This window comes from Uloborus diversus, chromosome 1, assembly GCF_026930045.1.
Source record: "Uloborus diversus isolate 005 chromosome 1, Udiv.v.3.1, whole genome shotgun sequence".
Lineage (NCBI taxonomy): Eukaryota > Metazoa > Arthropoda > Arachnida > Araneae > Uloboridae > Uloborus > Uloborus diversus.
Window position 1 is genome coordinate 70,843,224 of NC_072731.1, and position 61,118 is coordinate 70,904,341.

At 32.2% G+C, this 61,118-nt stretch overlaps 1 protein-coding gene across 1 annotated transcript; it reads left to right on the forward strand.

The window, feature by feature from the left end:
- Positions 1-16,230: 16,230 nt before the first annotated feature.
- On the forward strand, positions 16,231-57,770 carry LOC129230364 (protein fuzzy homolog). Its single transcript, XM_054864765.1, has 10 exons — positions 16,231-16,465; positions 16,628-16,752; positions 21,089-21,242; positions 26,504-26,620; positions 38,540-38,737; positions 47,340-47,435; positions 49,954-50,057; positions 52,798-53,006; positions 56,893-57,046; positions 57,170-57,770. Exons 1-10 carry the CDS (start codon positions 16,388-16,390, stop codon positions 57,228-57,230), a joined length of 1,296 nt encoding a protein of 431 aa, XP_054720740.1. The 5' UTR covers positions 16,231-16,387; the 3' UTR covers positions 57,231-57,770.
- The last annotated feature ends 3,348 nt before the right edge of the window (positions 57,771-61,118 follow it).

Consider the following 61,118-nt stretch of genomic DNA (forward strand, 5'->3'; position numbering starts at 1 on the left):
ACAGAGGCAATTAAGATTGAAAAAATAATTAAATAGATCTGGGAATAGACTCTCAATTAGTTCACTTTTCGTCTCAACGGCAGTGTAGAAATTGTCTGGCTATTTGTTGTACTGTATATTTTGATACAGTTCAATTTCACTGTTTCCAATACCCAGCAATTGCTTAGAAAATACTTGTGCGATTAGATTATTTTGCTTTTATACTCGCATGTTCATGGCCAATCGCATTATCTCGACATTAAGCTATAAAAACGATTGTTTTAAACATGCGTTGATTTCATCGGAATAACTGGTAATGTCTGCCGGAAGTCCCCAGACATTATTCAGACAATTTCGCCTAAAAGTTTATCGTTGCCGTTCAAATCTTGCACAATCCTATGATGTGCTTCGAATGAATGCTTTTACTCATGAGCCATAGTTCACTTATCCCAAATTATAATTTTACTCTCTTGCAACACTACAGCCATTCCACGTTTTTTTTTTTTTTTTTTTTCTTTAATGTTACACATTGCGTTTTGTTTGTTATGAATATCTAATAGACAACGTTAAAGCTGAATGTGCTGTTCGTCTACCATCTAAAAAAAGTAGCAGCAATGCCTGACGATGCAATTGTCACTACAACTTTCTGTTGCGAACGTAATCTTTGCAAGAATTAATGATATTAAAAATCTCTTGGGGAACAAAATAAAGAAAATAATTGTTTTCCGCTTAAATTCATTAACCTTCCTGAAATTAACCTGGAATATTTTTGAAGAATTTAATAGTCTTCTTGGTTCTCCTCTGCAACTCTTGCAAAGCTTCGTGATCCAGATATCTTTTCGCACACATTGGGTGTTGAGTCAATCTGGACAAACTGTAATCGCCTCCGAAACCGATACACTTATTAAATGCGTTTAGCTAATCCTGATACTGGTGGAGAAAAATATTTTTCACAACGGTGTGAAATCTGCAATTTGTAGCAATTCAAGGAAACGTTTTAAAAAATATAGTTGATTTTCTCAGGAAGTGAATAATAACCTGTAATATCCCGAAACGTTATATGGAAATTCTAAGCAACATTTCTGAGTTTTTTTTATCATGGTGTTTTTAGTAATAAGTCATACGATGTTAGAGTTATAGCGATTAATTAACTTACACCGCCATCTATTAAGAATTTTTAGAACTAAACAATTAATTCACTCTATTATTGTATAATTAATATGAAATTTGCAATAAAAAATTATTAAGACTATTCTATCTTTTAAGTTGGACCAAATGACACATATATATGAAATTTGAGAAAAATTTGTTGAGTAGTTTCGGAGTTTACCGCGAACAAACATCGTGACACGAGATTTATATATATATATATATATATATATATATATATATATATATATATATATATATATATATATATATATTGTTATGGCGTTCCGGTGCAGCTTCAAACTTTCTTGAAATGACGACACAGTTCTTGAAAAAACACAGGAGATTTATTTACACTATGTACAGGAAAGATCGTAAACAACTGCTAAATTCACCCTAGCAATTAGGCAAATATCAATTAACACCGTATACTCAACGATGGCACACGTATTTACATCCAAATACGCGAAACAACACAGCGAAAGAGAAGGCTAATACACACAGAGTAAAATACATGCTCTCAGTCCAACGGATCAGTCGAGACTGACTTTTTATCATGCGGCTCGGCTATTTATAGACATCGAAAGAGAGCTACTCAGATATTCCAGAAAATCCTACACCGTTCTACAAATTTCTCATTTATTTACATTCATAAATTGTATCATTCAGAAATGAGGGAACCGTATACTTCAGTCGAATGTACGGGGGCTGTATATTCATTACAAGAAACTATTTACTGGTTACGTTGCTACAATAATTTTAGATGAAAGATAATTTAATAAACGTCAAATTTAGCTAGATTACGACAAACTAATCATAAAAAAGTTTACAATTTACAGAATTTATAACAATATATAAATATATACTCGAGTACCCGACAGACGTTGTTCTGTTCAAACTTTGTAAATTGAAAAGTTGAAACATTTCAATAAACTATCAAGTATTTGAACCGTTTTGTTGAAAAAAATAAGTAAATAGAAAATATTTTAAGCTGCTTGGTGTCAGAATGCGTATATTTATTACAACTTGATTTATCTAGTGCCCCACTGATCACTTGTTTTGTCAACTATTTTTTCTTGCGTACTTGAAAGATCTACATAGATTGTATGGTTTGTTCCTTCAAACATACTCAAATTATCCTTTGAGTAAATAATCCTCAGACATTAAGTATAAAAAACTAACAACCCATCTTGAAAAAACGGGAAATCCCACTGCAACGTCCCCCGTATGAAAAAAGAATAAATCAATCCAATGGATATCGTTTAAAAAAAATGATAAATGTAAAAACAATTCCCTGAATAAGTGAAAATCACCCCTCCCGCCTTAAGATGTAAAATAAACACGTTCTTCAACTAAAATGACTAAACATTCTTTAAAAACCATGCAATTAAAAATATTTCACCAAATGAGCAAAAAAATACAATAAATTACACTAAAAGTAGGGAACAAATAATCACGCAACTGTATTGTTATGGCCAATGTTGCCAAGCCACCACGTTTCTGTAATCCAGCCGATCAGTGAGCGAAGCCAACTCCGACCGATTAGCGGTCCCATCTTTAGAAAGAAAACTTCATATATAGCCTAATTTGCTCTTTCCACCAAAATTAAAGATCTTCCACTGCACTGATCTTTTGTGTACACAACTACCCTGTTGTAATTTATCTGGTCGAAAATAAAATTTCTATTCTATTCTATTCAAGAGTCACAACTGACTTCAACTGTATTTATGTCGAAGACTGCATACTAAGTGCCTTGCCTCCATTATTTTATATACCGATAGATGGCAGCACCATCACCGGATCGAACAGTTAATGAGAATTTAGAACTAGTCCAAGAGCTAATAGCTACCTGGTACTAGCACCCCCAGAGGTATCGTTTCACTTGGAGGACATTGAGACCACGAGCATATTTAACGTCGCCCAGTCCCCTTTAATGACGACGGTGGGTCTTCGACCAGCAAGGATCGAACCCGAGTCCCTCCGGCCCCGATTCCAATGCCTTACCGATCAGGCTACCACGGCCCAAATAAAATTTGCTTCGTCTTTAAATTCCATCATCATTTCCTTTAATAATGTACTGATTAGTTGGATTAGGCGTGTATTTTGTAGGCGTGTAGATGGGGTAAACACTCCAGAGGGAAAGGGGGAAGTTAGCAAAAAGGAGGTTGGCATTAGCTGTGTGTTAGATACTGGGAATATTCCAGAATTAAAGGAGGAAGTTAGTAAAAATGATGTGGGAATTAGCTGTGTGTTAGATAGTGGGAAAATTCCAGAGGTAAAGGGGAAAGTTATTGCTGAGGCGACTAACTGGGAAACAAAGGGTATAATTTTGGGAGATTCAATGGTGCGTGAGGTGGGAAACTCAATAGGCAGAGTTAGACGTAAGGTGGCTAGATGTTGTTTGCCAGGGGCTCGGGTGAGAGATGTAAATAGGGTTGCTGAAAAGAAGGGGGTATTTAATAAAGAGGATGTAGTTACTTTGTGGGTGGGAACTAACGATGAAGGCCATAGTAACAATGATGAGTTTACAAAGGAATGGGATTCCCTGTTGGACAAAGCAACCAACTGTTCGGCAAATGTCCAAGTGGTTGGTTTGCTTCCCAGGTATGGAGTGCATAGGAGTTGGTTAAACCAACGGGCTAGGTGTATGAACCTGGTACTCAAGGAAATTTGCGTTAAGCGTAGTATCAGGTTTATTGATGTGTGGAGTAGATGTAAACGAGATTGGATTGCTAGGGATGGCCTACATCTGAGCTCTACAGGGGTCAAAATGGTTAGTGGTTTGGTTTTAGAGGCTTCAGAATCAAAAAACTAAGTTGGAATGGGGGGGCATGGTTTAAGGAGCAGAATTCGAAAGGGTGCTAACTATCGGGATTTTAGTAGAAACGGAAATAGAGTGGCTAATAAGAGAAAAGATTTTAACACTTGGGATTCAAACAATCGTGCAGCATTAACTCTTTAAGACCGGGAAGGGGGGAATCTTTTACTACAGTTAGGTCCTGACTTTTTCGATCAAGCTATTTTGGAAATGGAATCGTCCACTCTGAGACCCCCTTCGGCAGCATCTCGTCAGTTCTTGTGTGCACTAATTACAGGAGGCGTGGTAAGCTGTCACCTTAATCGCTGTCGCGCTTCAGGCGTGCAGCCTTTTTCGCTATTTCCCTAGGCTAGTGTTTATCGCGTATGTTGGTTCAGCTGTCTGCGATCTATAGACACATGGGATGTTTTAAAATTAGGAATAAAACATCTGAATTGCAAAAAAAAAAAAAAAAAATTCAAAAATCAAAAGCAACTTCGGAATGAAGAATTTCAAAGGGAAAAAATAGAACAAGTCGCGTGAATGAAAAATAATGAATATAAAAGTTTCTTCATTTCCCCCTTCCTCCCAAAATGCGGGCATCTTCACAAGTTATTAGCTATCAATCCTTGCAGTTGTATTGCCATTGGGAATTGTACATTATGCAATAATTTAAATTTTCCAATTTCAATCAATTCCATTTGCACAAACTGATGAGAATAATTACTGAAAGAATGATTTTGAAAACTATTTTCAAACATTTGGAAGAAATTGCACCCCTATCTCTTTTCCATTTCTGAGTATACTACGGACAAGTAATAAAAGCTATCCCAGTCAGGAGAAAAAAAAAGGAAAGTTAAAAGAAAATAATAGAAAGATAATTTTTCAAGAGTAATAATGAAAAAAAAAAAAATCTTTTCCTCAAAAAACGGGGGTTAAGAGAATGCTTAGTGGGGAAGCCACGAAATCTTATTTATTTCCCCCCTTTTTTTCTTTTTTAAAATAAACCTAGTCTATGTAATTGGATTTTGACATTACTTATTAAATGACAGATAAAAATGGAGTTTGGAGTCAAAATTTGGGATGAATAGCCACCGTAGACTAACTCACCCAGAGACGGATTTAGTGGAGGGCAGGCGGGGCTACTGCCCCGGGGCCTCCACAATAAAATTTTTACAAAATATCCAACTTTCACGGGTCGAAAATATCGGATATGTACATATATATCAAAATATTCGGATATACAGTAGAAGACCATTATAACGCACACCTTGGGACCAGAGCTTTTGCGTTATACAGGTTTTTGCGTTATATAGGTCATTTCACAAATTTTGAAACTAAAGTTCAGAATATGTCTCTATATTAGCACTTCAGAATGAGTTTTATCTGCAATGAGTATTAAAGCACCAACATTACAATTAGTTATTCACAAATAAATATGTTTCACAATCAAACGAAAGTGCATTATCCTGCACTTCTGCTAGCTTCTTGGTTTGCATAACAGCTGCATTTGCAAGAGCCATCTGGTATTTTCTGTTTACTGTAAGGGGGGTACTAATTTCCATTTAAAAGCTTTGGATTAAGATGGAAAGATGAAAAACTGTTTCAAAATAACAATTTTTATGTTTGCATAACAAAACAGAGGTATTTTTTTAACTTCAAAACCTATTCTTTACTTCTGGAAAGTTGTACGGTTTATAGAGAATTGCGTTATATAGGTCGGCGTTATAATGGTCTTCTACTGTATATCAAAGTATCGGATATTTTCGAAAATATGATGATCTTTTCGAACCCTGATTAGGGGCCTCCACTCCTTCGTTTGTCCCGGGGCCTCCAATCTTCCAAATCCGGCCATGAACTCTTCCAATTATAATCTTCATTCCAATGAAATAACATAAGAAAAATTCAGTTTTTTTTTTGGAGTTTTTTGGTTTTATTCCCGCAAAATAAATTAATACGTAAAATCAATCCGAGTAGAAATAATTTTTCAGTCGATTGTTAATTTTTAACTCTGAAAAGTGAGAGGGCAAGGCCCCTTTACTTTTGAAAGTAAGGTAAAATTGCCCCCCGCCCCTCCAACCCACAAACACACAAGTTGCCATGGTTATCGTATATAACTAGCTAATCGAATATGATAAAGATGAGAGCATACAACTTTTTAACATAGAAATGCAAGATAGATAAATCTGTACTGAACGAAAGTTTTCTTGTTTTGATGCAACTCTGAAATCGCTTAATTATTATTGACAACTTTTTTATATTGTGGGAAGGAGGTGACATTTGTTTTCTCTTAAAAAATCAATTAATTCTAAATTAGTGCTAAAAGTGTAAATGCAACAGATGTAGAAGCACAGATTTAGATTTTCTTTATATTTATCAGTAAGTAAACTGCTGTATGACATGATTTTAAAAAAATATTCCCTAAAATTTATTCTGATGATGTTTTCCTGAATAATGCCATTTATACAGAAGTAAATATGTACTTTAATTTGTTTGAAGAATTTAACAATTAATTTAAATTTTCAAGGAAACAAAGTTGTGGAATGTGCTACTGAAAGCAAGAGATAATGTCTTTTTAAATTGATTAAATGAATTTAGGACAGAATTAAATCCGATTTTTTGGTGTTTGTTACACTACAATCGTTAAAGGAATATTACAATGTGACTTAGCACCATTAGAAATTTCTGTTTATCCCACTTCAGAGACAACTGTTTTTGAAGATTTAAGCAGATTGCCATTTTTTACCTTTTTTTTTTTTTTTTTGTAAATCATGGTTCTGAATTTACATGTTGACAAACTGACTGAATTTCCCAAATTAATGAATAACATGTTGTTCAGAAGAAAAATAGAAAGTGCTATTTTGTGATTAAATTTTTATAAGTGCAAATATATATTATATTGCTAGCAAGTATCACTTTACTCAAAATTTTGAACTCTAAAGGTAAAGTGGATAATACCGTAGTTTGTAAATTGTATAATATCGTAACAAAATTCTTTTCTTTTGACCATTAGAGAGAATTAGTATCTAAGGCATCTTCTTTAGTCTCCCGTGCGACCTGAATACTGGAGTTGGTTGACCCATGCATACATTTTTACATGTTATGTGTGTTTTAAGTCCTTATGGAATTATGACCTCCTATCTCACTTTTTGTGGGGCGCTACTGTTTGGGGAACAGTTGTGTGGTGGGGTGCAGTATATTTTCACGAGCAAGCTGGGCAGATTTGTTTTGTTTGGATGCCTTCCAAGCTCTGATTTGCTGAGTAATACTTTTAAGTTTCTAAAACTGGAAAGAAATAATTACATTTGGGTTGAAAATAAAAATAATGAAAATAGAAAAGGTTAATAGATGACGAAATATTGCAAGTAGTAATTGCACACCCGTGTTTTGAGGTTCCTTGTAAACCTGAAGCATGTATATGCAGTTATTTGCAAAGTTTGTGCTTTAATGTTGTACGAATTATCATAAAAATTATACAAAACATTAATTTATAAATCCTAGACTAAAATTTATTTTTAAAAAAGTGGTACAAAAAAGTGAGGATTAGAAGTGGAGGAAATTGAAACGAAATCGTACAACGCATTCATCTTTTCTCATTTTTTGAGGAAGCCAAGCGACATCAAGTCATTAGCAGCTCCCCATTCATGCAGTTGTCGCTATCATTTGCTAAATAGCTATCGGCTAGAAGAAAGGGTCTTCTTCGGGGAGGTCTCGCCCCCAGTAGGGTGTCTTCTTCTACCCACCACCCCTGAATTCGCAGAACTCGGCCGGGTACGGGCGGACTCGGATCTAAGTTACAAAGCCGTATACGGCCGGCCTCGGTCTTAAGGAGTTAAATAAAAGTAAGATGGGCTTACTTAAGGTTTTTTATACAAATGCTCGTAGTATTAGGAACAAGATGGAAGAATTGAAAAGCATAATTATAGACGAGAGGTTGGATATTATTGGAGTTACCGAGACATGGGCTACCGAAAGTGATGATGATTTATTATCTATTGCTGGGTATAATTTGTTTAGACAAGATAGAGTAGGTAAAAGAGGTGGTGGGGTTTTATTTTATGTCAGAGACACTTTAATTTGCAATGAATTGGTAATTAATGATAAACCCAATGAGATTGATATGATTTGGATGGAGTTGATTAGTAATAAGGGCAAAAAACTACGTTTGGGGAATATTTATAGGCCACCCAACTTAAGCCAGGGTCAAGACGAACAGATGTTTAGTATTATTAGTGACATTTCTAGCAAGGGGTCAGTCATCATAATGGGAGATTTTAATTTTCCAGGAATTGATTGGAATAATTTTTACCATAGTAATAGCAGAGATGAGGATTTTTTGAAAGTAATTGGTGACTGTTTCTTAGATCAAATTGTAACTCAGGGTACTCGACAGGACGCGATTTTAGATCTAGTTTTCTGCGACATGGAAGGCTCTGTTCAGGGGTTATGTGTAGGGGAACACATTGGAGATAGTGACCACAACAGTATTAGGTTTGGGATTAAATTTGATATGCACAAAGTAGAGAATTTTAGGTTTGTGCCCAATTTCAGAAATACTGACTTTGTGGCACTTCGGCAGAGTTTGAAAGCAGTTTTTTCTTCTGGATTGGACAATAGCGATGTGAATCTTCAGTGGGCAGAGTTTAAGGAAAATCTAGCGAATACGGTTAGGGATCATGTTCCTTTTAGGAGAAAGGGTGTCAACACTAAAATTTGGCCAATGTGGTTCTCCAGGGAAACTAAAGACGCTCTAAATTACAAGCAAGCTGCTTTTCATAGGTTTAGAGAAACAGGTCACAGTGCAGATAGGCTCCAATATTGTAAGGCAAGGCGTAAATTTAAGTATTCGGTACGGATTCAGAAAAGAGAGTTGGAGCAAAGACTGGCAGATAACATAAGCAGGAATCCCAAGAGGTTTTTTGCATACGCTAATTCGGGGAAAGTTCGAAATAGTCATATTGGGCCACTGGTTGATGAGCACGGAATTTTAATTCAGGACGATAGTGATATTGCTAATGTTCTTAATAACTTTTTTTCGAGTGTTTTTAACGATAACTGTATCTCAACAGTTGACACCAACAAGACACAAGCTATAGTACAGCTTGAGGACTTTGTATTTTCCAGGGATGACGTTTTACTTCATTTGAAAAAAATTAAAGAGACTAAGGCTCCGGGGCCAGATAATATTTATCCGAAAATTTTAGTTGAATGTGCAGAGGAATTAGCAGATGTAATCGCAAACATTTTCAATGCTTCTTATAATTCGGGGACAGTGCCAGAGGACTGGAAGCTGGCTAACATTACACCGCTCTTCAAGAAAGGGTCTAAAGGGAGACCTGTGAGTCTAACTTCGGTGGTTTGCAAAATTTTTGAAACATTGATGAAAATTAAGATAGTAAATTTTCTAGAGACTAATAATCTATTGACTAGTTTTCAGTACGGTTTTAGGAAAGGTAAATCTTGTGCAACTAATTTATTACATTTCTATGACAAAGTTACCATGGCTTTGGACAATAAGAAGCCTGTAGATGTTGTTTACATTGATTTTCAAAAAGCTTTTGATAAGGTACCGCATGTTGCTCTACTTAGCAAATTAGCTGATATAGGAATAGGAGGGAAAACTTTCATTTGGGTAAAAAATTGGCTGACCGGAAGGAAACAAAGAGTAGTTGTAAGGGGAAATTATTCTAATTGGAGTGAGGTCTTAAGCGGGGTTCCTCAAGGATCAGTGTTAGGGCCTGTTTTGTTCATTGTCTTTATGAACGATATTCACAAAAATATTTCTGGGAACATGAACTGTTTTGCTGATGATGTCAAAGTTATGGGGACTGTAGAAAATGAAGAACAAGCAAATCAGCTGCAAGAGGATCTAGATCATATTACGGAGTGGGCTGATAAATGGGGTATGGCTGTTAATGTTGGAAAATGTCATGTGCTACATTTAGGACATGGAAATAAGTGTACAAGTTATTATTTGCAAGGTTCAGTCATTAGTCAGGCAGACAAAGTTACTGATCTGGGGGTCCTAATAAGTCAGGATTTAAAGTTTAGCCAACAGTGCAGCATTGCTAGCAACAAAGCCAATAAGATGCTTGGGTTTATCAATAGATCTATTTCAAATAAATCTAAAGAAGTTCTTCTGCCCTTATATAGAAGTTTGGTAAGACCCCATTTGGAGTATGCTGTTCAGTTTTGGTCTCCTTATCTTAAGAAAGACATTAATGTATTGGAAAGGGTTCAAAAGCGGGCTACAAGGCTAATAAGTGGACTTTCCCACTTAGATTATGATTCCAGGCTTAGAAGGCTAAAAATGTACAGTCTTGAGCAAAGAAGAGACCGAGGGGACATGATTCAGCTGTTTAAATTTATTAAAACGAAAGATGTTACGGGGCTAAAGTTTAGCAGTGAAAACAGGACAAGGGGTCATTGTTTTAAGCTATTTAAATCTCAGGCTAACATGGATATTAGGAAAAATTATTATTTTAGCAGGGTAGTGGAACCTTCCCACTCAGCATAATGTCGTCGCTCAGGTGTCACTGGAACGTCATCTGCTGACGATAGAGGCGTCCTGGCAACGTGACTCCCCGGCGTCCTAAGTCTGCCCCCATGTCCGGGTTCAATAACGGTCTGCAGACGTCCCCAGAAGGGCACCGTCTGCCGTCCGGGAGACGAACTGCGACTATTAAGGGACGACGCAGAGACATCTCAGGATCGCCTTAGGGCGGACTAACCCACATTAAAGCGACGGTCTCACGGCGCCCTAGGGTCGTCCACAGACACACCCTTCGGCGTCGGGTGACCGTTTATAGTGCTTTATATTGTGTAGAGTGAGCTTTATTTGACTATTTTATTTTTTATTTCAACTTATTTTTTTAAAATTCAGTTTACTTCATTTTGTAGCTCATTTAGTTACGAAAATTTTTATTGCAATTATTTTTTTCTCTTAAAAATTCATCAAGCTTGCAGCCCCAATGTTATTTCACAAAATGAAGAAAACTAATTTTAAAAAATATAAATTAAATTATAAAATAAAAAAGTCAATTAAAGCAATTTTAGTTCAGTATATTTATCATAACTATAAAATACATATATTGAACGCCTTTCAGTTTTTTTTTTCAGATCAATTTTACTCTCAGATAATTAAAAAAGTTGTCATTCATTGTTTTGGTGCATTGTATTCTATTGATTTTTTCCAAGCTCTTTGGAGAATGGGAGTCCAACAATCTTTTCCTAAAGCAGCTTTTGGCATATTGCATTCCTCGATTGAAAATTTTTATTATCATTTTATGTACCTTCTTACTTGTCTATTTATGTTTATGACTTTCCATTTTTTAAAAAAAATTATTAATATAAGAATTTATTATTATAGCTATTATAAGAATTGAAAATGCAAAATTTTAGTTCGCTGTGATAAAACTTGTAGCCCTTTTGTTAAACATATAATTGGAGATTTTCAAGTTTTAAGCAACAGTTTTGAATTTTCTTATAGCAAGTGGCTTGAAAAAATCCTCTTAGTAATGCAATTTAAAACTACTTGAACTAGCTGTTAATAAAATATCTTGCCTACAATGGAGCAGCCATCGCACTGCTTATACATTTTCACATGTATTTTATTTATTCCTTTTAACAACTGTCCAAAACATGAATATACATAGTACAACTTATAATCCAGTACATAATATTAAGATTGCAGGCAAATTTTGTTTCCAATTGAAAAACAATTCAAAATTCTTATTCGCGATATAAAAAGTTGTCTAAATGAACATGTACATTTAAACAAGTTATTCTCAATTTATTCCCTGCATGTAAGCAATCAATATTAAACTAAAATACAGTTCCTCCAAGTTGATAAAACTAGTACACAATTGGTTCTTATCAATACACAATGAAATTCTAACTGAAAATAATTAAATACATTAAGCCAGGACTTAGTTTTGCAAAAGAAAAAAAGAAGTATAAGAAGCACAACATTCTTATATAATTTATCTGAATTTCATTTAATGGATTCCATGAAGTTTGATACAAAGAGCAGTACTAAAATAATACAATGAAACACCTTTATTGACAAACTTTAAACAATAGATTTCATTAATTATTGGCTGTTTCCCTTATCAGCTAGTCTGCTGAATGCTTCAGCCAGGATTTCATTTTGCCTTGGTCATCTGATACCTTCATGTTTTTTCCAATACCATCTGAAAAAGAATTAATGAAGAGAAAAAATAAGAATATTTTCAAAAACTACAAAAAAGGACAGCACAATATTAATGGGTTGGGGGGGGGGAGGAAGGGAAAGAAAAACATTACTTGCTCAATACAGGAAAAAGTCATGTGATTTTATAAGCTATTGTACTAAGAAAATTCTTATTCCTGGCTTGCCAAAATATTGTCCTATTCCTTTAGTCCCCACTGTAAAATGAGTAATCAAAAGACTCATCCCCCTTCTCACAGGGGTGGATCCAGAAATTGTTGTAAAGGGAGTCATGTTTCAATAGCGAACGTCGTACCACCTACGTAAAAAAGTATCAGTTAAGTCCATCCCCCAAGGATGATGGCGCACCCCCTCACATGCTACAAGGCACCCCCCCCCCTTCCCTAACCCAATGAGATCAAAATCCTTTCAATTATGCCCTACCAACCCCCTATTTTTTTCCAATGTCGCATCCTGCACCATAGATCATATTTTTTCAAATTTTCATCATAAAAGTCATATTTCTTTTGGCAGATAGGCTGGTCACGCTACCACAAGCTTTGAATATATGGCATTAAATTTATAAAATATTGGAAAAGCATAGACACACATGTGGTTTGAGGTGGAATAGTGCTCTGAAAAAACGTTGAACTCATTAGTCATGATTGTTATTTTGAAAATGAACAATTAGAAAACTCAAAATAGCAATAACCCCAGTAAACGAACTCAGTCACTCCTTTGAGTTATGAGGCCCTGAGAAGAAATACCTTACAGAACGGGGACACACACACGTTAATATTCATTCCATGTACTATTTTTCACATAGAAAAAAATGAAGTAATAATAATCACAACAAATTACTGTCACAGAGACCCTCTCCTGAATCTGCCCTCCCCCCTCCCACGCCATTAACAACGCTTAGAAATTTCTAGCTTAATAGCCACTTTAGAAATAAATCCGCACCAAAAATTTTCAAAACTACTTCTTCAAAAGATGTTTTTATACACTTTTCTTGATGAAAACATTTCTATTACTATTTTATTTTTAATTTTTTAATTTATTTCGCAATTTCATTTGAAAAATGAAATTATTATTATTGAATAAGAATGTAAATAAGGTGTTTTATCTGCAGTATTTATTTTTATTGCATTTATTGTAAACATTTCTACAGAACAATGCAACATTTTCCTTTGAATTTTGAATACGAAACAAAAATACCAAAATTATATTACCTTTTAGACTTTAAAGTTCAAGTAGAAGCATTTCCATTCTGCTCCTCGATCCCTTTAAGTTTTCTTCCTTAAAAAAGGGAATAAAATAATATGTAATGACAAAAAATACAATAGTATGTTAATATGTATTTGTTACTTCATTATAGTACCCCTCGAATCTTCTATATATGCTGCGTTGATATCACAATGTAGACAATTTTACATAGTTTATGAAAACTGAAAACAGGCCATCACTCATGCAGTGCTACTTACTGCTTACATATGGGTTAGAAAAATAATTCACTGGTTCAAGGGACCAGTAGGCAGGGCTTTATTTGGATTAAACCACTGTAAAAAGCCGGCTTTTTAAAGAAAAATAATTTTTATGGTATTTTATTGTAATTTAATCAAGATGAAAATTATCTTTGTACCTTTAATGCAGTTACGACTGTATTATATCAAGTTCCATTAAACACTAATAAAATATTTTGTAGTTGTTAAATAAAGTCGTTCACAAAAACAAAACCTCGCTCTAATATTAAGAATATAGTCTAGTTCAATGGAATTTAAACGTTTATAAATAAATTTTAGTAAAATTCAAAAAATCACATGACACTGCTGCTGTCATACCAATCATTTGGTTCAGACTTTAAATAACAATGCATTACAATTTTGTAATAAAAAGGAGAAGAAAAAGTTTAATTTCATACACTATATCATGCACGTGAATGCAAGGGCCACCGATACCCAAAAGGCCTTGTTAGCTTGGAACAGGCATCCCCATAAAAATCGTAACATGACTCTGATTCCGAACCATGCCCAGTCAACCAGTTTTCGATTAGGTTGGCATGGAATCTTGTCAGCGCTGGTCAAGTCCATAAGAACGATGGCAAGCCTCCCTCTTCTAAAAAGAGCAGACTAAGACTCCTAAAATTTCAATGGCTCTTGGTGACCTCGCAGACAAACTTTATGTAAATACTACTAAAGAAATTCTCCAGAAAAAGAGCATGATCATTGCATTAGTAAATTAAAATTTATACATGATTTTTTTTTTGCGAATGACAAAAATAAAAAGGAAGTAAATCATCCTGAAAAATTTAAAACAGTTGAATGCAATAAAGTAATAAAACGATGCATAACAGCAAAATCTTTTCAGGATTATTTACTCTTAAAAATTTGGTGTAATACTTTAAGGGAGTAAAATTACAGAATCATGACATAAACATCTTTAAGGAGAAAACCAAGCATGAGATAAAGAAAAATAATTTTCAGCTTTGAAAAACAATAAAATCATTATTTTTATACATCATCTGCTTGCATTATAATACAGAGTATACGAATTTGCTTGCAATAAAACACATTATATTAATGTTAATCACAACTGTCTAATTTCATACCATAAAAAAAATATCGTTGTTAAATTTAGTATCAACAGAATCTGCAACAGTCGAAGTATCGGCATGATTGTGTATTTACATTACGTAACGAGCACCCTTTTTTTTTTCACATGCTGCAGGGACACGCAGAAAACAAAACAAAAAAAAACATAATGTTTTTCAATACTTCAAGAACGTATTCCTGTAAACATTTACACTAAACTGCCACAAACACAACGGACAAACAATGGAACACACCATATAGTTAACACTACATTTTAAGTAAAAACGCACACGAATATACATTAAAAGTTTGCTTTTTTTCTTTCGGTGACGTTAAGGATTACTCTTAAACAAACATCTTTAAGAAAAGATGCACACAACGTTCTTATTGCATTTCTGTACGTAATAAACAAAAAAATATTTTTACTTACCTTTCATGCTTGCAAAAACATGGCCGAACGGCGAGCGGGAGCTCAGAGAGACAACGCTAGTTTAGAATGCCGCGCATGAATATCTCGAAATAGAATCAAAAATTAAATTACCGTTGGAAGCTTAAATGTTTTCTTTATTTTATCCATGTTTCTTCGTTACAATGTGTTTCGAAACAAAAAGACGCGATTTTAAACCTTTCAATAATTTATTTATTTATTTCTTGCTAAGGAGTATATTTTTACGCGGAGTATCTTGATGAAGTGTAAGTGTAAAAAGGTTCGGCGTCGCATAGACGGCATGAAGTCCGTCGCCAGGACGACCCAGGGACCAGGGTAGAGGGCTGGAACCCGGGTTGAGTAAAAGGGTCCTCAAATGGTCAATGTTATGTCGTCCCACGGACTGACTAAACTGACGCTATTAGACCAAACTGGAAAAACACGGTTTTAATTAGTAATTAAACTTTTTTGAAGTAAAATATACGTTTTTCATCTATTTTCGACAATTTTATCATCTTTTGACTCGTTTTCTGCGCTAAATTTTACTAAAAATAAAATTAGAGGCGTCCTGTGGACATCATATTGAAGCGCCCTCCAGACGTCAAACATACGACCAGTATGGGACGTCTCGCCGACCAGTTCTGCTGAGTGGGTTGGAACAGCTTACCGGAAGAGGTGGTAATGAGCAAAGGAGTAGACAGTTTTAAGAGGGTCATTGATCTTCACTGGGGATTGTAAATTGACTAGGACCAGTCTAGCTGGGCCCAGAGCCTGTTGCTGGTCGTCACTTTTGTATTTGTATTTGTATTTGTATAATCCTTGAAGCATTCTTGACATTGGTGCCAAAACTCAGATGGATTTGAGCAACCACTCGTTCTAATAAAACACGATTTTAGTCACTCTTTTTTAGTCCAATATCGGCTATACATTTCTCTCCATTCACTTACGAATATTTTGTTGGTATTTTTAGAAGTAGTGTAATTAGTACTTCAATTGATTCGAGAGGAGAAGCTGTACAACAATAGTTCTATTTTTATTGCAGCTTTAGAAAGTTGAACCTGGAATGGCAACCTTCAATCTTTTTGGTTGCCAAGGTAGCGTCCGTAGTTTCGCATCGTTTACTGTTTATGTTATTTGACCGTTAAAAATTGCTCAGTTTATTTCTTCATAAGCTTTGTTCTGAAAGTTATGTTGTTTCATTAATTGGATGAAATCTGGAAATTTGTAGTTTCCCTTGTCTTCATTGGAATACTGCAATGACATTTTTAGCTGTAATGACCGCTGACGGTGGTATTCCTTTACTTACCCGTCAGACTGGAGAAGACATGAAAGCAGTTAGTAAATTTTTCTAATTCTTAGCTACTCTTTATGATATTTACACTTGATAAACGTTGCTTAGTTCTAAGTAAAATATTCTGTATGTTGTAATTATGCTACTTATAACTATGCTTTCTTTTCTTTCATTTATTTTCATCATACGTTCTTTTGCTATTTAGAAGCTACCATTTGCTTCTGTTGGATCTCTAAACGGTGTGCATATGTTTTCACGTCTACGTGGTGCTGAACTGAAACAGTGTGTGACACCTGAAGAAAAAATAGTTTGGAGAGTGTATCGTGAACGGTAAGATGGGAAACAGCGTTTATGGTTTCATTTTCGTTATTGGTACATCACTTGGCATTTTCTTAATATTGGCATTTTTTCCTTTTTATTCATTGGAACCAAGTTGGGTCACAGTTACATAGGAACTACTTGTTTGGTGCTAGCATATATTTGTTTTGACTTCTAATGGACTTTTTAGTGAAATAAACCATAACACTGGACTGAAAGCTCCCTTAAAATGGAAAATAATCCTCCAGATAATTGAAATAAGCTGTTAAAATGAAGATAATTCAACAAATTAAATATATGCTATTAAAGAACATTTAAAATCTCTTCCAAATAACCAATCTAATCCACTAAATCAAACAAATTTAAATGCTTAATAAGAGATGTTAAAAAAAATCAGCTAAATAAATGCATTGCATCATTAATAAATTAAAAAAAATTCATTAAAATGGAAAATTCGGAAAAGATGAGCAGCAATTGTTATTTTTCTACTTTCACCTAGTAGAAAATAAAGCAAGGCACCAAGCCAAGAGATGTACTTTTTTGTATAAAACTTATAGTTAGTTTTTTTTTACAAGGTTGCTATGACACTATAATTCAACTTCATACTCACAATACATCCAGCATGAAGTATTATTTCGATGTAACCTTCAGTTTGAAAAATAAGCTTTGTGTAATGCAATAGTTCTAAACATGCATAAGTTCATATATTTAAATATAAAAATTGAGGTCTTTATAATGTTATAAATGTTTTAATGATATTTATATTGTCAGGATCAGATTCAGTCTTCATCATACTGTCAGTATTTGCCCAAAAATTTGGAGCATGTTGGCCAGATTGTTACATTAAAGACAAACATAAATGACAACTTAAATTAGTAGTAGTATACTAAAATGTTTTCTTTATAAATACAAGATTGTACTTTATTAAATTGTAACCCTGATATCTACAACTTTGCAATTGATTCTACCCCTCCAATAAAAAATAATCAGGGTTGTAGTCTTAAAATTTTTGGTATGAAAATATTTGAATCTGTATTATGTCAGATTTTAAGAATCCCAATTCATTGCCTTTCTCTGTTGGAGTGGCTTGTTTTTGTGTAATCAATGGATATGACTATTTGCAAAAACAACTGCGTAGAATTGGAGTAAAGGATTTGCCCTGTTGTCCTCTTTGTTGCCAGGGTGAGATGGATAGTGATCATCTCAGGAGCTGCTCCATTATTTTAAAGTTTTTAAATGACAACTCTAAGGACACTAAATTTTATTAACATTATTGTTCTACTTCATCTTATTGGGCTGCTCGACAATTAATGTCAAAAATTCTGCAGACGTATGTAGGATAAAAAAAAGATTGTAAGAATATGGTTCACTTCCTCAGGGTACAAATGCTACTCATTTACAGCTAACTACCAAACGGCACGACTATGAGGGTCACAGATCAGGATAAAATTCTAGATTTAGGTCAGTTGGCACTAAATATGAACCCAGATAAAGCAGATTGACTGCATAGACCCTAGTTCGGCTGCAACGGGGTTCCAAACTTGCTGTTTGAGTCCGGAAAAGCAATGGTTTTTCCTTTAAAATTAAACTTTCTTTACCCTTTTCTTGATTTTCATTGCCGTATGTGTCAACTAAATGCATTCACAATACCCCCCTTCCCCCTCGTACTGACAAGAGAAATCAAATGTCTATGGAGGGTAGATATTGTCCCAAAGTTTCAAATTCCAATAAAGACGCCATTGCAATTCTGGAGTCCTGCAAATCAGTGTAGTTCAGACAACAAAAACTTGAGGGTCATGAATTTGGATGAATTTCTGGATTTAGATATATTTGTTCTAGATATGACCCCAGGTAAGATATATATATATATATATATATATATTTAATAAAAGTGAAGAATATTGAAAAGACCACACCAAGAGCCCATAAATGCGCAACGCAGCAAAACTAAAAAGCCAAGTAAATATAAAATTAAGCAAACAGAATTTCTAATATTAAACAAATTATAAATAATTAATGATGATAAAAAGGAAAAATGTAAACAGCTAATAAGTAGGAAAAGATAAAGTATGAATCCAGAGCTCATCAGCCGTGGAGGATTCATTAATTATGGTCAAAAGACCAAAATTATAACTATGAATTAAAAGAAACTGTACATGCTCCAGTACATGCAATATAGAGCAACAATGGGCAAAAGCACCACTTGCTAAACTAAAAACAATACACTAGAGCTCAAACCTAAAACTAAAAGCAAGGGGTTTCGCCTCGACTAATTAGGAAAACAAGTTCCGATAATTAGCCATCCACGGGACAGTTATAGGCAGGTACTGTCCCGTGGATGGCTAATTATTGGAACTTGTTTTCCTAATTAGTCAAGGCGAAACCCCTTGCTTTTAGTTTTAGGTTTGAGCTCTAGTGTATTGTTTTTAGTTTAGCAAGTGGTGCTTTTGCCCATTGTTACTCTATATTGCATGTACTGGAGCTTAAACATTATCTTTTAGTTCATAGTTAAAATTTTGGTCTTTTGACCATAATTAATGAATCCTCCATGGCTGATGAGCTCTGGATTCATATTTTATCTTTTCCTACTTATTAGCTGTTTGCAAATTTCTAAAAACTTGATGTGTTAAACATGTACACAAGTTTGGGTAGATTTAAGATGGCAATAATATTAATATTAGTAAAAAGCAGACTTAGATAAAATGAAAAGTTTCTGTGAACACAAATCCTAACTGAAAAATTATCTGCAAATAATTATTTTGCCTAACTCACCCATGAATAAAAAATTAAATTTATATTCAGATATGAAACAGACAAAAAAAAAGCTTTAAATAATTTTTTTTTTTTTTTACAATAACATATAGTTTGCTTATTTTTCACCAACTGAAGAAAACTGCCAAAACCATTATTTTTTTTTACACATGTGTTTTAAAAGGCTTTAATAGAAATAAACTGGGATTTTGAAAAAAAAATTCTGCATAGCCAAAAATTTTCTGCGAACACGTTCGCGCGTGTTTGTCAATATTATGCAAGACTGGTAAAAAGTTGGGGGGGGGGAGGAAATTCCATTAAAAATTGATTTTTGTGTTTGGCTTTAATAAATATTGCAATGCAAGTATCAATCATTTCAAATGCATGACATTCATATTATTGTCTGATGTAACTATATGATAGTTTGTACTCTTTTCAAAAGTATTTTCTTTTTGCAACATTTTATTTGGAACTAAGAGATTTATTTCCAATTTTGTGTTTGATATTATCACATAATTATACTTTATCATTAGCAAAAACTTCAAGCAATCAAGAATAAACATGTGGTAAAATATTTTATATGGCTAATTGTAATACATCATTAGCTCATATATATGAAAAAATGATGGTTATCTCAGGGATGCCCACCCCCAACAGCAAGGCTGCACATCCCCACCCCCCAAAAAAAACAAGAGTCCCCCAAAGATGAGAAAAATACTCCTTAAAACCCCTATCCCCCCCCCCCTCCGAAGTGGGCATCCCTGGTTATCTGCTATATATACTCAAGCATAAGTCGAGCCTCTACTTTCTGAAAAAATCGGGAATGTTTTACCACTAATTTTGAATGTTAACGTTATAAAAAAGAGGAAATTGAAATGTAATGCACATTTTTTTTTGTTAAAAAACGTCCGATTATTATTCTTTTGCACAAAATGGGTTTCCTTCTGTTATCGCGATTTTTGTAAAGGGTTAAATTTCACTATTACGGTTTTTTGTTACTTGTTGTTTTTATTTTGAATAAATGTCAACAAAATTCTCTGCTGTAGTCTCATTATATTATTTTTAATAAGATGAGCATTAGTTTGTGACTATCAGGAAAATTCCCGAATACGACAATTCTTGCACTTCTCACGGAGTCAGCCGTTTACTGTAATTATTTAATCTTTATTTCACATTCAGATCATGTAAAATTATAGCAGAATGTGTAAGTATTTACTTCTATAGCATCTGCTTTAAAGAGTTGGTCCGAAATCGGGAAAATGTTTGTGTTTTCGACTGTATCTTCCCCAAAAATTGCTTGTGAAAATTTTTCAGAAGTTTTGCCCCACGTATAAGTCAACCCCCTAACTTTTAATCTCATTTTTTGTATTAAATTTCTCGACTTATATACGAGTATATACGGTATTTCAAAGTAACATCACAAAACATGTAAGCGAATCCAACCTAAAAATTTTGACAAAACCATCGGCCCCAGCTGTGGTGTGGTGGTGACTGTACTAGTATGTTTAAAGTGTATCTTTGTATGTGTGTGTGTTTTGATTTTATTTTTCCTATCTGGATGAACAATTTTAACATTTGTGTTATTTTATTCTTCTAGATTAGTGTTGATTCTGATCTCAAAGAATGACGGTGGGAATGACTATCACATTTTTAATATTATGGACAATATTTTTGCTGCCATGTTGATGGTTGTTGGTATGGATTTAATTTTGAAGCAAAATGAAACTGTAAAGTTACAAAAAGCATTAACTGTAAGTTGCAATTTTTAATTTTTTTTTCGTATGCTATCTCTTTCATAAAGTAAGGTCAGCTAGATTAAATTGAGCATAAAAATTCAGCTATTTTCAGCTTTGCAAAGCTACACTTTAAAAACTGCTCAAAAAATATAGATTTTTTTTGAGATAGCTAACCTTACACTATCTGAGAGTAACTCAAATTTTTAACTTGGTTATTTTCAAATAAAAAAAAAAGACCTTTTTAAAAATTGTTTCTTTTAGGCTTGTTATTAGATCGTTTTATGGAGTAAAATGCAATATTTTTTAAAAGTCTATATAAGATAAATTGGAAAGAGATGATTCATATATTATTGAACACATGTATCTATAATTTTATCATTTAAATTGAACATAAGAAATTTTTAATGTCCGCTATATATATTAGCTTGTATATAATTTGGACCATGTTACTTTTGATTTAACTTGCACCAACAATATTTTAGAACAGTATTTCTCTACCAGTTGATATTTTATGAGATATTGAAAATAAATGAGTTTGACAGACAAAAGTTTTAACGATTCTTCTTCCATTATACTCAGGGCTGCAAAAAAAGCCAGCTTTTTCTTTGGAAAAAAAGAAAAAGGTTGGTCAACTTTTATTTAAAAAAGTTATAATAGTACTGTTAATATTATAAATACTTTTTAAAACTACATACTTTACAATTTATATTAAATACCTTCACACATTTTAATAAGGTAACCAATCTCAATTTAAGTAGTAAAACAATACCTTTGCTGAAAAAGAAAATATACTCAAAATTTCCTAATTGTTTTGAACAGCTGGCAAAATTCTTTTATTTTTGTTGCATGGTCTTCCACTCAAGCTGGAATATCATAAAAATCAAGTCTTGTAAAAGTGAAAGTACATTAGCTAACGCTTTTTGAGATTTTTTAAAATATGAGGTTACAGAGCTGTCCTCTTACTGCTGTGTTGATTGAGAGCATTTCATACAAAAAGAATGTTGACAAAAAGAAAAAAAAAAGTTGTTTCAAATATTGTTCAAGATGTGAATAATCTACAAAAAAAAAAAAAAAAAAAAAAAAAAAATCCACATGCCAATGCAACCATAATTTTGTCAACTACTGCCAGTTTTTGTAGATTTCATTTTATCCCTTGTTTTTTATTTCCCCACATCTGATCCTATAAATAAAAACTAATTTGGATAAAGAACAAATTAAAACATTTGAACCGAAAAGAAAAACCATTAAAAGCAAGGGTAGGAGTTGTCCTAAAAATCCTAAAATTTCTAATATTTTCCTTAAATTCCTAAAATTTTGAGTTTTGTCTTTAAATTCCTAAAATTTTCATTATTTATTCCCTGTTTGCGCAAAAAATAAAATTGAACCTAAAAATGAAATTTTTCATGATGATCTGCCTATATTTTAGGATACAATAAACTTTGTAGATCCAAAGAAATTTTCTGAAAAAAAAAGAGAGAAAAACGCCTGTGCTGCTGCTGCTTTTTTTCTGGAGAAGGGGAGAGGAATGCAGTTAGCCAAAACAAATGCTCAGTATAAAGCTGTTTGTTTTATATATTCTTTGTAGCTCTTGTAATCATTCCTCTCTTGCAAAAAATATATAAAGATAAAGTAATAAAGAAAATAAAAACAGCTGTGTAACAAATTTTGCACAACAAAAGTTAGAAGAAAGGAACATCATCTGGTGTTCCTAATTTTCTAATTTAAGTGTAAGCCCGAGAAGCGCCGGCTTTAGGGCCCCTAGCTTGGGGGTCCCCCGAAAATTACAAAATATATTTTTTTTTCATAATGAATGTTTTCATTTGTTTTGTGCTATGAAATTTCTTTAAATATTTTTTTTTTCTAGTTTAAGTTTAGAAATAAAATTGTTATTGCTATCAGTTTTTTTTTTTGGATTTACGCTATTTTTCTTGAGAGATGGGAACCTCTGCAGTTAAAAAAATATGTACAAAAGAGCATATCTTTTCCGTTCTTCGGTTCTGCAAATCAAGGGCGCCCCCACAGGTTTGTCGTGCTTACTGCTTGCAGTCCTAAAATTTCTAAATCAGGCCCTGCCTTTGAAACAAAATGAAAAATATGTGAACCGGGAGGGGGGGAGTATTCCTGCCTTCTCTCAAATTGCAGTTACCTGGAGAGAGGGGGGAGGAGGGGAAAAGTATCATAGATAAAATTGAAATAAAATATATACTATGTGTTGAGTATACCCAAATAAAGCACTTGGTTCAAAAACTTTATTTGGAGCAAAATTTAAATGCTTTGTCCCCAGGTGGAAAGTAATATTTATTTTTTAGTGCTTGTGTGTAGTTTGAGTATTAGTTTGTCGGTACAGTGCGAAGAGTCAGTTTGCTTTGTGTTTCTGTTCAGTGAAGTTGTATTATTTCTTGCACACATAATTGTTAAAGTACCTGGACAACCGAGCCTTGCTGGGCTTTAAAAGGTTTTTTTTTTTTTTTTTTTTTTTTTTTTGTCAACTCGTGTTTTTCTAAGGTTTGATACTTTTTCAAATATGCTTGAAAAGCATCACGTTAACAATATATTAAGGTTCTCACCAGTCGTTGGATATGCTTCGAGAAACGAGAGATATACATGTAATCATTTCATCAGCATTATAATCATTTCAGCTATAAGAAGTCTACTACTGAATATAGGCCTCCTCTCCCCCACAGTCATCCACATAGGGAAGCTCCGAGCTGGTTTTCGTATACATATTTAACGCACGGTGTTGCCAAAACTAAGACCAAACATTGCAATAATAAATATGAAAAAATTGCTAGAATTAAAAATGTGCCGCGACCATCTTATAACACTAAAAAAAACAAAGATTCTGAATGCAATTAAATCAACATTTTGCTTTAAACTATCTGTTACATTTTTGTTTCCACTATACAATTTTCCTGTCATAAATTAAAGGATTTTAAACTTTGAGCCAATTTTACTTTGGTGAAATTGGTTTTAACCCAATTCTTCTTTCCATACTATGTTGCGATTCACAATTTTATCCCAATCGAGATTTTCACTTGGAATAAGTAAGTACTTTTAGTGTAGTTGGTCACTTTACGCCAGAAAATGCTACATACAGCATGCTATCCATAAAAACTGATGATCCACAAACCACACCAACAAATTATAACAACAGTCTTAACAAAATATAAACAGTTTCAAGACATTTGTTTTTTCAAAATAAAATTTAAATGCGTGATTTAAAAAACACATAAAACTATTTGTAATGTTAAAAAGAAGATAAATAAATAAAATAAAATAAGACGGTCAAGCAATAGTTTTGCTTTAAAAAAAAAAAAAAAAAAAAACTTTACATCAAATTACATAATGCTTTTGTATTCGTTTTTAGCCAAGTGCGATTAAAATTAGCCTAAGTGGCTAATATCAGCCAAACCTGGCAACTCTAAGCAAGTTAAAAATTTTAAAGCGAGAATGGACAAATTTTCATTGTTATGGTTGCAAATCGTCTGCCTTATGTGTCAATTCACAATTTTTTTCAGGGCTGAACTCAATTAGACTTTATATTTAAAAACTCGTTTTTGTAAAAAAATCGATATAGAAAAAACGCTGCTGTAAATGAACTTAGAATGCTAAACTACAATTAACTCCAAAATTTCATCCAAATCGTTTGAGCCGTTTCCGAGATACAAAATATATACATACCCACAAGAATTGCTCGTTTAAAGATAGAAGATGTTGTCACTAACTTTTAGCTTTAAAAATGTAAATAGTTGTTTGTTTATTTAAAATGCTACAGAAAACGAAATTCTCTTCCTTGTGATTGGAAAAAGCAGACAAAAATAAATGCAAGATCAGCACATGGTGCCGTGCAGAAAAGGATGAATTTAAAGCATTTTGTTCTGTTTGTACATTATCTTTCCATATTAATAATCAAGGATTTTCACAGGTATTGTTTCATGCTGATGCCTTGGGACATACGTGGCCGCAAGTAGCTTGAAAAATCAAGTGATATTTTTAATTCCTTTCTTTTTCATCATCTATTGAAAACAAATTTATTTTGATGAAGCAATCCAAAGCTTTTGTTCCAAATTCACTCTGAGATAAAATTTCCAAAGCAGAGGTTTTCTTAGTTTTAGTTGTCGGAAAAAAAATTTTCATTTGCATCTTTACATGATATTTATCTGTTATTTACAGGAATATTTTTGATGATCCTGAGATAGCAAAAGTTATCAAATTATCTGATAAAAATTAAGTACATATTAAATTTTGGACTTACAATAACTAACTTTAAATCGCTTCTTATTTAGTTTTTCATCATTCTTTGTAGAAAGATTCTTTGATGATACAACAAGGCAAGTAAAGAAATAACTGGACAAACATTTTTTCTACTCAGAAGCAATCATGGGGTGGGGGGTGGGGGGACACCAGTTGACCTGGGCCTGAGCTTGAAGGGGGCCCAATATTTTTTTTTAACTAGGTGTTAAATATGGGGGTAAACAATATTGAGGGGGCCTGGAAAAGTCATTTGTGACTGGCCTCAAAATGTCTGTACACTCCCCTGATCCTACTGGTATGTGATATATACTTCTACTTTATAATGTGTCACTGAATTTAAGAATTAAAAATTAAATGCATTTTATTGTAGGTTTCAAGATTGAATTTGAAACTTTTTATCATCCACTATAAAAGTCAAGCTTATAAATTACATTTAAGTTAAAAAGAAACTTGATTTGTGTTGTCCTAAAAATGTCCTAAAATTTTATCAAAATTGTGTCCTAAAATTTTTGAAATCACCACTCCGAGCCCTGATTAAAAAGCTATGCTGAATTTTCTTTCAATGCTGAATACAAGTAGTAAACAAAGTTTTTTTTTTTTTTTTTAATTTATCTATTCATTTAGTGTGTATGTATGTATGTGTGTTTGTTTGTTTTGAAGAAGGCTAGTTGAATCAGAAACTGCACTCCCAGGAAGTATTTACACTATTGATGTCGACTAAAAACCAGCCTCAGTTTTTTTAAACACCTGCTACATTTATAGATTCTGGCTGTAAATATAAAATATATCATGAGGCTCTTTTATTATGAACTTAAAATTTGTCCTATAAGCATTATTAACAAAATGTTTTACTTAGCTATTCATTTGGCTATTTAATATCTTTTTGATTATTTCAATGCAAAATGTAAGGTTTTATAAGCCTCTAGTCTCTAAAATGAAGCAGTCTTATAATAATGTGAAAATGATACATTTCTTATTTCTTGTTAATAATATATTTTACTATTTTCTTTTGACATGTTGAGGCATGTTACCCTTTGATAGATCATATACTTTGCCAATCAGATGAAGAAAATTTTACCTTTGCTGATTTAACTTGCAAAACTGACTGTTTTCTAGCTCCAGATACACAAGCACTCCAGGTTAGCAATTATTACCTTAATTTCAAGCTAGACTAAAAATACTATGAAATTTAAAAGTATACAGAGTTAGTTTGACCTAATCTGCAAAATGGAAAGTGATTTTAGAAAAGCCCAAGTGGAGCATAAAAGCCCTTATCCTGTCCAATTCGTAACTGTAAACGAGTTAGGGTAGATAGAAGAAAAATGAGCCAAAAAAAAAAAAAGAATTTCTGAGAATAAGAGGGATTTCTGAAATTCCTGGGAATACTACACATGAAAAAAAGAACATATTTGAAAAGAACAGACAAAATCCTATGAAATGAACTTTTTTCACCGAGATAGTTACATTTTTCAGCAAGCTACAAACTTTGGAATATTCAAAGTATTCAAATTGAATTGGTGCCAAAAACTGTAAACGGCATTTTCTAAAACAATCCTTTGAGCTGGTCAAATCTACTAAAACTATTGTTTTTGAAAATGCCGTTTAGATTTTAGCGGCAATTCAACTTTGAGTGCTTTGACTATTTCAAAGCACAAAAAGTGTTCAAAGCTCACTGAAAAATGTAACTATCTGGATGAAAAAAGTGTCATTTTATAAGATTTTGTCCGCTATTTTGAAATATGTTCTCATTTTGTGTATAAAATTCTCAGGCATTCCAAAAAATAGTCTTAATCTCAGAAATTTGTTTTTTGGCTCATTTTTCTTCTTTCTGCTGTAACTCGGTTACAGTTACAAATTTTACACAATAATGAGTGTTTCTATGCGCCACTTGGGTTCTTCTAACACCCCCTTTTGTGTGGCAGATTAGGTCAAATTCACCCTCTATGTAGTCTGTTCGCGATAACTCGAAGTTTTCATGAAGTCCCGACCCCTTTGTCTTTAATTCCATGCTAATAATTCTCAATGTCCCAAAGTTAACTTCCTTTAACTCAACGTTTTTTCAAAGATGAATCGAAGTTTATTTTGAAAGAACGAAAAAAAGAAAAAAAAGAAACTAGTGGCTATAAGAGAAGAATTAATTCACCTTCACGTGCAATTCCTGCACAATAGACTTCTAAAGCAAGAAGAGCATCTGTTGAGTCAATGTTCCATGAAGGAATTACACTTGCGGAAATGAATTAGCTTGTTTTCTTTTGTTGTACTGTACTGTTTACATTTTGACATGTTGATGGACTACAAATTTGCTTTTAGCTGTCAAGTTGTCAAGTCAACTGACTGTACCTTTATTCAAAGGCTGACCTAAGTTAAGATGCACTCCCCTTCATTCTTTAGTTCAATCATTTGCTGCAAAGTTCCTGAGAGACAGAGTGTGTTTTCTTTATTATTAAAGCAAGTACTCTGTCAATGATATTAAAAGAAAAAGAGAAACTTCTAAAGCGGTAGAATCCATAAATCCAAATTCGAAATGAATGAAAATGTGAACCTTACCTGAAGTAGAATTAGTTGTATCAAGTGGTTCCAGCAGTATTGAAATCCAAACCATGCTTTTGATTTTTTTCCCTCAATATTTTTGATTAAACTGTGCATATTGTGCTTAAAAACTTTTTAATTCTGTAATTTTGTCTGTTATGTAATTAAAATATTCAATGGTTTTTAATATAAAAATGTCGAAAACCAAAACTAGCAGTAAGTGGACCTTCCGATAAGTCAAAGTTTTTCGTCAGTCCCTTTAGATTCAAGTTGACTATATTTCTTGAAAGAGGTTATCGGAAGTTAAGTCTTAAATAGTATATTTATATTATGATGTTTGAAACTATTTTATTTTGTTTTTTATGTACTAATATATTTCAATAAAGAGAAAAATATACCTAATTAATAATATTATGCTCTTGGCATGCAGTGCTACACTGCTGTGCAGAATTGAAAAGAAAGATTTTCATTAAGTGGATGTTGTTTATATTGATTTTCAAAAAGCTTTTGATAAGATACCGCATGTTGCTCTTCTCAGCAAATTAGCTGATATAGGAATAGGAGGAAAAACTTTACTTTGGGTTAGAAATTGGTTGACTGGAAGGAAACAAAGAGTAGTTGTGAGGGAAAATCATTCTAAATGAAATGATGTTTTAAGCGCGGTTCCTCAGGGTTCAGTTTTAGGGTCTCTCTTATTTCTTATTTTTATGAATGACATCAATGAGAATATTTCTGTGAACATGAATTGTTTTGCTGATGATGTAAAAATTATGGGGATTGTAGAAAATGAAGAATAAGTAAAATAACTTCAAGAGGATTTAAATTGTAATACTAAGTGGGCGGATAAGTGGGGTATGGCAGTTAATGTAGGGAAATGTCAAGTACTACACTTAGGTCATGGAAATAAGCGTATGAATTATTGTTTACAGTGTTTAATCATTAGTCAGGCAGAAAATGTTATGGATCTGGGTATCTTAATAAATCAGGACTTCAAGTTTAGTCAACATTGCAAGTAACAAAGCCAACAGAATGCTTGCGTTTATCAACAAATCTATTTCAAACAAATCTAAGAAGGTTCTGAATTTATATAGGAGTTTAGTAAGGCCCCATTTTTGGTGTATGCTGTGCAGTTTTGGTCGCTTTATCTGAGGAAAGATATTTGTGTATTGGAAAGTGTTCAAAGAAGGGTAACTAGACTAGTAAGGGGACTTTCAGATTTAGATTATAATACTAGACTTCTAATAAGCTTAATATGTATAGCCAAAGATAGTTCACACGCAAAGATGTTCCACTCCGGTAGAAACATATGTAACCTTCCTTTCGACCCCTGACGAAAAAGTGGTTCGACCAAGAAGCCGACATTAAGGAACAGGTTGGCGAGACAAGTTTGGGAAAAAGCGTGCTTGAATGATCGAAAAGGCACTAAATCGCCAATGCTGATGTCGCTGCATTTGCAATGCGAATCCGGAGGTGAAGATGTTTTCTCTCTTCTCTCCCCTCTGCGGAAGCGCTGAAAGGGAGGTAATTAAGCCTCATTTGTACGATGGTTCATTGCTAAAGAGTAGTAAAAAAGTCATTGTAGAATCGTCAAGCGTAAGTTATTACGTTAGCGATACGTGATTTAAAAGAATTGGGGCGAAATTAGAATGGCGCAAAAGTATGAAACGAGTAAAAATTTTGAATCCTTAAAATAAATTAATTTTGCCGGAAAAAAAAACATGCGTTGTTTTTCACTTCGAATTTTTTTTTCTTTTTGTCCTTTTTTTAAATCACAATTTGCTTAACACCAGAGCCTGTCATCAGTCGGTGGACCCTGGTATCAGATATTATAAAGAAACCGCTTGTGAACCCCCCCCCCCCTTTCACTTATTCATTTTTACGCGACATTTTTACCTCTTACATATCCCCCTCCCTCTCTTAATTCTAAAATGAGAGTACTAGTGGGTTGGTAAGATAACTTTATATCAAAAGTACTAAATAAACGATCAGCAAACTTCAACATATTAATTAATTAGCATACTAATTTACATCAGAACTAAACATCCGAAATCTAAATATTTTATTTCAGTTACTGGAAAAACCAAAACATACTTTTTCATTGTGTTCGTGTGTTTTTCACTGTGGATTTTTGCAGTCAAAACGTTCTAGACTTTTGATAAACGCTAAACACGTCTGTTATTTGTTCCCAAACGTGCTAAATACCCCTCATGTTGTTGTAAAACAATTGTTAGAAGATCTTCGAAAAAAAGTAATTCATCATTTATTGAATTACCTTCTCAATCAATTTGGCCAGCCTGAAAAATTGAGACGGATGGACATTCTCCATATCCAATTCTAAGTTCCGCAGTTCTTCTTAAAGCACGTGAATCAATTATATCACTGATATAGTAGAGATAAGCAATTTGCAATTATTCAAGATATATGCATTTTCTTAAAATCTGAGCTCCCGTTATGTGTGTGTATCTGTCTGTCGCACTCTAGGGCCAAAATGGACGGACAGCTTTATTAAAAAAAATTTTTTTTTTAAAAATCGAAAGGGGAGTTGATCGGGAGTGTTTTTAGCTAGGTTGTGTTTTTGAATGACATTAATTAACGAAGATATTAGTTAAAAACCTCTGAAATGTTTTTCGCGATTTTTGCAGTGAGAACATAGTTAAAAATTTTAAAATTTAATACCAAAATAAAGAGAAATTTTTTCCGCCTTCTGATAAAATGTGTTTGGAGCTTCTATCTTTCATAAAATTCGAATTATGACTTTTTTAATGCAGATTTTAATAACCGCTAAGCATTTATTCACGCGATTGAAAACCGAATGGGGTTGTTTCCTTCAGTCAAAAGTAATACTTTTAGTCACTAAAATTGATTGAATAAGCAAAAATAAATAAATAAATAAATAAATGACATAACCCAAAAAATTCTTTCATTTTTCCAACAGTTATTTTTTAATTAATTTTTTAATATGTCCGATTTTTCAAACAAAGCGTGGTCTTGGTGACGTCACAAATGATGCTCTTTGACGCATCTTTGTACCGCGTTTCCACGTTATGGTAATCAAGAAGCCAATTAAAATTGAGCTCTACGCTTGCTATTAACCATATCGTTGCCAATACACGTGAGTAAAGATGCGAATTAAATATTTTGCTCTGTGAATGGCAACACAGAATGGCATTTCATCATTTGTGATGTCATAAGAAATGTAAACAATGGAAGCGCACAGATTTTAGCATTTTTTTTTTAATATTAAACTTAAACAAATTATTTAAAAAATTGTCAGATCCTGTGTTTTTAAGCATGCTCTTTCAGAAAAAAATACTTTTAAAATTTTGGAAACGACCCCATTCATTGTTGACCAACAAGGGAATTAAAAGCAGTGATTTAAAGTTTTTATCTGTTGCCAGTTTCAATTTAATAGCAAAAAAAAAAAAATACTTGACTTTGATTTTAAATAATATAAGACTTTTAAAAGGATTTTCAATTTCCCCTCTTGATTCTGCAGTTGCGACTCAATCGGAGGTTTTTAAAATTTTTAATTTTATCGTTCCTTGTGAATATACGCATTTGCGTTTTATTCCGCAATTTTAACTTTAAGACAATAAAAGTCTTCAGATTTCAAGCGATAAATGTTCGCATTGTATCCTTATCAACTAGAAATCAGTCCGCAGACCTTTTCCACGACACATATATAGTGACCTTTATAACTTTTTCCTGAAAATCACCTTTTCGGACAGCGTTTTTATATGAAGAAGGTTTTTCAAAAAAGTACAGAGATAAATACACAACGTCATGTAACACTTTTAAGAGTTTTTTTTTTTTTTGAACTACTAAAGCTTAACAAAGAGTAAATATTAGGTTTATTTTGCATTCAATATCATAATGCTTCTTGAGAACACAAAAAGCGTTTCCCCAATAAGAAAAATATGCATGTTTGAACACTCAAAGCTATGATTGAAAGCTATATAATGATAAGAAATTCTCTTCATGATTTGAGCCACACTTTTCTTCGTTTGTGGTGTCATTTTCTTGGAATTTTCGAAAACTACAGGAATGCTTAAATTGTCCTTTCTGACCCAGAAAGATTATTTTGTCCTTTTGAGTGCGTTATGAAAAGTGCTTAGTATTTTTTTTTTTTTAATTCTGTTATTTAAGCACTTTTATTATACTTGGCCTGATTGTCTCGGAGAAATCTGAGGCCTGGTTTCTCTTATATCTCTGCTATTAGACTACTTAGAGACTTCGGGATTTCACTAAATGATTTGCTTAATCTTAAGGTACAACTTAGCGCTGAAAAAATAAAATTCTAAAATAAAATAATTATTTAAGTTAAGATGGAAAACCGCAAGTTTCATGTAATTTCCTCATTAAATGTTTAAATATAAAACCCATTGTTACAAATTTTGTTGCCTTTCAACACTAATGTTAAAAGCAATCATAATGAAAATTTTGAATCAAGGCTCCTCTGAAGCAATCATGAAATTAGCAAACATAAATCCTACAGAGGAACAAGGATTAAATTTTAGTGCCTACTGCTTAAAGTTTTAGACACGTACATAGGTTTTCTCCCTTTTAGTGGGGAGCATTTATATGAAAAACGTGAGGGTAAAATTATTCTATTTCTGAAATACATTTACACTAAAAAGAATAAAAGAACAGAATATTTTTAAAAATACCAAGCACTTTTCATAATGCACTCAAAAGGACAAAATAGCTTTTCTAGATCAGAATTCTTGTATTTTTCGAAAATTCTACGAAAATGACACCACAAATGAAGAAAAGTGCGGTTCTAGTCATTTCAAACCAAACTTTCCCAATAACAAAAATATGCATGTTTCAACACTCAAAGTTATGATTGAAAGCTAGATAATAATAAATCCTCTTCATGACATGAGCCGCACTTTTCTTCGTTTGTGGTGTCATTTTCAAAAACTACAGGAATTCTTAAATTGTCCTTTGTGACCCAGAAAAATTATTTTGTACTTTTTGAGTTCATTATGAAAAGTTCTTGGTATTTTTTAAAAAATTCTGTTATTTGTTTGTTTACAAAATAAGTCAATTTTTGTTCTGCGCACTTGGATCGTAATGGAAACACAATGTTGTCAGCCCCGCCTTATCTCGTAACGGATAAACGAAAACCCCGCTTATACGAATAAAATCTCCAGGAACCGAATATTTCCCAATGTTAGACATTTCGCAATGTTAGGGATCCCGCTTAATCGAACAATTTCCCCGGTTAATCGAATAATAGTGATCAGCTTTCGCATATGTTTTAGCTGAGAAAATTTTTGAATACATAAAAAATTAATTAAGAGCAATTACTGAAGCAAAAATTAAAAATTGTATTTTTCGGCAAACAACCGGCGGGGGAAAAAACATTCATAATCCATCAAAGCATATCCACTATTCTATTTATTTTCTTTTATCGTTGCCATTACCAACAGACAGTTGATAATTAAATTAAAAAACGCAACGAAATATAAACATTGCAGAAGATAAGAAATTGATAGATATTAATTGCGTAAAACACGGTAATTGAAGTTTGAAAGGTGCTCCCAAAATACCTTGAGCAAAGAATTCACTATTATGGACTGTCTCCAAAAAATATTAACTGAAAAAAGGTGTCGGAACAAAGATTCACTACCCATAGTTGTAAGTGACATATGATTTTCATACGTACTTTTATTTACTTAGCTTATTTAAAACGCTTTTTAATAAAAAACTTGTTTCTTCTATTACTTAGATATTGATTTATTATAACGTTTTAAGACAAACGTTGTCAATCAGGAAAAATAAATAAAATTTCCCCGCTGATTCGAATAATATTTCTTGGAACTCACGGTATTCGTTTAAGCGGGGCCGACTACCAGTTTTCCATTCAGTAGGGAAATTCATCACAGACCTCCTACGATCAAGAAAAACCATCGTTCAGCTCGCCTTAAACCTTATCATACTGCCCTGTGCAGGTAAACAGCAGTAACTGCAGAAATGATTTTTCAAGATATTTGAAACGCGTTTTGGATTTAATGCTAACAATAGGAAAGTGTTGGAATTAGACGTCTTTTTCGCGCGTTATTTTCAGCGGAAACCAAATAAGCGAGCTTGTACAGTAAAGATAACGCACAATAGATGACAAAAATGCAAAAAAATCAAAAATGAAAAATTTGCAGTTACTGCTTTTCCCCTGCACACGGCAGTACAGTATTGCACCATTGATATCCTTAGACCTCATTAACAATTTCACTGATAATCTCCGGGGGGGGGGGGGGGCGGGAGGGGGAACTAACCTTACGGACATAGCTTTTTCTTCCGTGCCTCTGGGGGTGATGGGTAGTGATTGGTGTTTTCGGAGGAAAGGAAGAGAAGACAGAACTAATAAGAGAGATGGGGAAGGGGGAAAGCCCGGTAAATGTATCTTTACAGAGTTTCCTAAAAAGTAACATCGACTAGGATCATTCAGCAGTTTTCCAAAAATCATTAGTGGGTCCCCTTATTAAGCGTGCAAGTTGCTCCGATATTCGATAAAGTTCGATAATTTTCCATGATTAAGTAGGAAGAGAATAAGCTTGATCCATTTCGCCGTACGAAACTATTCAAAATAGTTATACCTGGATGGAAACAATTAAAAACTCATGTTTAAAACTATTTTCGTCCCGAAATGTACTCGAGAGAACTCGTACTGAAACTTCACTTTGACAAATTCAACAGAATCTAATAAAAGTGAAAATGTTTTAGATTGTGCAAAAAAATAAAATAATAATAATAATAATAATTTTTTACAAAGGTCGGTAACATGATAATGAGTGATAGTCTTTCAATGATGAAAAGTAATGAAAGATGTCTAATTTAAAAAATAGCTTTGATCCCACAAATTCAATTCATTTCTGGTGAAATGATTCAATGTTTTTCGTAAAACAATGTTTTTTATGCTTCGTAATGTGTACTACAGCCTATATAGAGCTAATATTCTAATGATCAATAGGCAATTTCATTAGTTATTTCCTTTTATATTAAATTTACCTTGACTTCAATCAGTTTGGTATGTATTCTCATTTTCCCAATTGTATTGTTTGCATCAAAAATAAAGATTGCATTAAAAATTTGAGTCAATAAAATTCATAATACACTGAAACACTTTATTACATAAAATAAGAATATTTACATGATTAGTTCATTAGTTTGCTTCCATATCACTACATTTCTTATTGTTGTCAGGGTAACAAATTAATTACAACACTACATTTCACTAGAAATATGCTCAGATGCAATGATAAATAAATTGAAATATTTGTGACATGGGTTTAAGTTACATCCATAGATCAAATGAAAAACAAATAATGGAATTTTTATTCAAAGTGTATTATACAAAAGAATCAGAGCTCAATTACCAACCAGACCAATTAGGCTGTTGGCCATGGGTCCCCAATTTTTAAGAGCCCCAAAAATACTAAAATTGCTGCAGTTTCTATGTAAGAAAATTAAGGTACTCTCCTGAATTTATCTAGTTTTTCATGTGTACAAGTGTGGGTTGCTTTGAATAAGTGATTTAACACCTGAACACCCCTGAAACTACCACCCCTGATTCTTTATTAATGCTTTTGTTTATAAGGTTTGACTGTAGAGGACCCCCAAAAAATTTTGTTTATTGTCTACATTAGTCGGACCCTGAAAATATTACATACAAAGATCCAATTCGTCACACATCACGCAAAGCGAATATATGCATTGCAAGAACTTACAAGTTGACCGCAATTCGGTGAAGCCTTGTTACTAAACTTACTAGATATTTACTCCATGTAGTGAGTTTTTCTGAATGTAACTAGACTGCCAACTGATTATAGCAGAGCAAACATGCTGGAGGCAGTCCTTGTTTCAGAAGCCTACACTTTGATTTAGAAATGCATAAAATGGAGTTAAAACTGCATAATTTGGGTAAAGCAGCTGAAATTATCTGAAAACTAGAGCTGCTAGAGAAACTTTTAAATTTATTTCTTCGTTTAAACCATTTCTTTAAATTAAAAAAAAAGAAGAATACTCCCCTAAAACAACTCCTGTAGCAGACCAAAAAGGTTATTTTGTTTTTACAACCTCAATGATATAAATCAGCAAAAGTGGAAATAAATAATAATGTTTCTTCCCTCAATGATCAGTAAAAGGGGAAATTTAGGGCGAATTCATTCTGATTAGTAGATGCATTAGTTCGCACAACGCTCAGGGGGTCGAACGGCGCGATGGCACTTCTTCCAGGCCCACTCAAAGAGAAAAATCGCGGTATCAGTTGCGGGTTTTCAACAGTAGCAAATGAGTACATTAGTTAAAAGAGAGGAACGATTGAACATCTGGAACTCTTCAAATCTTCAGATACAAAAGGCTTTAGAATCTCCATGGGGGGTGTGTCTCCCCGACTCCTGCGAGGAAATGGCAACCCTCCGCCAAGCCAGTTCACCGTTGGCGACGAATTTGTTCCTAAATGTCGGCTTTTGTCCCAAAACATGTTTTCGTTAGTAATTTATTTTCTCTGCGGAGCTTACAAACCGGTCTCGAAGTGAAAGTTCTTCTCCCTTATCTATATTCTTTGGTATAGCCTGGAGCAAAGGAGGATCGGAGGGAACATGATTCAGTTGTTTAAATTTATCAAAATGAATGATGCTAATGGATTAAATTTTTGCACCGAAAGCAGGACAAGGTAGTCATTGTTTTTAAACTATTCAAATCTCAGGCTAACCTGGAAGTAGGGAAAAACTACTACTTCAGTAGGGTTGTGGGCACTTGGAACAGCTTACCGGAAGAAGTGGTAATGAGCAAAGGGGTGGATAGCTTTAAGAGGGCCATTGATCTTCATTGGGGACTAATAAATTGACTAGAACCAGCCTAGCTAGGCCAAGAGCCTGTTGTTGGTCATCACATTTGTGTTTGTAACAGGGTGGCGACAGATCAGGGAAATCAGGGAGATCAGAGAAAAGTCAGGGAACTTTATTAATCAGGGAAATATCAGGGAATTTTGAAAAAATAACAAAAAATCAGGGAAAATTGATTTTATGAAGAAAAAAATTTTTTTTTGCTTTACAAAATTAAGTACTCTAATTCCCTACGCATTTTCCGGCAATTATCTGTTCAAAAAAAAAGTAAAATTAATGAGGTGTGATTATACGCTGCCGCATATTTGTGCATCTTTTTTCCTCAACGTCAAAGTATTGAATCTTACTTATTAACCACAGGATGAACTTCCTAAGATTGCTTCTGTGTCTGTTAGGTTGTTTATTTTACCTAGCTTGAAATTTCCTATTACGCTTTCAATGCTACGTAAAATAAACAACCATACAGGCAAAGAGGAAGCCTTCATTAATGCCTTAGCTTCTTTGCCTTTATTCCATTGTCTCGAAGTAATTAGCGTACAATTTCAAGAAGAAATCTTTGGTTTTTGAATTAATACTATAAAAGCTTAAAAGTTATTACATCTTTGCATTTTCAATTTAATTCCTAAAATTGAACTTTCAATTAAAAAAACTTTGTTTTTTGCCATTATACTATTTGTTGTCACCGCTGATTATAAAGGTTTTCTTTTCTTCAGACTTAAGTGATTCTTTAATTTTATAACCAAGTTGTATTCCTCTTTTATATATTTTGAAATTAAGTAATTGTTTTTTTTTTTCTTTTTTTTTCTTGCATTTTAAAGTTGTTTGTTACAAAAGGAATGGAAGATTTTTTTTCGTTATATACTGAAATTATTTGAAATAGAGTTAACTTGTGCACTTAAGTAAATATCTTTATTTTTTTATTGTTAAAATGCTGTATTCATTCATTAAAACCTATGTTCTTGATTAGAGAAAACCTCCCTATGAATGGATGTCAAATGGTTTCATCTGTTTTGCATAAATATGTCAATTAGTTATATAAGAATAACTACATTACTTCTATTATTTCACTATTACATGTTATTCTTTCAACAATTATTGTACTGTTTGAAAACTTAGTTCAAAATAATTTCAATTGCTTTTTAGTTCTATCCTAAATACTCATATGTTTTTAATTTTAATAGTTTCTTAAAATTCTTATGCTAAGTGGTTTCTGGAAGTAAAGTATTTTAAAAAAAAAATTTCTATAATCTTTCCATTGTAAAAAAATTTAATATGCTGTTTTGTAGGCTTCTCCCCCCCCCCCCAAAAAAAATGACTTGATATGTTTTTTTTTACCATTTTATTAAAAAAGTAGCATCTTTTAAAAATATATCTTTAGTTCAACAACTTTACACAACTTAAAACATTTAAAATACTGAATTTTATACAAACATACAATGAATTTCAAGTAGAGCAAAGAAAGAAAACCATTATCATTGGTAACGTAAATCAGGGAAATTTGGTAAACTTAATCAGGGAAATCAGGGAAATGTCAGGGAACTTTTTTTCAAAGTTCCTGTCGCCACCCTGTGTAAGTATTATAGGAAAGAATGAATGTTTAAAAAAAAATTTAGAACATTATAATCTTACTATCTGAAATCTTTTTAAAACTGTTATCTCAATATATTTTTCTTTAAATAGGAACATTTAACTCGGTTTTTGGAAATTGCTGATAGCCTTTATGGTTGCTTATTGATAAAAGGTAAAGTAGTTGTAGCTTCAAAAGAATGGTGGACTCTTACAATTCAAGAAAAATTCTTGATATGTAAATATGTGAATGTTTTGCCAAAAGTTTTATCCAGGGAAGTTGTAATATTTTTACCAACATCTTCACCACAGGTATGAGATTTTGTGAAGTTATTTTATTTTTCCTTGTCTTGTAATATAATTTAATGCAGTTTTTTCCTATTTTGCTACACTTCTTTGTTTTAAAGCTCCTTTTCTCAAACACAAAACATAATGAGAACATTTAAAGGACAATTTAGTGATTTATTTGTATTTTATACCAATTATCAGAGCTTAATTTGCATGGGAGCTCACAGGAACTCTGCTCCAGCACTTATGTGGATTTTTATATTTCTAACATCATTCAGACCAGTTTGTTGGCTCCATATTTTTCATTCATCCTAAAGAATGTGAAAAATCACGAATCATGTTTTTTGATGGTTTGCCGTACTACTCAAAAAAGGCTACCTACTGGTTATAACTACTTCAAACTATAATTTTACACTTAAAGTGATGTATAAAAATTATTTAAACATTTAAAATAACTAAACCGCATCAGGTGGGAAAAAATTATTGTTTTGGGTCATTCCATAGAAATGTCAAACTTCAACCTCAGAATTTTTTTTGTCCACAAAAACCTACTTGTGACCTATCATTTCATTCAGCCTACTTTGTAGCACATAAATCCAGTAACAGTTTGCACAAATTTCATTCGGTGTTTTTCTTCTTGCTCTAAACATGCAAGGTTGTAGGAAAGGCTTAGCATTCACAAAAAACAGGCATCTAAGGTTTCTTGTGTAATGTAAAATTTTTTGCAAATTTTTAAAAGAATTATGTTTATTCTAAAAGATTGGATGCTGTCCCAATAAAAATGACTGTTCTTTTTGCATACCTTATAAGATAAGTATTTTAATTAGTTTGTTAGTTCACTGAAAATATTTACATTATGTTACTCAAGAAAATGTACTATTTTCTTCTTAAAAACTAAACCAGATGATTGAACCAAACAGATTTTCTTACCTCTGTGTCATATCTACTTAAAAAGGGCAAAATATTTATTTTAGTATCAGTAGATATAAAAAATAAGTGTGATTAACGTAACATTTTAAAATGACTGCTAATGTTTAAAGCTTATTTAATTAAATGTACATTTTCATGATCAATTTCGAATAAGTAGGCATTCTACATTGATTAAAAATATTTAGGTTGAAAAATACCAGTAATATTACATTGTAGACCTTCTGTCTACTTAGAAAAATACTTTTTTAAAGGTCTTTAAAAAGATATTTCCTATTTAAGAAATTATTATTTAAAAAGAAAAAGGTGAGCAAAGCAAATGAGTACTCTGCTGAATGTGCGTTCAACACAAGACTCAAGCTAAAGAATTAAGAAAATAGAAAGACAGTCTTAACTAAGAAAAACATCTCTATTTTTTAGAAAATACGTCTCCAATTATTATTTAAATGAAAAAATGACAGCTCGTTGGAAAATATATGAAGACGATACATGATACAGTGACAATAAGCGCTGCTGCAGCATATTTCAGAAAATGCATGAATGATCATTTAAAAATTTAAACATTTGCGGTGATATCTAGAATTAAAATGCATTCTGCAAAAATGTTTGAATATTTTTTTTCCATATTACATTTTAATTCAGGATGCACAACACTATTCATTTGATGAATCAGTAAATTATAAAACAAAATATGCCGTTGAATAGTATTGCGGAGTTTCTTATGACGATAACTAGTATATCGGCAAAATACTGGAATTTGGTGAAACTATCAACTTCTATAAAGTTAACTTTTTAAAAGAGAGATATTTAGGATTCAATTAGCCCAAAAAATATGTTATACAGTTAGTAAAAGCAGTTGTTTCTTTATTTATTGATTGATTTATTTATTTATTTATTTTTTTTTTTGCTCATTCAAATTGAATTAATTGAACTGAATCCTTCCATTCAATTTCTTACACTAATACAGAAAAAAAAGTAAAGAAAGAACCATAATACAACATGAAAAAGGTTGCTAAAAAGTGTAAAAGTAATATAAGAGATTAATTACAAAAGACAAGAAGTTAGTAGCAAAAAATTTTTGCATGCATTCATTGCTTGTTATTCGATGGTTACATTAGTCACATGCAGTTTTTTGTAAAAGTACCATTAAGGGCCAAAAAAGATTCATCTGTAATAAATCTGTAGTATATTTTAAAAAATAGACTGTTTACCTCTTACAAATATGCATTGGCCAATTTTGAATGCCTGCGTAACATTCAGAAAAATTTGCCTTGTAACATAAGCATTATTTCTCAGGGTTGCAAAAATGTTACGCTAGTCATGATGCCTTTTTTGATGAAAAAATACCTGCCAGCGCTTATTTTGCTTCAAATTCTTGGTAGAAGTGAAAATAGTCACCTTGAATATTTTAAATCTACACATTAAACCAAAAAAAAAAAAAATATTTTTACTCCCCATGTAAGTAAAAAGAGTAAGAAAAGCAGCTGCAAATATTAGGATAGGCACTATGGAATGAACCTTTTGGCAAATTAATGTCTGGAAAGTTTTTAAAATATGAAAATAAGCAAAAATCTTTGTATGCTTGAAGCTAATCACTGGACATATGTACTCAGAAGCAATTTACCTTCTGGAAAAATACAGACTATATGAAAAACCACTATATTTTGAAGTTTTCACTATTAAAATAAGCAACATTTTAAAACTTACAAAATCAAAATCAGAAATGACTCTTATTTATCTTAAATTTAAAACATAACTATACATATCTTTTGAAAACAACTGTTCAATCCAGAAACTGCTCTAAATTTTCTCCAAAATTATGTCAAACACAAGAACACATGGGCAGGGATGTGCCAGCTGCGCCAACCGCCGATCCTGCGCGAAACTGCTCCAAAACACTGCTAAACAGGGCAGGATTTAGGTGAGGGCAGGTGGGGCTATTGCCCCGGGCCCCCACCAGGGTTGGTAAAAAAACCATTTTTTTCACAAAAAAATTAAAAAAAACGTTTTTTTTTTTGGTTTTAAACCAGGTTTTTTTGGTTTAAACCGGATTTTTTTTGGTTTAAATACTATTTGCGAGAAAAACAATTAATTTTCAGAAGGTAATTAAGGTTCCATGTAATTAACAGTTATTCAATAGTCACATATACCTAATTTCTTGATTAATTAAAGAGATAAGAACAAAATCTTGTAACTAAATTAAATAATTAAAATAGCTTTCTGCGGGGAAATATTGATTGAAATGTTTGTCTTGATTAACATATTAGTATGCATGTATATATAGACCCTTTATGATACGAAATACTTCAAGAAGTGGTTGTGATGCGGGTTAAGATAAAACATAATGAAGATCCCGGAAAAAAACTTTATAAAACCAACATAATATGAATAATTATCGAATAAAGGTAAAAATTATATTTTTAAGCATAATCTTTTCAAAAGAAATTTTCATATTTTTTCTTTCTGATCTTACATTATGCTGATTTTTATATACACAATGTCGCAAATATTGAAGTAAAGCAAAATGTACAACAGTACATGATTGAACAGTCAAAAAATCGATTGCTGTTGTACTGACAAAGTTTTTAAAAAAAGTGCTGCTCTATATTCGACTCCGTTCTTATTTTGGAAAGACTTGGAAAATATATCGACTATCGCTAAAACAAAGAACCAAATCAAAAATATAGAAAAATTGGTGTAACATGGCTTAAATTACAGCTTATTTACTGGCATACATGTTGCATCCAGCATTGAAGTTTAAAAAATATTAAATGCAAAATCTTTAGAACAAATTTTTTATGGTAAGGCAAGGCGAAATTTTAAGTATTTGGTACGGATTCAGAAAAGGGAATTGGAGCAAAGGCTGGCAGATGACATTGATGGGAACCCTAAGAGGTTTTTTGCTTACGCTAATTCTGGGAAAGCTCGAAACAGTCAAATTGGGCCTTTGGTTGATGAGCATGGAAATTTAATCCAAAACGATAGGGATATTGCAAATGTTCTAAATAACTTTTTTTCCAGTGTGTTTAACGATAACTGTATCTCAACAGTTGACACTAACAAGACACAAGCTATTATACAGCTTGAGGATTTTGTATTTTCCAGGGAGGAGGTTTTATTTCATTTGAAAAAGATTAAAGCAACTAAAGCTCCGGGACCAGATAATATTTATCCAAAAATTTTAGTTGAATGTGCAGAGGAATTAGTGGATGTTATTTTGAATATTTTCAATGCTTCTTATAACTCGGGGACGGTGCCAGAGGACTGGAAGCTGGCTAACATAACGCCACTCTTCAAGAAGGGGTCTAAAGGTATTGCTGGGAATTATAGACCTGTAAGTTTGACTTCGGTGATTTGTAAGATTTTCGAAACTTTGATCAAAATTAAGATCATGATGTTCTTAGAGACTAATAGTCTGTTGACTAGTTTGCAGTATGGTTTCAGGAAAGGTAAATCCTGTACTACTAATTTATTGCATTTCTACGACAAGGTTACCTCAGCTTTAGATAACAAAAAATGTGTGGATGTTGTTTATATTGATTTTCAAAAAGCTTTTGACAAGGTACCGCATGTTGCTCTTCTCAGCAAGTTAGCTGACATTGGAATAGGAGGAAAAACTTTACTTTGGGTTAGAAATTGGCTTACTGGTAGGAAGCAAAGAGTAGTTGTGAGAGGAAATCATTCTAATTGGAGTGATGTTTTAAGTGGGGTTCCTCAGGGATCAGTTTTAGGGCCTCTTTTGTTTATTATATTTATGAATGACATCAATGAAAATATTTCTGGAAGCATGAATTGTTTTGCTGACGATGTAAAAGTTATGGGGATTGTCGAAAATGAAGAACAAGTAAAACAGCTGCAAGAGGATTTAGATCATATTACTAAGTGGGCAGATAAATGGGGTATGGCAGTTAATGTAGGGAAATGTCAAGTGCTACACTTAGGTCATGGAAATAAGCGTATGAGATATCGTTTACAGGGTTCAGTCATAAATCAGGAAGAAAATGTTATGGATCTGGGTGTCTTTATAAATCAGGACTTCAAGTTTAGTCAACAGTGCAGTATTGCTAGTAACAAAGCCAACAAAATGCTTGGGTTCATCAATAGATCTATTTCAAACAAATCTAAGAAAGTTCTTCTGCCTTTATATAGGAGTTTAGTAAGATCTCATTTGGAGTATGCTGTTCAGTTTTGGTCGCCTTATCTGAAGAAAGATATTTTTGTATTGGAAAGGGTTCAAAGAAGGGTAACTAAATTAGTAAGGGGACTCTCAGATTTAGATTATGATACCAGACTTAATAGGCTTAACATGTATAGCCTGGAGCAAAGGAGAGTCAGAGGGGACATGATTCAGTTATTTAAATTTATCAAAATGAAAGATGTAAATGGATTAAATTTTTGCGGGGAAAGCAGGACAAGGGGTCATTGTTTTAAGCTATTTAAATCTCAGGCTAACTTGGAAATCAGGAAAAACTACTACTTTAGCAGGGTTGTGGGCACTTGGAATAGCTTACCGGAAGAGGCGGTAATGAGCAAGGGAGTGGATAGCTTTAAGAGGGCCATTGATCTTCATTGGGGACTAATTAATTGACTAGGACCAGCCTAGCTGGGCCCAGTGCCTGTTGCTGGTCGTCACATTTGTATTTGTATTTGTATTTGTAAATAAATGTGTAGCAAATTCTATTTCAAGAATTTTTTTTTGCCAAAAACGTTATATCTTCTGAAACAGTGACTGAGTGGTGGAAAAGCCAGGAAAAAGAATTTGAAAAATGCAATGCAACCGTCTTTAAAAGTCTTCAACATTACTAAAACCAGCTTCAGAAAAGTGCAGTGCGAATATAAATAACAAAAGGAGGGGAAAAAAACTAAGAATTATCTGCACCCAATAATCATAAAGCAGCATAGGTGTATAGCCAATCAAAATCTTTTGAGCACACATAATCCAAAAAAAAAAAAAAAAAACATCAATGGAGAGTGTAGTTTATATGTGAAGATTTATATATTTCTCAATCAATTTTTACACATACATTTGCATTTTGTTCTGGGAATTTAAAAATTTGCCTTTTAATCTTCCTACATTATAATGTAAGGAACTATTATGTATCATAATATGAAGTATAAACTTTTTTTAAAAATTTGATTCAAAAAATATTATTTGTGTTCACCTGCAGAACAAATCTTAATTTTTAGGTGCAAACAATTAAGTTAGACTGTTGATTACCTTACAAGTCAAAGGTAAAATTCCAGGAAAGTGCAAATAAATGGGCAAAAATGTCACACCCCTGCAACAGGAGTGAGCAATATAATGAATTGCATCTACAATAAAAGATTCAGTCCTTAGTAAATCTTAACTAATCATGCAAATTAAGTATAATGATGGAAGTTGACTGAAATCTGCTTTATGGCACATACATGAAATAAAAAATGTATCAATATTTTTTTTCGATTAAAGCTTGTAATACATTTTGAAAAAGCAACTTTATAATTTTAGTATTTATCTCTGTAACTTAGCTAGGAACGTAGCATAAATGGAATTTTACCTTTTTCAATATGTGTGGGGAAATCAATGTAAACCTGTAAAATGATTTTTTTTTTGGCTTTTTTTTTTAAAACCATTTTTTAAAAAACCACATGGTTTTTTTTTAAAAACCAATTGGTTTAAACCAACGTGGTTTAAACCAAACAACCCTGGCCCCCACAATAAAATTTTTACAAAATATCCTAACTTTCACAGGTTTAAAATATGGAATATATACATAGATATCAAAACATTCGCATATATATATCCAAATATCGGATATTTTCGAAAATATGATATCTTTTTGAACCCTGATTAGGGGCCTCCTCTCCTTCATTGCCCCGGGGTCTCCACACTTCCAAATCCGGCTCTGCTGCTACATGGACTTTTCTGTGCCAAAATCGGACAAACTTGCGCTAAAAGGGCGATTTTGCATTTAATGTTGCAGTTCCTTCAGCATATTTAGCAATTTTATCATTAAGTTTATGTATTTGTAGATTGTTTTTACGATTTTTTGACTTAGTGCTGATTTTTTGCGTATTTTGAAACCCGATTGCATCTGCTTTTGAAAAACTCGATCGAAAATTAATTTATTATGTGATTCTGCTCCTTTGAGTGAAAAGTTTTGTATTGACCATTAGTTTCAACCATTCTGATATTTTGTTTTCAGAAGAAGAGGACTTGTAAGATCGTCTTATTGCCACGCCCACTCGAAAATGTCAATTCAGTTGCATCCATTTTTTCATTATGGTTTCATTATAAATTTTGTGATTAAATATCAAACAGTTAAAAATAAAAGGTTTTAATGGTTGCATTTGCATGATCTTCAAATTTGTTAATCAAGTAGTTCAGTATGTAGCATATATGATTATATAAAGGTCAAATGTAAGTTAATAACTTACACATACCAAAAAACAAAAAAAGATTAACTAATAGTTCTTTAAAACTGACTTGTAACTTGTTGAGGTAAAGTTTTTAAATTTAAACATTCTTTTTTTAATATCCTTTTTGAATATATGTTTTTGAGTTTTATGAAAATATATCTTATATGTCGTTTACATGCATAAATGAACTACAAAAAGCCAACCCCTTTTTAAAAATAGGTATCAAAGCACAAAAACTTAAATGTGCACAAAAGCAGTAATGTGTTAAGCAAAGTAAATATGTGAACCAAATTTAAATTAGTGCAAGAAAAAAGTATATCAGGACATGACTTGTCTTTTGTGAAACATATTAGACAAAATATATATATATATATATATATATATATATATATGTGTGTGTGTGTGTGTGTGTAATTAAGAGAGCTTCAATTAGTAGTTGGAGTTATGGTGTTTTTGCATCCTTAACCTCCTTTTTTATTATTTTATCATGTTACACATGTTTCTGTGCGTGAAATATACATAGTTGCTCCAAACTGATGCAAAATTTAACTTTTTGCTGCTGCAAGCTGCTCCAAATTTGCAATTTTACTGCTCCATGCTGCTCCAAATCTGCAATTTTACTGCTCCATGATGCTCCAAATTTGCAATTTTACTGCTCCAGGCTGTTCCAAATTCACCATTTCACTGCTCCAAACTTACCATTTTCCTGCTCCCAAAGAGAGTTTTGGTCGGCACATCCCTGGAAGGGCTTAATGTGGTTGCTTTAAGTTCATAAAACCACATAGTGGCTTCTGTTAGCATGGAATGACACATTTTCAATGTGATAGTTGGAGAAATATGAGTTGCTAGTCAATAATACATTTCATGACTTTTAATCTGTATTTGTCACATCCGAAGAAAAAAGGAGTATGAGGCATGTTTCGCAGAATAGAAATAATGTAAAGTCAGAACTGCTGAGTCAGAAGAAAGGGCCCATGACCCTTGCCCCTTCTCGAAGGACCAATTATATTCTAAAACCACATTTTGGGGACTTATATTTTGACAAATTCGTCTTAAACTCCCTGTTTGTGCCTAATACACTTTGATCCACCCTCCTTCTGATATTAACCCCCTACAAAACCAGAAGCTCGATCTGCCCTTGGGAGTGAGGAGGGAAAGTTTGTGCTCCATACCTGTGTATGTGTGTTTTCAAAAATGCTAAATTAAGTATTTTGTGCTATTTTTTAGAAATTGCTATAAACCATGTAGGTTTATCATTTCTTAAAAATACTTTCACTTATATGTATCTTGTTTTATGCAGACTCCAAATAGGTTGGTAGCATTGCATCTTCTTCGTGATGTTGAAGTATGTGTGCTGTGTTCCAATGAACCATCATTAGCAACTTTAGAAGAAGAGGTATGGCCTGATTTATGCTGTTAAACATTTAGCTTTTTTTTAAATTAAAAAATAGACCAAATATTTCTCAAGTATCGTATCTAGTAATATTATGAAAATTTGACTCAAAATGATATGTTCATTAATCATTAATATTTTTAAGCCCGGCCGCCTCACTCTTCATTGTGTGTATTTTACTCTCATCACTACTTCAATACAGAGCCAGGGCCCCTCCAAAGAACAGGCCTCTAGTTTCAGACTAGGCTGACATACCCTTAGAGCAGATATACTCAATGGAGGGAGCAATTACAATGTCTCAGTGAGAAAAGTTTGAGGCAATAATGTGCCAAAGTCACATGGTTAGTTTGGTAGCATGGTTATTGCTTTTTGGCAAATTGCTCTTTTGGCTATTAAAAATGTAATACACAACAGCTGTTATATTGTTAGCCCCACTAATAATATTTGCAAAATACTAGAATTTTCAGAATATTCTATGGTTTCCAAGTTCAGTCACAACCCTAAATGAGTTCAGAAGACAGAAATGTGCTATTTGAGTACAAATGACATTATCTATATAATATTATAAAGAGAGAGGGCGGATTTTTGTGTGTTTATATGTTCGAGGTAATCTCCGGAACCACTGCACCTATTTAAAAAATTCCTTCACTATATGAAAGGTGCTTTCTTACTGAGTAAAGGCTATAATTCAAAAAAATCCGATAAATAGTTCTTTTTAAATTCCAATTAAGGCCCAAATTTCACGTAAATTGCCTATTATTGACTGTTAAAGAGATGAAAAATTACTTGCACATATTAATATTATGTATCGTTGAAAAGGGTAGAATTTTCCGCATTCTAAATAATTTGTTTCAATGCTCCAACTTAATTACAGCGGGAGTATTTCACGTTTTTAGCTCCAATTTTTTAGGCTTAGCTGAAATTTAGGCACTATTTTCTTCATTAAATCTGTCAATAAAAAGTGAAGGAATTGTCCCACAGTTTGCTTTTTGACACCATTGGAAAAAACGACATATTTTACTCCAGATCTCTCTCGACCTAGGGTCGAAAAACTTAGCTTCTATCTTCAAAGGAAAAAAAGTTACAAGCGTTTTAAAATCAATTTCGAAATATGTCATTTTGATTCAAGTTGTCAAACATTTCATTTTCGCGTTTCCATGGTTACGCATTTTGAATCCATTGTTTATTTCTTTATTTTGCATTTAATTTCTCAAACTTATTTTATTTCATGTTTCCATGGTTACGCATTTAAAATCCATATTTTGCATTTTAATTTCTTAAAAGTATTTTAATATATGTGGTCATTGTTTGAAAGGTTAATTTTGCATGGTGTTTTTTTTTCTTTTATTTAAGCCTGATTGTTGAATATATGTCACTTGACACAATTTTTATTCTCAAGGTAGACTGGGCAAAGCTGGGCAACACAGCTCTTAATATATAAAGATTTGAAAGCCACTGTTAATGTTATTTTATACCTTTTTGTTTGTTTAGCGAAACATTTATTATTTCCAAAGAAAAAACATTCACTTCATTCGCAAAAGGGCTGGGTTCTGGTAGCGTGGTCGCTTGGCGCCTTAGGCGCTGAGTAGTTCAGTCTAGGATTATTGTTTTAAGGCAACCGATTATGTAATTCATTGTTTTGAAATAAAAGAAACTTTTGATTTGTTTTTATCCGAGCGAAATGTACGATCTTTTTTTTCCCCCATTGGATCGATTATGATAGTGTCGTTGCTGGGCAAGTATTGCGATAAGCAATGGAGTTCCAGAATTATTTTTACATATGAAAGATATTATTTGATGTTTTTCTTTTTTGTTTATTTGGCGAAATATTTTAAATTGCAGTAAAAACCGCTTCACTTGCTAAATAGAATTTTAAAGCAACTGTAAATCTAATTTAATAATTTGACAAAAAGTTTTAAATTCCAAAGAAACTTAAATAGTTTTTCTTTTTTTTTTGAAAAGGTGTGTATGCATTTTATACAAAGAAAAATGATCATTTCACATTAGAGTGGGGAGGGGCGTCAATTTTTTTTATTCAACGGACTTCCATTAAACTTTTAGCACGGACATTGGTGCAGGTACTGCTAGTCAGTTTATAAATAACATATTTGCACTTTTTATGTTTTTCAGTGTTTTGAAAACATTTAATAGCATACATAACTTTTCTTCTCCAGTAAGTGGCACTCTGACTAAAAAGGTTAGCCACCCTTGCTCTTCTGTGTTCTGTACTTACTATATATCTTAGCACATTAATATTTTTTTAGTCTACTTTCTCTTTAAAATAAAAGATAGATAAAAAAAAATCTTAGAAATAGCTTCAATCTTTAGAAAATACCTCAAAACCTAAAATAAATAAATAAATTAATGAAACAAAAACAAGTTAAAGAACTATAGCAAAATTAAAACTTAAAAATAGGCTTATGCAATAATAAAAATCAATTGCTTAAATTTAAATGTCTTCCATCATTACAACATAACTGTTGAAGTAGATGGAATTTTAAATTAAACCTTGTTTAAATAGGCTCCTAATATTTGGAAAAGCTGCTTTGATGATCTAAAAGTTGTTTCTAATCTGCATCCAAGAAATTTTCCAGCGTCTATAGAGCTTGACAAAAATATTCTTGGGTAATACCAAATCATTTTATAATTTTATTTTAATTCATTTTATTTATTTTTCACCCCTATGTCTGTGTTGATAAGATTTTCACCTTTGCTTTTGAATAATCTGCTTTCAATTATTATTCCATAAACATGAAATGTACGAGAGTCACTTTCTTTTTCCCGGTATTTTTATTTATTTAGTCAATTTTTGAAAGCTTTTCAATTTAATTTAGCTAGCTATCTTTGCTCATCTGTTAATGGTAACTTTATAAAAACAACTCCATATGTTTTAGCATGGAGCCTTAGGATCATCACATGTCACAGGAGAAATGTTAAGTCCCTCTCATGCTGTAGGTCAATCTAGAGTCTTCTAAATTATTGTTCCTAACCATTAAACCACATAGGACTAATCTGCGGTGGGTAAACGACAGTATCCTCAGAAATGAGTTTTCAAGATATTTGAAGAAACCCGTTTTGGATTCAATACTGACAATAGGGAAATACTGGAATTAGATTTTTTTTTTCAGCGGAAAACAAATGAACAAGCCTGTAGAATAAACTAACGTACAATAGATGACTGAAATGCAGAAAAATGAAAAATATGCACAGGCATCCCTCACATAACACGGTTAATTCATTCCGTGTAGTATCAAAACCGTGTTATATGAGACTATTTTATCAATGTTTTTTTTTACTCATTTTTTAACCTAATTAATCAGGTACATATCATAAATCATGTGAAAGTGTACAGTGTTATATCGAAACCATGTTCCGTGTTATATCGAAACCGTGTTATACGAGACCTTGAAATAATATAAATCAAGGAATGTGTACCATATTATATTGAAACCAATTCAAAAGGTGCAAATTTTATAATAGATAAAATTTCGCATCAATAGAACATATAAACGAAAACTGGCAACCAGAACATACAAAGACCAACTGATTTAAAAAGAAGGGTTGTTATAAACGATAAAACTTAATCATTTTACATACCTTAAATTAAAACTGTTATGCACAACAAGAATAAACTTGATCCACTTTTCTTTCTGTACTAAGAGCAAAATGCATTCTATAATAAAAAATATCTGCTTTTTTCTGTAGCAATAAAGTTTGTCTGAGCAACAACAACAAAACAAAATTTAAAGTAAAATAAATAGAATCATTCTATTTATTTTATTTGATATTTTGTTTCAACTACATTTTTCATTTATGGTTTGCCAAATTTAGCTTATGTTTAATCCTAATGTTATTTTCTGACAATGCATTGGAAACAAAATAATATTCACCTTTTTGCTTTTAGAACACTGATGAGAAAAATCAAGTATGTATTTAAAAGTTGAAAGTTAGTGTTGTACGGAGAAACCAAACTTTTGAGCCCACGTCTGACAATTTTTCGTAAAAGTTTCATAAAAACAAACAATTAAAAAGTTTCATATTAACAATTAATTTATATTTTGTGTTACATCAAAACCGTGTAGTTATGAATTCAAGTTTTGTACTGTGTAATATCGAAACCCTGTTATAATAATCGCAAATTTCGTACCGTGTAATATCAAAACCTTATTATATGAGAGATGCCTGTAGTTACTTCCCTTTACGTGCCCACCGCATTAATGGCTAGGGTACTGGTAACAGAAAGGTTGACTGGAGATAAAACGCACCATCCTTGCATAATTTCTTTCAACTTTAAGAATAAGTCAAAGTCTGTTGCACAGTCAAGTAGCATGAGACTCATCATACACATTTTGTATCCAAACCAGTTCTGAATCTAAGTAATCTGCTTTCTTTATGTGATCCAATCAACAGTTTACCAAAATTGGCCTAATAGATAGAATTTAAAAAAAACTTACAAGCCATTGGGACTGTCCTTATGAAAAAAGGGAGTACACTGAAATCTTGTAAGGATATATAGTAAAATAATCATGTGTTCCAGAAAAGTATGAGCTTTAACTTTTGAAATGATTATTCTATAGTACAAAAGAAAAACGTAGGCTCTGATCATATTAAAATTATATTTAATGCAATGAAATTAGCTGAAACATTACTTATACTTATCCAAGTCGATTAATATTTTTATCAGCATAAAATTATGTCAAACTACCATTTTCATTATTAAATAAATATTAGTTTTGAAACTTTCAGTGACAGTAATCAATTTTATGTGGTATCAATATAATGAAGCAAGAATATCAGCTCGAAATGTTGTGAATGTTTTATGTTGCAGTCAGTTGATACACAAAAAAAAAAAAATTCTTTTAGTTATTTTTATCTGTAACCACTGAAATTTTTTATAGAACATATCAAACATTAATACTAAGTAAAAAAAGGTCATTTAAGTTTCTACATCATTATTTTTTTTTCTCATAGTTGTAAAGTTCGTTTTAGCAACTTTGAAATACTTTCACATCAATCATAGGTAATATATATAGCAATGATTTTATTGAGCATAACTTTGAGTTCTGATAAATTTAAATTTTATTCTTACATGATTTGAAAAATACTGTGCAAAAGCCCAAATTCTTTTAACAAGATAAAAAACATTCTCTAAAGAGTGGTGAAAGATTTTCAAACCTACTTTTAGAATTATGAAACTTCCATTTCCTTTACATCTTTTTGTAAACCAAAATTCTAGCTTTTTTTTTTTAAATTTTATCCTTCAGTAATTTCTTGAAACTACTTATTCTCCACTGTAATAATTTCCTTCAATGTATACCCTGCATTAAATTTTACGTTTTTGAAAATTAATTTATATTGTTATTAGGCTTATTTTGCTGAACACAGAAACAAAACAGGCTATGTGTAGTGTTCAACCATCTGATGAAAATACTGCAACAGAATCAAGAACAGCACTTGTTAGTGAATGGTGCAAAAGACAATCAGCATTAAGAAGCTTATATAAACTTTCTGTTGGAACATATTTTAAGAATATTGATCCTAAAATAGAGAAAACAATTACTGCTGATGATACAAGTAAGTACATTTCAATATTTCTATTTGGAGTAAATATCAATTCTTGACGAATAATATTTACTCATGATTTAAATAACTTAAAAAATATATCCACGTATTTTTCTTTCCAATTACTTTGTGTAAAGTTTCTGCACAGAAACGCTACTTGATACGTATTTAGCTCAATAAAGAACTTGAAAACATTGGGCAAAAAAAAAAAAAATCATTATTTTTACTTATACACTTATGCTTCAATTTTATAAAAATCTAAGCACAATCCATCACACGTGGCAGCTCTAAGCCTATATACTAAAATATTAAAGATTATAATTATTTTAATAATCTTTAATATAATTTTTAATTCATGTGGAAAACTGGATGAAATTAAGGGTTATTCTAGTCTACAGCAGCGATTCCCAAACTTTTTAGGCCAAAGAACCACACAGGCCAGTTTTTACTTAAAGGAACTTTTGCGAAACTCCGTAGTGAATGACATCACATTGAAACTTCTAGAAGGAATCTGATGGCACTTGTGTTCAATGATACCAGTAACAAGTGTCCGTTCATGTGGCTTGGATATGCTAATGACCCTGGGGATATTTAACCCCACGCAGCTTATGTTCTTTCTCTTTGATTATCTCTCATCGTCGTAGGCGGTTGAATCGTCAGCATTCGAACTTGCTTGTTCATGCCACTTGCCTCTCTTCAGTATCGTGAGCTTGTATTAGCTTATTTCCTAATAGATTTCAAGTTTAACATTGAAGCTTAAGTCGATAGTCATGCAGTTTAGATTTCATCTTTTCTGTATTATTCATCTCGTACATTAATAGCACATAGCACACGGTGTGCCAGTTTTTAGCTAAATGTGAGCTGGAATTATTATTCTCTTGGTATACTTTATCATTTACAGACAGTTTTAGCTATATAACTTGTTGTTCAATAAACGTCATTCAAGTTTGAAATAGTATCTCAGTCTTCTTCCAGAACTCACTCTGCAAATATTAAAGGAAATATTGAGGAGATATTATTAGATTAGAAATTCTCCTCAACAGTTTATTAAACTGAAAGCGCAGTGTTTACGCCGGGTGCGGTGCAAACTTCCAAAAATAGGCAAGTGCGAGCTTGCTGGCCCCATATGATAAGCTTTAAAACCACAGAAGTGCTTTTATTATTTGATGTGAGAACAAAAAAAAAGGAAATACAAAGGCACATGAAAAAAATTGCTCAGTTATCACCACTTGATGCATAGGAGAAAATGGAGGATTAACATTTTAGAAATTTTAGTCCACAATGAATATATCCGCAAAGCAGCAAATATTTTCTTACAGCAGCGAATGTATCTGCATCCGTCTATATTATCTAGCTATGATTACTACGTTTTACATTAGCTATATCAATTTTTGTTGTATAATATATTCAGACATAATTAGTCTTGCCATTTAAACAATCCCCTATTGTCATCATAAATATATACATATCAATTTTTTCATTGTTTGTCTCACTGTAAATCTCGGTAGATGGCGCCACGATTGGGCATCAACTATATGTTTTCTGTGGGATATAAAAAGTAAGATCACAGAGGGTTCGCGTGGTTTTTGGTGTGTGGCTGTCTTTTAGCATGGTGCTCTTTTTCCTCATGTCCGAATAGTGTGTTATTTAGAATATTCAGCTTACAGGTATGAAGTTAAATGTTCATCCACCCTGTTTTGCAACATATACTGTAATTTCTTTTGCTTACCAACTATTTTAGACTTTTAAATAAAAGCTTTTTATAGCAGAAGTATCTTTCCTTGTAATGTGTAATATTCATTCTGCTTAGTGTTAGACAGTATTAGAATATGTCAGGTATCTTTGCTAATGGCGTTTGATATTCTGTACATAACAATTTTAAACAAATTAGATGTAAAGGAGAATCTGAATGATTGTTGCGAGATGCAAGTGCTCTCAACAAATGTATCCGCACAGCAGCAAATATATTCACCTTACGTGCTTGCGTATGTACTATCTATTAAAATTTTTTACAAATTAATTAAATAATATCAGTTTAAAACAAATTAAAAGTGAAAAGAACTTGAACGATTATCGCAAGATGCGCGTGCCCACAGCATATGTATTGGTAGCCACAAAATGTCTATTTGAGAAATATTCTCACCAATTCATTTTAAAAGCTAAGTGTAAACTAAATGTAAATGTTTTTACTCACTTGTATTTCTTTAATAATGAAAAAGCAGTAAATCTTGTCCCTTAAAGGACGGTTGTTTCAAATCACGTATCAGAAAAACGTGTAAACATCGGAACGACTTCGAACAATGTGTTCGTCAGGAAGAAGGATGTGACGCCAGAGCACGAGCGGATGTGTGATGTAATCCCCCGATGACTCCGCGACAAATCGATTGTTCTGGAAAGATCTAGATAAGGCTCTTACTTAAGCATATCCGGAGTGACGTGCCGTGTGTGCGGGGGTAGGATGCAAGCAGATGAAATGAGAAGGAAATCACTCTTCTGCTCGCGTTTCTCATTTTCCGACTGACGATAGTCGTATTTTTTTAAGAGGATCGTTCGCTGTTGAAGCAACGTCCTGCATTGAGGAGATGGCTGTTAGGATTTCGCCATGAGAGTTAGGGACTTAAAAATTTTTTGAAACATTTTAGAATAATTCTTGTTAGGGTGTCAAATATTTTTTTGGAAAGATGTTCTTTTGGAACATGAAGATTGATTTGAGTATTGTTGAAATCCATCATACTTGTTTATACCATTTACAGAAGTTATTTATTACTTACAGTTGTTAATTATTAGATTTATAAATAAAATGATTTAGCTTTTCAATTTGAGTTCTGACATTTCATTCACTTGATAGCTACAGAAATGTGAAATAGAAAGGCATCTGCTAAACTTATGGTGTTTACCTTCCTTACGGGAGTTAGACACAAATTGTTAGGTCAACATGTATCCACCTTACGCACTTGCTTATATACTATATATTTATAACTTTTACAAATTAATTGAATAATATCAGTTTAAAACAAATTAGGAGTGAGCAGTATGAATTTGAACAATTATTGCCAGATGTGGGTGCCCGCAGCGAATACATCCACCAAACACGCGGGTGTATATACTATCTTGTAATAGTTTTTGCAATCCAAAATAAATAATATCAATATCAATTTAAAATGAATTAGAAGTCAAGATATTATCTTTATTTCTTATTCATTTCAAATTGATCTTCAATTGATCTAATCTTTATCTTTTATTTAAGAACTTTTACGATTATCTCTGCTAAGTGGTTTAATGGTATGCTATACTTATTTTTTTTTTTTTTTGAACAGCCATCCCTGCCTTACACATCATTTCTTCCTATACCTCAAAAGCCACATTTTTGGCAGATCTTTCAGCTATAAGAGCAGTTCTGCCTTCTTTTGAAGCTTCGGAAGCTCATACCTCAAAGCGTTTGTCACTCTATTGATCTCATTCGCCGGCTTTTCCTTTATCTTAATAAAATTAACTATAGCTCCGAGAATAATTCAAATTTCCATAAATCCTCTTAGAAGCCTATTCTTAAAGGTCTAAACTTGAAAATATAAGGGAAAAAAAATTCCATTTTTTTGAATTTCTGTACCAGAATACCCTCTTAAGCCACATAAAAACCTGTGTTTACTAGTACAAGAAGGGGTCACAATCCTGTGCTGAGCAGAAAAATCTACTACAAGAAAAAGTTTTTTTTGGCCATGTCAGCCTATGGTGAATGTAAAGTTTCTATGTCAAGTTTTAATTTAAAATAAAAACATAAATAGGGTGCAGTTTCTCAAAAATAATTTAATTTTAATTAAGATCACCTTTTTTTTTAGAAAAGCTCTGTACCATGTAAGTTATTTAACTGTTTTTGTAATCACATTTCAATTTTTTGCAGGTTCTTCATTTGATTGTGGAGATTGCAATTTTGGAGACTGTGAAGCAAAAGAATACTGCATTTATACAACACTAGGAAAAGGTTATGTGGTCAACTCCACATCATTTCAAATTTTTGTTGTATTTGATAGCAACATGCCAAATTATGCAACACGGTAAGAAATTTAAACTATTTCTTTTAATACTTCTTTTGCTAGAATTTAAGTGAAAAAAAATGCTTCAAGTAATAAATAGTTTCAAATAGCTTACTACATTAATTGCTTAACTTTTGTTTTCAGCCACATAACACATGAAACATTGAAGTTACTCACAGAAAGTAATTACTTTCCCCCACAATAATTCGAAGAAGATGTATATATGTAGGTGATAAAAATTGATAAATTTTTGTACATTGAACTAAATGAGCACAAAAACTACATGATTTGTACAGTTGAAGTTTTATATTAAACATTAAAGCTATTTTTTGTCTTTAAAAAGTTAAGTTTAAGTTCAAGATTATAAAACTTTTTTTATTCAAAGCTCACTTTAATAATAAAATTGTCATGCATTGCACAATTGTGGCAGTGAGAGGCAAAGGGATGTAAGTTGACTTCTTAGTTTTGAGAAAAACGCATTTGAAGTTCAAATCGCCGATAGACTTTCATTGAATTTTTTTTTAATGTATAGCTGCACCTACCAGGGATACTTGTTCTATCCCTTCCCTCAAAACAGAGGAGAGGTTTTTCTACCATTTGTAGATTATTTCAAAATTTTTAATTTTAAACTTACAACCCTTTGGTTCCCACTGTCTCAATTATTATATTTTAACTAAAAATAACAGTGTGGCATTGAAGTAACAAATATAGCTTATTGCAATAAAATGAAAAACATATCATTGCTCATTGAATGTTAAATATTTGGAAAAAGTCAGTTGTTGAACAGAAACGTGTAAAATATATAAACTGGTTCTTCCAAAACAACTTGTTCAAATTTTTGCCAACCGCTGTTTCCTTCTTTTGCTTTTCTCTTCTCACTTTCCCTAGTAGTTTCCTCACAGCTTATATAGCAAGTTTTCTTCTCAGATAAAATCAAGTCAAGTTCTACTTTGGTGATGAAAATGGCATGAAATGTATCACATTTTTTAAACTTGCTCCCAAGTAAGCCAATAAAATAAAACTAGCCATAAAACAGAATTAAAAGATACATTAAAATGCAAAATAAAAGCACGAAAAACAAACATGGCAATGACGTTAATGTTTTATTTGCATTTTCATTAAGAGGTAGTTCAGAAACAATGTCACGCTTTGAGGGGAAAGGAGTAACAAAAAGTGACATTGCACATTTTTAAAAAGAAATATGCAAATAAAAAACAGCTTGACATGTGACAAGGGGAGCGGGTAAGCTGAAGTGTGATAAAGTGGGAAGGAGTGTTAAATTTGTTGAAAAAAAAAAGAGTGACATCATTTATAGACAGTCCCCAAGTTTAAAATTAAACAAGAATCCAAATGCTAATGAATCCTTATCCTACTGTTACCAGTTTTAATTGTGTTCCTAATTAACCCAACTATTGACACCATTTTCATTACAATTAAAAACCTTCTTATGAATTGATACTTAGCGCATAATTTATAGCTAAACTTTATGAATCTACAGTGGAATCTCGAAAATCCGAGTCTCAAAAGTCCGAGGTTCCACTTAATTTGAGGTATCAAAAAGTTTGATTCCTTTCCTCACTTGTAAGAATGATTTTTTCTTTTTTTTCAAGGAACAAAATTGCGTTTTAGAACAACACATCTATCCACTTTCTAGATATCTTGAAAGAGAAGGGAGTAAAAGTTATTATTTTGTAAGGCTTTTACTTATTATAAAACTTCATTATCTACTTACAGTAAAGTAATTGAAAGAGATTGCGACGGCTGTGTCGCCAGCACTTGTAAAGTGGTGTAAAATTTGCACTTGACTAGAGACAAACTAGTTCTCAACAAAACTAATCGAAATGAACCCGATAGTAGACATATTGGATTTTTTGATAGCTCACAGGTTCTTACGTATTAAATACATAGACATCTCGAAACAATTTTGAAAATAGATTCATGGGTGATTAAAATGGGAATTTAAGAGAAAATTTTTCACCGTTACAATACTTCATACAAGTAAGTAAAAGATACGTGCTGCTTCTTATCTTCCAAATAAGTGTAAAATTGTAATTGCTAAGAACTTTCTGGATAATCTGAGTTTTCAGTAATCTAAGGTGGTACCAGCCCCAATTACCTCGGATTCTTGAGACTGTACTGTATTTGAATTAAATGAATTGATTGTAATAATAGAGCATGAAATGAATGAGCATATGCAACGCATGTAGATATAGATTATTGAAAAGTTACCAAAAATATTTTGCTCAATCAAGAGAAAACCTGCAGGAAACTCAGGATCCAAAAATTACTATAAAATTAGAGAATGGAACAATAATAAGCTAGAGCTTTTTTGTAAAATTGTTGTGAATTAACTTACAAAGAAAAAGTTTTAGTGGAATAGTTCAGAAAAATAGATTGAAAAATTTCTCATAAATGTATTTATATTTACATTATATGGTTTAAACACCTATGAATCAGGTACAAGAGAAAAGCAAAAGTATATGCATTCTTTCTTAATTGATTTTCAATGTGCTTTTATAGAATGAGAGAAATGTACTTTCAGAGGAATAAGTAATGAAACAGGTTTTAAAAGGAACTTTTATTTAGTAACATTGCTAGAATCTATTAAAGCACTATTTTATACAATATATACAGAAACATATTTGATTTTAAAAACATATTTACAGTTAAGTGTAATGCTAGTACTAAAATACCATATAATTAAGTTTGTATCACAATATTTTAAACTTCAAACTTTACTATCACAATTAAGACATTTTCCCACAGTATATTGATTTTGACTTGTACAGATTTTCATTAAAAGAAAGAAGGATAAAGAAATAAATAGCAAGCAGATTACAGAAGAAAATATTGAGCCATTTAGGTATTGTATCTCTTAGGGCATTTTTTTTTTAAATTATGCCTTACAAACTATTATTTTCAATATTTTTTGTCTAATTAAAATGAATGAAGGAATGAAAGCCTGACGCTTTGAGTTTAATTTTTTTGTTATTTCAATAAAAAAAAACCTATCTTTTGGATTCCCAAACATAGAATGCTTATAATGATCTAAATAGATAAATAAAATTTTCTTATTAACTTTTCTGTACATTCTTTACATGGAAAAGTTGATCTCATCATACATGTAGTCAATATAACTCTTGGAAATTAACTTTTCAAAGGGACAAGCAACAATTTAAGCAATAAAGGGTCTTCTTTCTCCTATTAACACTGGAAAAAGAACCAAATCAAAAGTTTGAGATTATGTAATAAAAGAAGGTAAAATGAATGTTTAATCAACTATGAACCCCCTCCCCCTTCATTAAATGATGAATATATCCATAGCTTTATCAATTTACATTAAGAACTAGTCTCAAAGCAATGATTTTCCCCCAGTTTTTGTAACTTTTATTACTAGAACATAGGCAACAAATATCATTTGTTTTTTTCAACTAAGTAAAAGCTTAAAATTAGCATACAATTTTTTCAATTGTGAGCTTAAAAGTTAAATTTTTAATTAATTTTATTAGTTAATATTTCATATGTTTCGATTTTGTAGTACTTTGCAGTATGGTTGACTCCTCCTACATGAAATTGACTGGAAACCAATTCAGCAAAATTTCAATCAAATTAGAGAACTGTAAAACAGATAAATAGATTTATGATAGAATGCATTTTTGTACTATAACAAACCCTGTTACAAGCATTTACCACATTACCCACACCTGCCAGCATGCTGTAAATAAGTGTGTTTACATAGCAGTAGTTACTTATTCTTTACATGGATGATTGAAGGAACTTGCGTTGTAATCTATAAGATTTTTCTTACCAGAAGAATTATTTTAACAAAATTAAATTGTTTATTAATACTAGTAAGATAATATATAGAACTCACATTATTTTTTAACTTTATTACATTAAATTGAATATATTTTTCTATCCTCATTCTTTAAAGCATCCTGGAAAGAAAAGACAAGGAATATTGAAAATCTGGTAAAAGCATGAATTTTGCGGCATGTTGGTTGAAATGGAGGTAATACAGTAATATTTCTCGAAAACAGACATAGAGCACAAGCCATCTACTTTTTGGCTTACACTACAAATTGGTGTAATA

Coding starts and splice junctions, on each gene's coding strand:
- LOC129230364 (XM_054864765.1), top strand. CDS start 16,388: ATGACATTTTTAGCTGTAATGACCGCTGACGGTGGTATTCCTTTACTT. Junction 16,466..16,627: donor CTGGAGAAGACATGAAAGCA/GTTAGTAAATTT, acceptor TTTGCTATTTAG/AAGCTACCATTTGCTTCTGT. Junction 53,007..56,892: donor AATTACTGCTGATGATACAA/GTAAGTACATTT, acceptor AATTTTTTGCAG/GTTCTTCATTTGATTGTGGA.